Genomic DNA, 57,310 nt, shown 5'->3' on the forward strand with positions numbered 1-57,310 from the left:
GACAATCAATGATAATTCATATCAGCACAGAAGTGCTGACTACTAGGCTGGTGGTACCCTCGGGGAATTAAAACTCCACCAGCAGTGGCATCGACCCAGTGGTTGTAAATAAACTCATCATAGATACCAGGATTAAATAAGTTTAGATACAAACATATCGTATCGGTCAATTCGTGATGTGGATTGTAAAAATTTTGTCGTTTTGAATTCAGTCGTTCTTCATAATAACTCGTTTTTTTAGGAGCACAAATGTGTATAATGCGAACGTGAACGACCAAAGCAAATTAACTGAGATACCTTAACTCCATATGCCGAAGGTAAAAGTTTCTGCTGAAAAATAGAAAGGAGACTATTGGAGAGTTTATTTTCATATATCCTAGTTTTTAATTCATCCATCTGTGTTAATAACTTGAAAAAGATCGATATCTACTTTTGTTAGTATCCAACAATAGTTACCAATAAGTTCTCCTTTTTAAATAAAAAAATATTTTGGTAGTATTTACATTTTTGTGCAAACCTTTCATTTATGTACGTTTCTTTAAATTTAAATTCAACTCATAAACCAAAATCAATCGTTCTTGATTAGCATAACATGTGTTTTTTTTTTGTTAATTACAAACTAGGTCTCTTCTGTATACAAAAAGTATAATTACATGTTTTGATATCTAAAAACATATTTGCAAAGCTTTATAAAATTCATAATGAATTGTTTGTAAAGAAATAATTAGGGTTGTTTAACGATGCCAATGCGCGAGTAAACACGATAATTGGTACTTTCGACTGCTGGTAGGAGGAACATTTTCTCATTTCTTAGCGGCTTAGCGTTCAGTTGTCAATACTTTTATTTTTTAAGAGTTTCTAATTTCTATATTGAATTACAAAACATGGCTACTTAAATGCTTAACTTTTCATATTAGAAACTATCGAAAACGAGATGGAGTTCAAGGAGATCCTATTTTTCAATTAATAACATTGTTTCTGGGGGAAATTCAATGCAATACTATTTTTTTCAAGAAAATAAATTGCTTAAAAATTCTCATTTAATAAAATCTGAAATTTAAAACAATACAGTAAGACAATCTCAAACAAACTCTTCTCTCTAAGGAAATTTTACTGAATCAAGGAATTCGCATGGTGGATGATACATACGTATCATGAGATGTTTATCTTCTGAAAGAAACTGGTCTCGCTCCTTTTGGAGTTCATGGGATTTCCTCATTTTTCAGTGATTTGTCTTTTCTTAATCGGTTTACGAGATGTTAACAACGGTAAAAAATAAAAATAACTTATGTTTAAAATACTATCCATTCGTTAAATGTGTTTGAGCTTTCGATTTTGTCATTTCCTTTTTGAATTGTCCTCGGAATGCAGGTTTTTTTGTGATTTTTTTTTATTTCTAAAAATCCCTTAGATGAAATTTACAGAACTAAAATTATGTATGAGAAAATGCAAAGTCATTTTTTAAAGGACATGTCAGCAATAAACCGACCCACTTGGAAGATTATTTCATGGAAACACAATTGTGTTTGTTCTGAATGATATAATCAACTATATTAGAATTATTAACATGTGCTTTAATTCTACGCGATAATTAACAGACTAATTAACATCGTTACCATTTTGAAACGCTGGTTAAATAGCTTCCTTGTGTAGCAACTATCTATGGTGAAGTCAGTAATGGAAAATTTGAGCATTAAACAGATCCATTGGGGGAAATTATTATGTATATACTTTATACATGGAATGAAATTGTGTTTGTTCTGAATAATATGATCAAGCGCACTAGAATTACAATCATGTGCTTAACTTCTACAAGAGGATTAATATACTAATAAAGCATCATTACCAATATGAAACGTTAGTTAAATACTTTCATGTAGGTAGCAACTATCGGTGATGAAATCATTATAGGGAACTGAACTCATAGAATATTTTATCAACTGGGGTAAATATTCTCCAAATGTAAGCGTTTAGATTATTGTTGCACGACATGGAAAGCTCTAAAATTGAAAAATTAAAATCATGACTTTGGAATTAGGAACACTTTAGTGTTTAATGCCTGTCCTTCTTTATTTCAACCACGTTTGGTAAAATCTAATTTCAAATTATTTTATAGGAGCAAATTTTAAACTTCAAACGTGTATGCCTGCGAGAGAAAGTAAAATAATACTTACAAACCGTTGTCGGATGAATCGATGATACGAATATTGATGCTACGTTTGTGAAACAATTGAAAAAATAAATGCAATGGGCTGATTTATGTTGATAGTCTTGTTAATTCAGAAATTAAGGCGTTCATTTGTAATTGCGATTTCTAATGAATGGACAAAAAAGTAAGAATTATTATTGCGATATCAGGAAAAAACGCATACGGATACATGGTATATGCATTTTGATCACTGTACAGTAATACGGAAATGCAACTATTTTTGTTAAAGGACTAGTTTAGATCGACCAATAAAAAACTATTAGGCAAGGTTGCGAAGAATTGTTTTCATTCTGTGGTTATTCTAATATAAACTTTTATGATGTTGGATGTGACGGATTGGTAATTTAGTCTTAGATGCATGATTTTTTTATTAGTTGTTAGTGGCTTTGAACTAGCTGTCAGTTAACTGCGAGTACTCTTAGATCTGTACCTATTGTCGTTTTGTTGTTTTGATTTATAAGTACCCGGCCACGTCCGATTGTTTTTTTTTTTTTTTTTTGTCCATCTGATGAGTTAGGCCTTTTTCGAATGATTTTTATAGTTCGTTCTTATGTTTTACTGTTATATCGCTGTCCCAGGTTACGGGGAGGTTTGGGATCCCGCTAACATGTTTAACCCAGCCACATTATGTATGTATGTGCCTGTCCCAAGTCAATAGCCTGTAATTCAGTGGTTGTCGTTTGTTTAAGTGTTACATATTTGTTTTTGTTCTTTTTTTGTAAATAAGTAAGGTTGTTAGTTTTCTCGTTTGAATTGTTTTACATTGTTATTTTGGGGTCTTTTATAGAGGACTATGCAATATGGGCTTTGCTCATTGTTGAAGGCCGTACGGTGTCCTATAGTTGTTAATTGCTGTGTCATTTTGGTCTTTTGTGCAGAGTTGTCTCATTGGAAATCATACCACAACTTCTTTTATTTTTATATTTTATGTTGTTTTTACCGTTTTAAATTCAACCATAATAGACAATAATGATAGAACATTCAGTAAAACAAAATTAAGTAGACATAGCTTTGAGGGTAATAGAGTAGATTGGATCTCCTCGAATAAAATATTATCAACCTCGGCTTCGCCTTACTTGACAATAAATCTTTGGGGTAACAATCTGCTGTATCATCCCCTCAGCTATGTTATCAATATACACTACTATCTAAAGATTACAAATCGTAACCTTATTTTGCTTTTTAAACTTGTTATATGTGAGTGTCACTGACGAGTCTTTTGTAAACAAAACCCACATATAACGAAAACAATTTTTATCTGGGTATCTGTAATGAGTTTATTACTATTTCAAATTTTTACGTTTTATTTCGGTTTTTTTTTTTTTTTTTCAGAAATCTTTGTCAATATGATGCAAATTTTGCGACTGTCATAAGTGGGAGATTTAGCTTGCTTTAAAACCATGTTTAATCCACATAAGAAAAATGCCTGTACCAAGTCAGGAATACGATATTATTTATCCATTTGTTTTAATTTTCTTCGGAGTTCGGTATTTTTGTGATTTACTTTTTATATACGACAGAGATTGAAGTTTAAAATTACAAAGCTAAACTGATAAAGAACAAATTTATAAAGCTTACCCTCATGGAAATCATCTTCGTGTGATATATCATGGAGATTCTGAGGCAGGATAATCCCTGCAAGGATTATATCACTAACAGATAAATTACATATAAGGATATTTGTAACATTTCTCATTTTTTTGTTCCTCCATACCACAAAAATTACCAAGAAATTACAGACAACAGCAAATAACAGGATAAATCCTACACAGGTGATAAACAAGGCATCACTCAAGCCGATTGCCATTCTGATCAACTAACTCTAATTGAATATGTCGTTTGATTTTTATACACACCTGGGAGCTTAAAATCAATTAAACGTCTTAATCTCCTGCGTTTTTAACATCGCTAATGAGTCTTATATAAATACGTAAAAGTGGAAAATATCGAAAAGTATAAAAAAATTCTTGAAATCAAGAATTTATTTTTTCATTTCCTACATGAGTTCAAAGTTCGATAATGATCAATACCAGATCATTTTATAACAAATCATAGAAAAAATTCAACTTTGTAAATCTTTAGATACTTTAAAAAGTTAAACTTGCACAAGTGTTTCAAAATGAAAAAAATCGCAGAAAATTAACAAATCATGTCAATTCTCGTAAATTTACTCTCCACTACATAGGTGATGTTCTCTCAATAAATAGTTCAAAATTTGGTGACCAGATTGAACGCATCTGTCCGATCGAAATTGAGATAAAGGATACAACATATAGAAGATAGAGTTAAGTCCGGCTCATATCTGGACTTAAATCTAGAAATTGTCAATGAGGGTCGGTTTAAAAACAAAACTTTACGAGAAAAGAGCATCCCAATTGTGAATCTTCTATTCTATAAAGCAATATTCCAACATTGCCTACATGCAGGGTATTTATTTCCAAGTTGATTTGATATTCCAATACCGTCCCCTTTTCCCCGGAATGTGATCTACCGTATTAGACTTATTGTTGGGTCTGTATTTACACCGACGATTTTTCATAGTGAGCGTAAATCTTATTTATTGTTGATTTTTTCCTCATAATTCTGTAAGACCAGTTATTTTGTTACAGCCCATCCCTGTTAATAAAGTCCATATAGTGTAGTGGACAAGGATCACTAATGGCACACTAGGGCATAAAAATTCAACTTGATAATAAAACACAAAAAAAGTCACAATTTTGGTTCATAAAGTGGTCTATTTCAAAAGCCTTAATGCTAAATAAATCAGTTGTTTTCGTACATGTACACTACATTCTCCCAAAGTTAACCCTTTTTGGAAAAAAAATCAAAATATGATGATTTTTTTTTGTAATTTTCAGGCGTAAAAGCTTTAGGAACTTTAGCCTCCAACTACGATTGAAAATGTTTTGCAACCAAAAGATTCAATTTTTTTTATCATGGATGGCGACAAATAATAATTTGCTAAAACCAATGAAAATTATGAAAAAAGTACCAAAAATGACGTTAGAAATCTTATTTTGTTTATTTAAGGGATCATAGCTTCATAAACTTTAAAGGAAGGTACCAACAATGTATTTTTGTCTTAATAGTATAATCACAAGTATTTCTATGTCAGATGTGTAGTATTTTAATCTAATTTTAAAAAAAATCACAATGCTACGACCAATTCTAGTCTTTCGTGAATATCCTCCTTTGAACTAATGGGACGTATCAACAGAGATATGCATACTTCATTCGATGGGTCAGAGGCTGTATTGCTTTTATAAATGAGAATTTGTCAATTGAAACGTGGAAATTGTTCGACTTCATTCAAATAATTACTCAAATATTAAAAAACTTTATGAAATATAGGTAACAAATGGATATAGTTTGTTGAGTCCATTACAGCGACAGATTTGAGAAACTTTAATTCTAAGAAGAGAAACTATCATGGTAAATGGAGGGACTGGCGTGTTTGTAATTATTTAAGAAAAAGAAATATATACATACGAATTATATACATCTAAATCGATAATATTTACAATGACATCAATTATATTTATATAACTTACGAAATTTCTTCAGTGCTATATCTTTGGCTGAATTGTCTTATCACAATTGTAATAAAGGTTGAATAATGCATAATGCGGTTAATCTATCGGTGCAACCAGTGTTTTGGAGGATTGTCACCAATATGTTCATTTGTAATTTGATCGAATATTTCATCTATTTTTATATATAAAACGATCATGCATTTTATCATTATATATCATTCGAATATATCAACTTTAATGACGAAATTTATACTGTAAAAAAACCAATACATGCAGATTCCAATCCTTTAGTAGTGTATCAATATAACTAATCGCTTTGGATTCATCTTGTTTGATTAAGATGCATACATACCCAGTCAAATTTGTAATAATTATGATTGTTGTACCGCTACAAATACTCTTAACAAATGTGGAGAATCGGCTGTGTTATGATTATGATGTATTGTACCATAACCAATACTCTTAACAAAAGGGGGGAGATTTGGCTGTGTTATGATTATGATGTGTTGTACCATAACCAATACTCTTACTAAAAAGGGGAGATTCGGCTGTGTTATGATTATGATGTGTTGTACCATAACCAATACTCTTAAAAAAAGGGGGATATTCAGATGTGTTATGATTATGATGTATTGTACCATAACCAATACTCTTAATAAAAGGAGGAGATTCGGCTGTGTTATAATTATGATGAATTGTACCATAACCAATATTCTTAACAAAAGGGGGATATTCAGATGTGTTATAATTATGATGTATTGTACCATAACCAATACTCTTAATAAAAGGAGGAGATTCGGCTGTGTTATAATTATGATGAATTGTACCATAACCAATACTCTTTACAAAAGGGAGAGATTCGGCTGTGTTATGATTATCATGTGTTGTACCATAACCAATACTTTTAACAAAAAAGGGAAATTCGGTTGTGTTATGATTATGATGTATTATACCATAACCAATACTCTTAACAAAAGGAAGAAATTCGGCTGTGTAATGATTATGATGTATTGTACCATAACCAGTATTCTTAACAAAAGGGGAGAGATTTGGCTGTGTTATGGTTATGATGTGTTGTACCATAACCAATACTCTTAACAAAAGGGAGTGATTTGGCTGTGTTATGATTATGATGTATTGTACCATAACCAATACTCTTAACAAAAGGGGGAGATTCGGTTGTGTTATGATTATGATGTGCTGTACAATAACCAATACTCTTAATAAAAGGAAGAGATACAGATGTGTTATGATTATTATGTGTTGTACCATAACCAATACTCTCAACAAAAGGAAGAGATTCAGATGTGTTATGATTATGATGTGTTGTACCATAACCAATACTCTTAACAAAAGGGGGAGATTCGGTTGTGTTATTATTATAATGTGTTGTACCATAACCAATACTCTTAATAAAAGGAGGAGATTCGGGTGTGTTATAATTATGATGAATTGTACCATAACCAATCCTCTTTACAAAAGGGAGACATTCGGCTGTGTTATGATTATCATGTGTTGTACCATAACCAATACTCTTAATAAAAAGGAGAGATTCGGCTGTGTTATGATTTTGATGTGTTGTACCATAACCAATACTCTTAATAAAAGAGACAGATTAGGCTGTGTTATGATTATGATGAGTTGTACCATAACCAATACTCTTAACAAAAGGGGGAGATTTGGCTGTGTTATGATTATGATGAATTGTATAATAACCAATACTCATGACAAAAGGGGGAGATTTGGCTGTGTTATGATTATGATGTATTGTACCATAACCAATACTCTTAACAAAAGGGGGAGATTTGGCTGTGTTATGATAATGATGTATTGTATAATAACCAATACTCTTAACAAAAAGGAGATATTCGGCTGTGTTATGATTATAATGAGTTGTACCATAACCAATACTCTTAATAAAAGGGGGATATTCGGCTGTGTTATGATTATGATAAGTTGTACCATAACCAATACTCTTAATAAAAGGGGGAGATTCGTCTGTGTTTTGATTATGATGTATTGTACCATAACCAATACTCTTAATAAAAGGGAGAGATTTAGCTCTGTTATGATTATGATGTGTTGTACCATAATCAATACTTTTAATAAAAGGGAGAGATTCGGCTGTGTTATGATTATGATGTGTTGTGCCATAACCAATAGTCTTAACAAAAGGGGGAGACTCGGCTGTGTTATGATCATCATGTGTTTTATCATAACCAATGCTCTTAACAAAAGTAGGAAATTCGGCTGTGTTATGATTATGATGTGTTGTACCATAACCAATATTCTTAATAAAAGGGGGAGATTCCGCTGTGTCATGATCATTATTAGTTGTACCATAACCAATACTCTTAACAAAAGGGAGAGATTCGGCTGTTTTATGATTATGATGTGTTGTACCATAACCAATACTCCTAACAAAAGGGGGAGATTCGGCTGTGTTATGATCATTATATGTTGTACCATTACCAATAGTCTTAACAAAAGGAGAAGATTCGGCTGTGCTATGACTATTATGTGTTGTACCATAACCCATACTCTTATTAAAAGGGAGAGATTCGGCTGTGTTATGATTATGTTGTGTTGTACCATAACCAATACTCTTAACAAAAGGGGGAGATTCGGCTGTGTTATGATTATTATGTGTTGTACCATAACCAATACTCTTAATAAAAGGGAGAGATTCGGCTGCGTTATGATGATGATCTGTTGTACCATAACCAATACTCTTAACAAAAGGGAGAGATTCGGATGTCTTATGATTATGATGTGTTGTACCATAATCAATATTTCTAACAGAAGGGGGAGATTCGGCTGTGTTATGATCATTATGTGTTGTACCATAACCAATACTCTTAATAAAAGAAGGAGATTTGGCTGTGTTATTATTATGATGAATTGTACAATAACCAATACTCTTAACAAAAGGGAGAGATTCGGCTGTGTTATGATTATGATGAGTTGTACCATAACCAATACTCTTAATAAAAGGGGGAGATTCGTCTGTGTTATGATTATAATGTGTTGTACCATAACCAATACTCTTAACAAAAGGAGGAGATTCGGCTGTGTTATGATCATTATGTGTTGTACCATAACCAATAATCTTAACAAAAGGAAGAGATTCGGCTGTGTTATGATTATGATGTATTGTACCATAACCAATACTCTTACTAAAAGGGAGAGATTAGGCTGAGTTATGATTATGATGTGTTGTACCATAACCAATACTCTTAACAAAAGGGGGAGATTCGGCTGTGTTATGATCATTATGTGTTGTACCATAACCAATACTCTTAACAAAAGGAGAAGTTTCGGCTGTGTTATGATTATTATGTGTTGTATCATAACCAATACTCTTAATAAAAGGGAGAAATTCGGCTGTGTTATGATTATGATGTGTTGTACCATAACCAATACTCCTAACAAAAGGGGGAGATTCGGCTGTGTTATGATCATTATGTGTTGTACCATAATCAATACTCTTAACAAAAGGAGAAGATTCGGCTGTGTTATGATTATGATGTGTTGTACCATAACCAATACTCTTAACAAAAGGAGGAGATTTGGCTGTGCTATGATTATGATGTATTGTAACATAACCAATACTCTTAACAAAAGGGAGAGATTCGGCTGTGATATGATTATGATGTGTTGTACCATAACCAATACTCTTAACAAAAAGGGGAGATTCAGATGTGTTATGATTATGATGTAGTGTGCTAGTACAACTACTCTTTCAAAGAGGTGGTTAACTGTTTTGTGTAATCTTGAGTAGCTGTATAGCTTGACATTAACTCCTCGGTTCCCAATGCGCGATCAAACATTGTGCTTCGAAGGGAGAATTTTCGACCATGGAAATGTTAACTCGGAAATGAAACGTGAATTTACAGTTTCTGCGAGAAAAGAAACAAAAAAGAGGTACAGACAAGTTATTGTAAATTGGAAATAAATAATAGCGAGAAGATAGGTCAATAAAATCACTTAAAACACCTGCCACGCAAGGCACAGTCAAACAGAAGTAACCGACGGTTTGTGTAATGTTTACAGATCTTTACATTTCTGAAATATTCCAGATCACATGAAAATAAATAGTGACGTGTTCATTATTGTCCAAAATATGTTTATAAAATTACGGGCAGTGATCTCCTGTCTGAGAAGAAATTAGAAATCAACTTCTTACAACTTAATATTATTCTTCAAGTATATCCTTCATCAAGGCCCCGATTCAACACACAAACACGTGTATACGTTAACGGCATTATTTGGTCATACAAATGTAATATCAAGTGTAACAATAGAATAAAAACAAAATGGTATTATTCGAGATTTAAACTTGTGGTTGTAAAAAGAGTGATATTTAATGTATAAAATTTAAGTGTGCAATCAAATATATGTTTCGATAATACGTGCATGGGATTATTATACCTACAACAATAGCATTCCATCTTTCAATAATGTAGGTGTCGCCATTTCTTCATGAAATTAAAAGTGATGTACTTTTCACGGCTGTCACCATGCTTTAACCGTGATATAAAATGGGTATCTTTCCTGTTAAAAAAATAGCAAAAATGAATGTGTTTATAGGTAGACACTCATTCTATTATATTTAATAGCAACAAAAACAAATATCCTTCAATCAGAACGAAAATTATATTTTAAACTATACACATTGGTCTATTCGTAACAATAACAACTTTGATGTTTTCGTTCAGTCATATCGTATGATAAAAGTAATATTCTACAGAAACAAAGAAACTTGATGATACCATATGTTCTTGATATGAATAATTTGGTCTTATTTTATCCTTTTATGATTAAATATTTGCGACATTAGTTTTGCTTTGCAAGAAAAATTTAATCAGATCAAAAGAAAAGTCACAGATGAAATCATAATATATTGGATAGAAATTTCAAACGCCAGATAAATTTTTTTTACGAATCAAAAACCTACATTGACGATTTTATGAGAAAAAAAAACATAAATAAAATTGGCAAAATAAAGAACGAAAATAACACATTGAAGACCAACAATTACGAAATATTTTGCAAAATAAAGCAAAGGATATTTATTCCTGCGGTTTAAACAGGACAAATAAAGTACGAATTTGTACAGCATTGATGACCAAAAAGTCCTATAGGTTCTGACAAATAAAGCTGAAGCAATCTGAAAGAAACAAAAAATTGAAGAACAAATCATTTTGATATCATTATGATTTGAAAATGATAAAATTTCACATGCAAATGAGCTAACAAATCAAAACTACATCACCAACAAATTGCCTCCAAATTATTTCTTACTATGTTCGAAGTAAACAAGTAATAACGAATCCACAATATTTTAGCTAACAAACATGACAGAAATCTTTTTGAAATCTTTTCATACAATATTCCAATTAAACAAATCATTAAGAAATCACGCAATAACAGAAACAAATTGTTTACAAATCACACAATTGAAAGCACAAAGAAATCAGTTTTGTAGGAGCTGGCAAAATTCTGATACGTTTATAATTTCTTTAAAAAATCACCGAATCACGATTTGCAAGAATTTGAATAAGATTTGAAAGCGAATTATTAACTTATTTTTCTGTTTGGGATATATTTCTGGGGTTGAAACATTTTGTATTTCGAAAAATGATTTGTAGACATTCAATTTATCAAGTATGACCATATAAATGATAATTCATATCAACACAGAAGTCTTAATAATGAGCTGGTAATGCCATTTAGGAGCATTTCTCCACCATCAGTGGTATCGATCCAGTCATTTAAATAAATTGTTCCTTTTGTGTTTCTTATATATATATATATATATATATAATTAATATATATATAATGACTGAATAAATAGTCAACGATCAATCTTACAGTGCGATGGATCATGTAATATGATTCTGTACACTACAAAATATAATATATAACAAGTCAAAAAGGGTACAACATCACCATTAAATAACTATAAAATGAACAAATATTAGATATTTCGGATAACAGATATCCTTCTTCAATAATAGCACGATGTCAAATGAATCATGTCAAAATATTCAAACTGAGAAACCTTTTCTAAATCTCAAAATTTATATAATTTAAGCGAACACCACAGACGCTAATAATGACCCCAAGGGTGACTGGGGTATAGAAATATGGTCACTTGGTCTTCTCCCGACCGGCAGTAAAACGCTTGCTGAAGTGGGGCGTCCGTTTGGCTTTGCGGGATGTATCAAGTTCGCAGTCACGTCCGTCAGAAGGGGACGTTAAATCCGATGCCTCTTGTAAGGAGAGTACCACGCTCTTTGCACGTTAAAAACCCTTGCAACAACTCTTTGAGGGGTCCGTAGGTGGCCTGTTGCAAGGCAAAATTTCTGTCCCTATCCAATACACCCTCATTTTCCAGTGGCAGTCTAAATTTCCCCGACCATCATCCTAGATGGCCTCTATTACAACAACCTACCTATTGTATTTTATTGTGAACTTCTTCTCGTCCTGAATATGCATGAAATATTTGCCACTGGACGTTAAGCAACCAACAATCAATCAATCAATCAGACGCTAATACAATTTTAAAATTTCCAAACACGGCGCAAAGATTACAAAGATATGCCAAATGAAAATAGTTATTTTCGATGTGAACTGGCACAACTCTAAATTTTCAAAGGTTGTGACATTTTAGATGTTATAACTGCATTGAGGGCAGTCCTCAAACAAAAAACCAAAAATGTCCTAACCGATCCAAGTTTGTATAAAATTTCAAATTTGACAATGGGAGGGCAATTGCAACAGAAACTACATATTCAAGCCTCCCAAACGAATAGCAGTCTAATAATGATTAGAAAAATAAGTTTGATCTAATGAGGTAAAATAATTTAACGTGGCTACGTACTTATACATCCATCCCGAATGAATGAAGCCCTGTAATTTAAACTGGTATTTTAAAAAGAATTTCGAACTGTAAAGCCAGTACTAAAGCCGGAGTTATTGAAACAATTGATGACAGGAAAATGAGGGACTCATTCTATGTTTTTTTCATTTATGCCCTCTGGGGAAACTGTCCGTAACTTTCTTATTCAAAATCTTTCCCGAGCGACTCTGTCGACCTTCGACCAACCCTCGTTGTGGTCTATAATTGTGATGGTAAGGTTTTTGAGATCACCTTGTGTGTGCCCAGGTGATCTCAAATGACGACTTACGGGTAGGTCGGGCTTGCAAGTGTAGTCACTTCGATGACCATTCATGCGTTTGTTGAATGGTTGCTCTGTCTCGCCAACATACTGCATGCCACATCGACACTGCAGGAGGTATACAACATTCTGGGTTTTGCAAGTTACATTTCAAAATAAAGTGTACACAGACCCAGTCGAGTGGCAACTAAATGTTTGAGTATTTAGTATTTGTTGACAAGTCAGATAACGTCTGTTACCACATGACTTGCACCATCCTGCAATTGAATAGCTTTTATTTGAGGAGACGTCAGGTCTAACAAATAAGTCTTTGAGACTTGCTGGTCTAATGGTGATGTTGTACCCTTTTTGACTTGTTATATATATTTCTGGAGGATAAAATGTATCAACAAGTTGAAAGTGAATTTGATACAGCTTTTAAAGTGTACGTAAAATCGGAATGGAAGCGATTCTTAGACGACTGTTTTATCATTTTAAACAAAAGTCACAATTTAGAGAAGTTTCATAGTCTGATAAACATATTACATCCTTCGATTAAATTTACCATCGAATCTAGCGAACAAAGACTGCCATTTCTAGATATTTTAATATTAAAGAATGGAACAACCTTAACCACAGATATATATTATAAGAAGACGGACACCCACCAATACCTGAATTTTCATTCATGCCATCCTTCACATACGAAAAGAAACATCCCGTTTTGTCTAGCACGACGTGTATGTACAATTGTGAGTGATGAACATTCGACTAAATAACCATCGGTCATTTTACACAAAAGAAAGCAACTGTCCAATTACAAGACACCATTTAAGAGCAGGACATGATTTTGAAAACGTCACATTTCAAATCATTGAGAAAAATCAAAATTGGGACATACAAGGAAGACAAAAAAGAGAGAGATTTTAGATACATCAGTTACGAACTCTTGAACCTGATGAACTCAATGAGAGAGACGAAAAAAGATTTAAAAGCAAATCAAAACCATAATTATCTTGAAATCATACAAATTAATTTACAGAAATTCATACAATTAATCGAACATCTATAAATGTGTTAAACTTTTATTCCAACTTCATGTAGTTGTAGCTATAAACATATTTTTTGCAACATCAATCAATATGTTACACTTTTCCTCAAATCTTGTATAGATTAAGCTGCAAACACACTTTTCAAATGAAATGCTTTAAAGGAGTGTTGTCTGTGAGAGCCTAATTGGCCCCTAATATTAAGTCCAATTATTTAAGACAAAGGGTTATTAATGTATGATAAATGAAAAGACATATACGATCGTTAAATATAACTTCTTGTGTAAAATTATTTTTATTTACAACTGAAATAGGCCAAACATACATATTTTGTGAAAGTGGTTAAAATTGTCTAGATTTCAATTACATCAAGGCCTAGGAATAATAAACCGCATTATTCGACAAACTTCATAATAAAATTAGATGGAGAGGTGTATACATTCCATTCTCAATTTTATTAGTGCGAAAAGATTTTTTTGTCGACGCTTGCGCTATATGTTTCCATTACTAAATACCAGATAAAGTTACCCTGTTTTCTTTGATTTAAATGGAAAACAAAAATTAAGTTTGTTTTTTCTTGAGGTGTCATTCTACCATTGATTTTCCCTAATTAGTCAAAATTTATCTCTGTTTCAAATAAAGAAATACTTAGTATGAGTAGAGTTTTATCCTGTCCAGTACTATCGACAAAATTTCACATAACACTTCATTGCATATAAGAAAATAACCATCACTGGAAGTCAACCAATCAAATATTCACCTCTTTTTACTGTGTACATGTTTTAGTATCCATGCCACCTCAAATTTCTAAAATATTCTATAGAAACACCAATTAAAAAAATAATGGGGCTTTGAAACACCAAAGATTTATGTTAATGACACTTGAACTTGAACAGATATGTACACTTTACACGTAAATTTATCTTATTTTTAGTCATTGTTTAATTTATTAGTTGTGATACTAATATGAAAATCGTAATTTGTTATTTAAGCTACAAAAAGGGGTCAGATTAGGGCCGTATTAAACCTGCCCCTTTCTTCATGGGGCGATATATGATGTTTACTGTTGGACAATGTTTAAAGATGGCATATCATTTGTTTCTCATTCATGGAAGACTATGGGTCCGTGGACTAATAAACGGAAAATTGTATCTATGATATAAAACCACGTGTTAAAGTAATACACATATTTTTTGCATTATCTGTTTCTCAAAAAAAAAAATAAAGATTTAGTAGTTTCCAGAACATAATCTTCTAAATACTTGCATTTTTAAAAATATTTTCATCAAACATTATTATTCAAACGATTTGCTCAGTGAAATTCTGTTTTGTGTGTACGAAATTATTTGTGTATGAAATGAAACACATAGATCACTACATTAAAGTCATGGGAAATGCTCTATTTTCAAAACTTCCTTTCAACTATCTTCAGTTACGAACAAGACATTATAATCATTGGTGCAAAAAGGTTTTTTAGTACCATTGTGCCATTGTGACATTATTTTCAGTGCAATTTAGGCTGACAAGACGTAGTTTCTGCTGTAGCGAGAACACCTCGTGATCTTTCAATAGGACGGTTTTTGTGTATCCAGATCTGACACCGCTGCAATTTTGTTTTGTTTCTTATTGTTGCACTAGATATACGTAAAAAGACCTGTCGAAACATAGGATTGAATGTAACCTATATAATAACATTGTAAGCGGTGCTGAATGCGACTAAGGCTATCTTTATCAAATATGAAACTGAACTGGCGCTTTCACTCCCCATCACTTCCTCTGATTTCCTGAAATAATAATAATACTAATAGTATTACAAAAAGTTAAGTACCGGTCTTTGTAAGAATCATGCAGGTTCCTGTTGATGGGCGATTCATGACCCCTCTTCAAATGTCTTTATATTTTGTTTATGATGAAGGTATGGTATGAAAATAAGTTTTCTGTATTAATTTTTTCTTTTCAACCTTGGTTGCCATGGAAACCATCCTTACAAAATTTTGCCTAAATACGTCCATAAGTAGCCTTTGAAAATTGAAATATAATGGATTTTAAAGAACCATAGAAATAAAGTTAATCAATACAAACAATATGTATATTTACAGTATTGACAAACACAACCCCAAACTATACAAAAACGTTAAAATTTTGAATTTACTAAATAGTTTGTTTCCATAGCAACCATTTAAAAATGTGTTAAAATTCGAAAATGAAAAATTTCAAAAACTTTGAAATTTTAAATCTGTTTATCTCCCAAGACCAACAATACCATGACATGTCATTGACAAATTTTGAAAGACCACATTCTATATATTAAGAAAATAAAAAGAAAGTCGTGTGTTTTTTTTTTTCTTTAAAAAAATAATTTTAGTCAAAAATTGTCAATTTTCACCAAAATTCAGATTACCAAACAGATGAATACTGAAACATTTTGAACTTAAAAAGCTAAAACATTCCATTTATCCGTGCATTCCTGACACAAATTTGGTAATTTTAAATGAGAAACTACTGATTGATAGAGATATTTTTGTAGAGAAGGACATTTTTTTCTTTCTGGGCATGGTGCCCCCCTCCCCCTTTTTTTTCAAAATTCAAAAAATTATTTAAAAATTTAAAAGATGGAATTCAATTGTGAACATTTTGAGCATTAAAACATGAAATTTCTTCAAAGGGTGAGGGCAATAATAGAACCCCCTACACCATTTTTATATATTAGATTTTTTTTTAGAAATGGGGAATGTGTCAAAGAGAGAACAACCCAAACAGAAATTTAAAATCTTTAGATGCTATTTCATGGTCTTTAAAATTGACTCTAAAGAACCTGAATCGATCACCTGTAATTTTTGGTTAAATCTTGCATCAATGATTATTTGTCCCTTCAATATATATCAATGAGTGGCTTAACAATTCCATTTAAATGTTCTTTGTATCTGTCGTTTTTTCTTCAAAAGCAAAAAATGAATTTTACCCCTATGTTCCATTTTAGCCATAGTGGCTAAGTTTCTTGAAGTACAAGGAAATAAAAAACTAAATTTATACAAGATTATAACTCCCAAGTTGGGCTGAAATTGATTAAGCATATTCAGAAGAAGATTTTTTTTTAAAGGAAGCAAACTAGATGAACAAATTGTGAAAAATTTCTTTAAAGGGCTATAACTCCATAAGGAGTCAATTGACAATTCTGGTCATATAAACTTATTTGTAGATCCTACTTTGCTGAAAGTTGTGCTGTTAACAGTTTATCTTTGTCATTAATAATATTCAAGATAATAACCAAAACTGCAAAATTTCCGTACAATTAACAATTTAGTGGCAGCAACCCAACAATGGGTTGTTAGATTCATCTGAAAATTTGCTCTTAAAAGGCTTTAGTGTTTGAGATATGAGCTACACACTGCATTTTACCCCTATGTTCTTATTTTACATATGGCGGCCATGGTTTTTTTTACAAAATAGAAAATAGAACACAAACTTTATTCTAGATATCCTAAGGATCATTCAGTTTATAAGTTTTACTGGAATTGGTTCAGTAGTTTCAGTGGAAATGTTTCAAATATTTTACACCGGAAAGACGACAACGGAAGCAAAGTGATGGCAAAATTCACAGTTCCTTTGAAACGGTGACCTAAAAAAACTACGTCCGTTCTATCAGAAATAAACTGAAAATAAAAAATAAAAAATTTGTACCATCGAGAGCGCTAACAAGGCCACTTTCCATAAATTTTAATATTTTTAAGGGTCATAACTCTTTAAAAAAAGTCAATTGTCCATGATTATAGAACTCATCCGAGATATTGTTGATATTAATCTAGTGTATAAGTTTCATTAAAAATCTGGCAAGAATTGTACATGTGGGAGCGTTAACGGGGCTATTTTCCATAAATTTATTATTTTCAAGGGTTATAACTGTTTTTATAAAAGTCGATTGACCACCAATATCTAACTTGTTTGAGATATTGCTTATAATAACCTAAAGTATTAGTTTCGTAAAAATCTGACATAATTTGTACATGTGCGAGCGCTGCAAGGACAGCCAGATGGACACAAGGACGGATGGCAATCAAAATTTAAAACAGACCATGTTTAAACAAAAAAAATTAAGTTCTAATTTCAATTTTTTTTAATTGAAAATTTTTTGGTCGTATATTGGTATCACGTTGGCGTCGTCGTCGTCCGAAGACATTTGGTTTTCGCACTCTAACTTTAGTAAAAGTAAATAGAAATCTATGAAATTTAAACACATGGTTTATGACCATAAAAGAAAGGTTGGGATTGATTCTTGGTGTTCTGGTCCCAACAGTTTAGGAATTAGGGGCAAAAAAGGGCCCAAATAAGCATTTTTCTTGGTTTTCGCACAATAACTTTAGTATAAGTAAAAAGAAATCTATGAAATTTTAACATAAGGTTTCTATGACCACAAAAGGAAGGTTGGGATTGATTTTGGGAGTTTTAGTCCCAACAGTTTAGGAATTAGGGGCCAAAAACAGGTCCCAAATAAGCATTTTTCTTGGTTTTTGCATAATAACTTAAGCATAAGTTAATAGAAATCTATGAAATTTTAACACAAGGTTTATAACCACAAAAGGAAGGTTTGGATTGATTTTGGGAGTTTTGGTCCCGACGAATTAGGGGCCAAAAGGGTCCAAAATTAAACTTTGTTTGATTTCATCAAAAAAATAATTATTGGGGTTCTTTGATATGCCAAATCTAACCGTGTATTCAGATTCTTAATTTTTGGTCCTGTTTTCAAATTGGTCTACATTAAGGTCAAAAGGGTCCAAAATTAAACTTAGCTTGATTTTAACAAAAAGTGAATTCTTGGGGTTCTTTGATATATGCTGAATCTAAACATGGTCATAGATTTTTGATTATGGGCCAAGTTTTCAAGTTGGTCCAAATCGGGGTCCAAAATTATTATGTTAAGTATTGTGCAATACCTCTGTGGTCGTATAAAGCTGCGCCTGCGGAGCATCTGGTTTATTTATAAAAATACTTTTTTTGATATAACAAAAATAAAAAAATAAAATATTTTTTTTGTCTTAAATCAGTGGTTTTGATAAGATAATAACACTCTGTAAAGATTAGACAAATGGGACAGTTTTAATCTTGGTACAGTGTTGCCAATTTCATTATCTATGGAAAATACATTGCCTTGTATCGTTTCTTTTGTGGACTAGTATACTATTGCGCAGAGTCAGATTATGTACACATAATGGCTGTTACTATTTACCTCCCATGTAAATCGACATGTATCGAAACCTTTATGCAAACACTTATTTGTCACTATGTCGATTTAACTGTGCTAAAATTGAAATTGAAGAACTACAGAACCTTTCTTTTTATTCTAATATATAATAATCTAACTTATCTAAAAGATTTGAAATAAATGCGGAATGTGTCCATTGGACACAGATGATGCTCCCGCTTCCATATCATAAAAGTTATAAACGGACATGACTGAAGACACTTACCAATTGTGTACTAACTTTTATGGTGATAAGAATTGTGTAAAAGTTTCTTAACATTTGGTTGAGGCAAACTAAAGAAAGAAATACAAAACAAATAAACAGCTGCGCCATGAGCGCATGATACGCCCGACGTCTTGTGTGGAAGTGTTATGCAATAATCATAAATAGTTTCTGAGAAAGTTTTAAGCAATAACCATATATTGTTTTTGAGACACGGCGGGATATGTGAAACCCCCAACCCTGTTTTTTTTTTTACAAAAAACTAAATATCACTAAAATAAAATTTTGAATCAAAACCAAAAAGTATACAGATCTTTAGATTAATATAACAAAGAAGTGTGTAAAGTTTTAAGCAATAATCATAAATTATTTTTGAGATACGGTGCGACATGTAAAAAAAACCTCCCCTGTTTAACAAAATACTCAATAACTTCAAAATAAAGTTTTGAATCATCACCAAAAGAGTATACAGATCTTTAGATTAATATAACAAAGAAGTGTGTAAAGTTTTAAGCAATAATCATAAATTGTTTTTGAGATACAACACAACATGTAAAATAAAACCTCCCCCTTTTTTTACAAAATACTCAATAACTCAAAAATGAAATTTTGAATCATCACCAAAATGTATACAGATCTTTAGATTAATATAACAAAGACATGTGTAAAGTTTTAAGCAATAATCATAAATCGTTTTTGAGATACGGCACAACATGTAAAAAAAAACTCCCCCTTTTTTACAAAATACTCAATAACTCAAAAATAAAATTTTGAATCATCACCAAAAAGTATACAGATATTAAGATTAATATAACTAAGAAGTGTTTAAAGTTTTAAGCCATAATCAAGAATCGTTTTTGAGATACGGCGCGACATGTGAAAAAAACACACCCCTGTTTTAGTTACAAAGTGCCGTAACTCAAAAAGTTTTAATCTTATTTTCACCAAAAAGTATACAGATCATTTGACCATCATAAGAAACAACTATGTTAAGTTTCATGAAATTTGGATAAGTCGTTCTCAAGTTACGGTGCGACATGTTAACGCCGGACAGACAGACGGACGGACAGACGGACGGACAGACGGACGGACAGACAGACGGACGGACACCGGACATTTGTATACCATGATACGTCCCGTCAAAATTTTGACGGGCGTATAAAAATTCAGCAACTTTTTCCCTCTATAAAGAGGCATTGCATAGAACAATGAAAGTTACACCACCAAAATTCAAAGTTGATCTACATTTGGTGGTTTTAAGCATTGTGTATAATTTTAATAACATCTGGTAAAGACAAACTAAAGTTAGAGAACAGAAACGGAAATTCAGCAATATTTCCATTTGTAAAGGGGCATAACTCTTGGACGGTTTAAGTGACACCACCAAACTTAGTCTTGTTTTATGGTAATAAGCAATGTGATTAAGTTTCATAACATTTGGTTGATGCAAACTAAAGATAGAGAACAGAAACCAACGTTGGGACTTACTGACGGACGGACAAGGGTAAACCTTAATGCCCCCTCCGCCACTGCGGGGGCATAAAAATATGTAAATATAACAATTGATTAAATTAGGCAAAATTCAAGAATAGTCATTGCACATGGTTGTCATAAAGGTTTGAGAATCAAAACAGTATACAATAGTTCAGACCAGCAAATTTTCCTCAGGGCCACAAGGAAAATATTTTTGAGAACCATAAAAAAACGCGATTATTCTGCGGTATACAAATAATAATTCAGTTAGGTTTTAAAAAAAATAATAGACAAGCTGTCCTTTTCCATCATATACAATAGAAACATTGACAAATTCTTGCACAATTTAATGTAGGTCGTTGGTATATATTTCTTCAGATAGAACATGTAGAATTTGTATGCCCCCACTTTAGCAAAGGGGGCATTAAGTTGTACCCTTGTCTGTAAGTACGTCCGTTCCAGAGTTATACCCTTACACAAATGGAAAAAAATGCTGACTTTTTTGTTTCCGTTCTCTAACTTAAGTTTGCCACAACCAAATGTTTTGAAACTTATATACAATGCTTATTTCCATAAAATTCAGAACAGTTAGAATGTTATTGGTGTAACAGGTACTGTCAATAAGTTATGCCCCTTTAAAAATGGAAAAAATGCTGAATTTTCCGTTTCCGTTCTCTTTTTTTCGTCTGTCTGACATAGTTCATCTTACCCTGACCTCATTTTCTTAGAACATTGATAATGTTAAGTTAATATGATACTTGTATTAAAATCTTTACATAACACTTACAGAGTTTCAAAAGTAATTCAATTATAAATAAAACCAACCAGACATTTCAGGGTGAGTCTTCTTGTTTAGCAGATCTTAGTCTAGGGTTAAAGTTTTTAAAGCATCAATCTGTTTCAAAAACCAACAATGAGTTGCATTAAATTGTTACTGTAACTTCTGTATAGCCATTTTGAAAGAGAAAGTATCCTGAGCTATTTTTTTTAAATGTTCATAAAGATTTGTTTTATAGATAATCATGTTATGCTCATTGTTGAAGGATATACGGTGATCTGTGGTTGTTTATTTCTATGTCTTTGCTCTCTGGTTGAGAGTTTTATCTTTATACATAGACTTACTAGTAATTAAGTTTTGGATTCAACTTTATTCTTTTTCACTGACAGCATCAGTCTTAGACACGACAACAGGTTATGCGTATTACCATTTTTTTTTAAACTTCTGAGAAATCTTACATATAAGATTGAAGGGAGGGGGTACATATACTGCCCTCAACTTTAGAAGTTGTGTTATGCTTAAATTCTTAAAATACTTAGTTCACAAGTAAACACAATGAGATACCACATTTCTTTCAACAAATTTTATAATTTTGAAAAAAAAAAAAAAAAATCGAAAAAAAAGGGGGGTGCACCATACCCAGAGTGATGATTTTTCATTTTGTACAAGTATATCTTCATTTATCATATATTCTCGTTTAAAATTAACAAATTTGTGTCAGAAGTGCACATATAAATGGAATGTTTTAGCTTTTTAAGTTCAAAATTTTTGATTATTCATCTGATTGTTAATCTGAATTTTGGTGAAAATTGACAATTTTTGACTAATTTTTTTTTTTTTAAGAAAAAAAAAACACACGACTTTCTTTTTATTTTCTTAATATATAGAATGTGGTCTTTCAAAATTTGTCAATGACATGTCATGGTATTGTTGGTCTTGGGAGATAAACAGATTTAAAATTTTAAAGTTTTTGAAATTTTTCATTTTCGAATTTTAACACATTTTTAAATAGTTGCTATGGAAACAAACTATTTAGTAAATTCACAATTTTAACTTTTTTATATAGTTTGGAGTTTTGTTTGTCAATACTGTAAATATACATATCCTTTGTATTGATTAACTTTATTTCTATGGGACTTTAAAGTCCCTTATTTTATATTTTCAAAAAGGGTCTTTTCTCACATATTCAGGCAAAATGTTGATTTGATGGTTACCATGGCAACGGGCATAATACAGGGAAAATAAAGACAGAATTTTGACCATCTACCAAAGTTCTTATGATATAGGGCAAAAAAAATTACTTCTGTGACATGCCATGAATCACCTTCTGCATGATTTTTACAAAGACCGGTACTTAAATAACAATGGAAAAACGAGGATTTTACACTTTTTTGGTATGTTTTGCCCAAATTCATTATTGAAATATGTTTTTCACTAAATTAAATCATCTTAAATACAAGGATGGCTTCAAGACCTCTGTGACAACAAAATACCCGGATTAATTGTGTTCGTGGTGATATTGGCTATGGATAACTTTCGACTATTGTTTACGAACAAGTTAACACCCTCAGCTTTTCGGGACACATTAGTTTGTCTGATCAAAAATTAGAGAGAGAGAGAGTGAGAGAGAGATTAAAGATATATATCACATTAAGCATTCGGTATTCCATTTGATACTATTTGTGCACCAAACAGACCAATTTGTTTAGTAATTATTAGCACAGACATATTTTCAATAAATAAATAAAGACCATGTTTCAATGTTCTTTATTTCGCTTTCAGATAGATTGATAATGTTTTGTCATTAAAAAATCTACATTTCAACGAGTGCTTAGATTTAACATATATATATATATATATTCATTAAATAAAATAATAAAATAAGTAAAAAGTTAACAGTTCCATTCTATCGATTTCATCCTTCCATTGGGACTCTTCAGGATAACTGAATGTAACCTATATAATCCTGAAGAGTCCCAATGGAAGGATGAAATCGATAGAATGGAACTGTTAACTTTTTACTTATTTTATTATTTTATTTAATGAATATATATATCTGCACATGTGAAAATTATTTTTTACGCCTATATATATATATATATATATTAAAAATTAAATACACAAAAAGAGTTTTAAAAGCAGCATTGTCTAGCGCTTTCATCCATCTTGGCTGATATAAGCTACCATTTGTTCTTAAAATGTCCTGTACCAAGTCTGGAATATGGCCATTGTTATAGTATAGTTCGTTTCTGTGTGTGTTGCATTTTAGTGTTGCGTTTCTGTTGTGTCGTTGTTCTCGTCTTATATTTGATACGTTTTCCTCAGTTTTAGTTTGCAACACGTATTTGTTTTTTTTTTTCTCAATCGATTTATGAATTTCGAACAGCGGCATTCTTCTGTTGCCTTTTTTTAAAATCGGGAATTGTATATAATCAATAAGATTACAGATTAGACGACTGTACAGGTATCTAAAGATTGAAACTCCGACATTATTTTGCTGATGAGTTGAGACATAAACATATCGTATCGGTCAATAGTTATCAAAGGTACCAGGCTCAAATTTATAACGCCAGACGCGCGTTTCAACTTCATAAGACTTATCAGTGACGGTCAGATCAAAATTCCAGAAAGTTGTGCCAATACGGCTACGGTTATCTATACCTGGAATATGAAAATCCTTAGTGTTTCGAATAATTTATGTTTATGCAAACAGTTTATTTATAAAAAATGACCATATAATTGATATTTATGTCAACAACGAAGTGCTTACCACTGAGCTGGTAATACCCTGGGTGACGAAACGTTCACCAGCAGTGGCATCGATCCAGTGGTGTAAATATTTATCAAAGATACATGGCGTATAGTTTAAACAAAGTTGAAGAGCATTGATTCAAAAAACTTATTATTTTGATTTCAGTCGTTCTTTATTATAACCCGGTTAGGAGCACACGTCTTATGATGAATTCCATGTACTGTGAGAATGCACGACCAAAATGTATTAACTGAGACATTTTAACACCGTACAAAGAAGTAGACAGTTACTGCTAAGTAATAGGAAGGTGGCTTTTAGAGAGTGTATTGTCATAGATTCAGGTTTTTAAGCTATCCATCTGTGTCAATATCTTCAAAAAGGTCGAGATATGAAGCACACTTTCTAATTTCAGTAGTATCCAACAATAGTTATCAACTAGACCGCCTTTTAAATGAAAAATATTTTGGTAGTATTCATTGACGTAAATGTTTTTTTTTTATTCGTATTCACGAGACAATAACATATTGACATTATATTGAAGAAAATTTAAATTCATCTCACACAACAAAATCAATCGTTCTTGTATAGCAAAACATTTTACTTTTATTAATTACAAACTAGGTCTTTGATGTATACCAAAACTGTAATTACATGGTTTTTTTTATATGTAAATATATATTTGCAAAGGTTAATAACTTTCTTAAGGAATTGTGTATAAAGAAATATGTAAGGGTGTTTAACGATACCAATGTGCGGGTCCCGATAAGACAATGTAAAACAATTCAAACGAGAAAACTAACGGCCTTATTTATTTAAAAAAAAAATGAACGAAAAACAAATATGTAACACATAAACAAACGACAACCACTGAATTACAGGCTCCTGACCTGGGACAGGCACATACATAAATAATGTGGCGGGGTTAAACATGTTAGCGGGATCCCAACCCTCCCCCTAACCTGGGACAGTGGTATAACAGTACAACATAAGAACGAACTATAAAAATCAGTTGAAAAGGCTTAACTCATCAGATGGACAAAAATACAAGTGGACGTGGAATAACCTGTTTTAATCAGTGAATATATTTTGGCAAAGGTTTATAACTTTCTTAATTAATTGTCTGTAAAGTAATATTTAAGGCTATTAAACGATACAAATGAGTGGGTAAACACGAATCTATTGACAACGCTAAATGAGTTCAGGGAAATCCTAATTTTTCAATGAATAACCTTTTTTTTTCTGGGGGAAATTTCATGCAATACTAATTTCCCAAAAACAGAAATTGCTTCAACATTCCGATTTAACAAAATCTGAAATTTAAAAAAAAAAAACTCTAAAGACAATTTCAAACAAACTTCTTTCGCGACAGACATTTTACTAAATCAAATAGGAATTCGCATTGCAGATGATAGATGCATTCAGGGCTAAACTATGAAATCAAACATCAACGAATATGCCAGTTTTCAGCAATCAACGAAAATTGATTCCCACGAAAAAAAAAATCCACAGTATAGTCGATGTGAAAAATTTGCAGTGACATACCTAGATATAAATGTATTTTTTGTAACGGGATCTTCAAATTTTATGTTAGGTTCTGTACTTGCTCAGGAACAATCAGAACAGCACAAAACATCTAGGAAAGCACTTTCTTGTCCAACATATGCTAAAGAAAGCATGAAAATAGAAGTAAACATCTATCATTTAAATAATTTAGTGTTTGTCAAATGAATGTCATGTTTGCAGGACCAGTAGATTTGGAGCCGGACTAGTAGATTGCAGTTCAGTGGTCCGGCTGGCCAGTACACAACAAATCATAAAGTCCAAACACATTAAACAAATGGATTAAACACTCGTATTCCTGACTTTGTACACGCATTTTCTTATTTTTAAATTACTGTCACCTAAATAAACCTTTGAAGACATTTACAGAACTAAACTTTTATATGAGGAAATACAAAGCTATTTTTTAAAGGAAATGACAGCAATAAACCGATTAACTTTCTACATAAAACAATTGTGTTTGTTCTGACTGATATAATCAACCACATTAGAAGTACTTACATTTGCTTAATGTCTACGCAACCATTAACAGACTAAAGAACACCTTTACAGTTTGAAACTTTCGTTAAATAGCTTCCTTGTAAGTACTAAAGTAGCAGGTATCTATAGTGAAATCAGCATAGGGAAATTTAAGCATTAAACAAATCCACAGGGGAAATTGTTATGTATATACTTCTACATTAAATAACATTGTGTTTGTTCTGAATGATACGCTCAAGCACATTAGAAAAAAAGTCATGTGTTTAATTTCTACGCTAGTATTAATAGATTTATTAACATATTTACCATTATAAAGCATTGGTTAAATAGCTTTTTTTGTAGGTAGCAGGTAGCAACTATCTATGATGAAATCATGATAGGAAACGCAACTTCTAGAAAATCATATTAACTGGGGTATGTATATTCCATTGCATGAATGTTGAAAATAGTGTTGCACAGTATTTGTAAGTTCTGAAATTGGAAAATTGAAATCAAGACTTTAGGATTAGAAACACTTACGTGTTTAATGCCTGTCTTTCTTGTAGATTTTCTATTTCCGATCCGCGAACATTGTTCAAACCTGATTTAAGTTTATTTTATAAGAGCAATTTTTAAACGTCAAACAACAAAACAAAGCAGAATTCAAACGTGTATGACTGCGAGAAGAACGTAAAAGAGAGACAAAAGATACCAGAGGGACAGTCAATTTCATAAATCTATAATAAATTGGCAACACCATGGCTAAAAATGAAAAAAGACAAACAGACAAACAATAGTACACATGACACAATATAGACAAGTAAAGACTAAGCAACACGATAAATGATACACAAAAAGCCCTGTTGGAAGAATTTATGTAACCGTTTGTGAACCAAATATACATGCAACAGACTGATTTATGTTGATAGTATTGTAAATCCAGAAATTATTGTGTTTATTTATTTTTGTGATTATTGATGAATGGAATAAAGAGACAAAATTAAGTTTACGGATATATGCATTAGATATCAAAAATGCGAGTTCTTTTAAATTCAATACCCAACCATCTTATCAAATGGCATAATCAAAAGATCAAACATATGAAACGAACGGATAACACCCTTCGTGTTCCCGACTTGGTACAGGCATTGTCTTATGTAAAAAAAAAAACAGGTCTGTATTTATGAAAGGTATATGAATCATTTAACACTGAAGAACAATGGGAAAATATTTAAGCAAGGTTGCGAAGATTTGGTTTACAGAATCTTATTTATTTTCATGTTTTCAATAAAATTATTCCTAATAAATATGCAAGTATCATACTGCTTCGTGAATGGCATTACTCGGCGTCTTTTTGTTATGGATTTTTTTACGGAAATGAAAAAAGCATATACTATCGCACTGTTTAAACTATAATATTATGCAACAACAGCACTGTATAATATCAAATCGAAACCAAGATATTACTAGTATAATATATACGTGTATCATCATTGATTAAAAAAAACAAAAAACTTTTCAATAATTTCAAGTTCATTTTTATAACGCAAACACGTTTATTGAAATGAAATCTATACTTTAAATGATTATGAGAAATTACACATTATACAGATTATCTATAAGCACCATGCATAATTTGGCTGGAAAAGATTTTCTCTAGATATTGTATGTATAAATCTCACATAAGCGCCATTTTCCCCTGTTAAAACACTGAGTAGGAGTAAGCGGGTATTGATTTTAATAGCATTGTACTTGATATAACCAAACATTTTGATTATCTGACAAAAAGTCGTAACCAAGATTTACGAATATGAGGCTCAAGCAAAGTTAGAAATGCGACGATCGGCGAGCAATAATATTCTGTTTCATGTTAGCCGAGTAAAGATAAAACTTATATACTATATTGCCTCCTTGGCAAAAATATCCTATTGTTTTGATACATTGGTCTTTTCTTTTATACAGCTTCGCCTTTGTCGCTTCATATTGCGCGAATATTGCAAATCTTTGATATGAAACCAAATATCCCGAGAGCATATGGTTCTTCGTTATAACAAACTTCGAAGGAATACATTTCAATCGTCACATACAGGACAAAACAATTTAGGACCGAAGTTTTGTCCCTATTTTTAATATAAAACATTTGTTTTTATATAGCTTTCTATAAAATATTTATGGGAATACTAGTGTTGTCAATGGCAATAGCTATGTTGGAGTTAATTACCTTTCAACAATCAATGTTCCATAGGGGTTTTTTTTTTGAAAATTTTGGTGACATTAACCACATATATTATATTCACCCTATTTTTTATATCCATATCCATTTGAAAACATATTACCTGCCTTCACACATGTAAAAACAACTTTATCAGTAATAAATACTATTGATAGACCCATTGGTGGCCTTCGGTTCTGCTCTTTAGTATGAATGTTGTCTTTTTCACATAAATCCCATTTCTGTTATCAATTTTAGTATAACAGAATAGATAACACATAGCTGAATGTGTGATAAGGCAGATTAAAACCCGCCGAAAAAAAAACATTTTCAACCCCGGCTTCGCCTCAGTTTTTGTATTTCCTCGGGGTAACAATCTGCTTTATAAACCTCTCAGCTATTTGTTATTTATATTCATGCAATATATAGGCAATCTGACAGGGAGGATAAAAGGATTGCAATATGGAATAAAATTGAATGTGCCATTCTAGAAGCGTTTAGTGCGAATTTTTTAGTATATATTTCCTAGGAATGCTTAGTAATAATGTACTGTTGAAAACATTAAAGACTTTCGAAATTCAGGAACTGATTGTAAACAGGTCGTTAAATATTAACCTCGAGCGACATTTCGATAATGAAATATGCTATGAAATTTATATGATTGCTTGAAATACACAAGATTAAACAGATCTATATTACAAATGTATCATATATCAGCTTATTGTACAATTTTTCTGATAGTCAATCCCTATAACTGGAAACAAGGATAGAAAATATTTAAAATAACTTTGATACATACCCAGACAGAAAGAAAATGTATTATATAGTGGCATATAGGGTAAACGATGTAAATAAAAAAAATAAAAAATATGAAGAAAAAACAAACTTGCCATAATATCATTTTTAATGGACTCCTTATATAAGGTCTACTTTAAATAAATCGAATTTATTCGGTAATAACTGTCCTTTCCTAGATTTAGATATTTCGGTTTTAAACGGGAAACTCCACACTACAATTTACGACAAGAGAGACGATTTTTCGTTCCCTATTGTTATTTTTTCCATTTTTAGATGGTGATGTTCCTTTGGCACCATCTTACGGTGTTTATATTTCACAACTTGTTCGCTATGCCCGTGTCTGTTGTGACGTTTTTGATTTTAACGAACGCAACCTATGTATTACTGGTAAATTATTAAACCAGGGATATCGTTACCATAAATTACTTAAAACCTTTACTAAATTTTTCCTTAGATATAAAGATTTGGTTTTGAAGTTTGGTTGTACCTGTAGAAAACTTATTTCAAACGGGATAGCACATCCTCATTTTTACGGAAATGTTGTTAACCGTGCCCGGAAATTTAGAAATGATCCATGTAAACTTGTCGCTCCTTAAATAAACTTATTCTAAAAGGTTACCTATTCAACACTGTAATAAGATCATTGAATATTGTTTTTATTGGTATAAATATTGATTTTGTTATCAGTAAATTAAAAGCTAACTAAATATTACTAGTATGTTATATACATATACATATTCATAGATCTACAATCTGTCGATACCTGTAACTTGGCATTGCACAAGGTCATGTTTTTCTCTGGCTGTTTATGACGCCTTTACACTAAATCCATTGGATGTTGGATGTGTACGGATTGATAGTTTAGTCTTAGATGAATGATTTTTTTATTAGTTGTTAGTGGCTTTGAAGTAGCTGTCAGATAACTGCGAGTACTCTCAAATCTGTTCATTGTGTTTTTTTTGTGTCGGGATGTATAAGTACCCGGCCACGTCCACTTGTATTTTGTCCATCTGATGAGTTAAGCCTTTTTCAACTGATTTTTATAGTTCGTTCTTATGTTTTACTGTTATACCACTGTCCCAGGTTAGGGGGAAGGTTGGGATCCAGCTAACATGTTTACCCCGCCACATTATTTACGTATGTGCCTGTCCCAAGTCAGGAGCCTGTAATTCAGTGGTTGTCGTTACCTTATGTGTTAAATATTTGTTTTTCGTTCATTGTTGTACATAAATAAGGCTGTTAGTTTTCTCGTTTGAATTGTTTTACATTGTCTTATCGGGGGGCCTATTATAGCTGACTATGCGGTATGGGCTTTGCTCATTGTTGAAGGTCGAGCGGTGACCTATAGTTGTTAATGTTTGTGTCATTTTGGTCTTTTGTGGATAGTGTCTCATTGGCAATCATACAGCATTTTTTTTTTATATACGCAGGGTTTTTTTCTTTTTCGAAACAGCATATTTTAACAATACTCCTTGGCAACTGTATATATCACATTTGTATATAATATGGATACGTATTGCTAACTTAAAGGACACTTTTCTATACTTCCCGTGTTGATATATAACAAATAATAATACACTCAATACAATAGGACTTCTGAAATACCACTGTTGCAGTATAAATACCCGTATAACACGCAGTATAAATACCCATATAACATATGAGACTCAACATATAATTGACATCTTTTCTTAGAATTACAAATCTTTCGTGTGTTTAATTTCTTTTTCTTTATAAACTTTTTTTATTTTAGCGTAACTGATGAGTATTTTGTTAAAAAAAACACGTACAATGTACACATTTATCTGGGTATCTGTGAGGATTTTAAAAATTACTGAAATTCTAGGTAAAAATACTAAGCTAAACTAATAAAGTACAACAATATTAATCTTACACTCATGGAATTCCTCTTCGTGGGATATATCATGTAGATTCTGAGGCAGGATAATCCCTGCATGGATTATATCACTGACTGATAAATTACATATAAGGATATTTGTAACATTTCCCATTTTGTTGTTCTTCCATACCACGAAAATTACCAAGAAGTTACAGACAACTGCAAATAGCAGGATAATTCCTATACATGTGATAAACAAAGCATCACCTAAGCCGATTGCCATTCTGATCAACTTACTCTAATTGAATATGTCGTTTGATTGTTATACACATCTGGGAGCTGAAAATAAATTATACGTTCTAATCTCCTCCGTTAATTTTGACATTGTTAATGGGTCATATAAATAAGTAAAAGTGGAAAATATCGAAAAGTTTAAAACTCGGTACTTATACATCAAACTTTGACATTTTTGGCATTCCTGATGAAGGTAAATCCAGATACAAATAATGTTTTTTTAAGGGATCATAGTTAAAGTCAAACGATTTTGAAGCGTATACAACGTGCCCTAAACGTGTCTCAAACTTATCTGTAGCGTTTTCAACGCGCTTGTAGCGTATGTATTACGTGCGTGTAGCGTACAGTTATATGGAAGACAAAAGCTTGAGCTGGATGAAAATTTTTTTGATGCATAAAAATTTCCTGAAGCTATAGCGTTCACCAAGCGTATACCTTTGCATTTCGACGTACTCCAAACTTATGCAATGCGCGTTTAACGATTGCTTAGTGTTCCTTTGGCGTGCAACTAACGTATACGGTCTATACGCCAATGTGTGACGAAGGTTATTTATAGTATTATCACAAGAATTTCTATCTGAAATGTATAGTTTTTTGGTCTGATTAAAAAAATATCAAAATCTTAGGACCAATTATGGTCTTTCGTGAACATCTGACATATCAACAGAGATATGTATACTCCAATTCGATGAATCAGAGGGTGTGTTACTGTTATAAATGAGAATGTGTCAATCGGAATGTTGAAATCATTCGAATTCATTCATTCAAATATTAAACTATTTAGACTATATGAAATAAGGCACACTAAGGTAACATATGAATATAATTTGGTAAGTCCATTTCAGCGACAGATTTGAGAAACTTTGATTCTAATAAAAGGACTATCATGGTAAATAAAGGTACTGACGTATGTGTAATGAATTGTAATAAAATAAGCAACACGACGAGTACCACGTGCACATGTGGAGCATGTTCTTATTATCCTTTCGGAGCACCTGAGAACATCCTTAGATTTTGGTGGGGTTCGAGTTTCTTAGGTTTTAGTTTTCTATGGTGTGTTTTCTGTACTATTATTTGTCCGTTTGTCTTTTTATTTTTAGCCATGGCGTTGTCAGTTTATTTTCAATCTATGAGTTTGACTGTCCCTCTGGTATCTTTTGTCCCTCTTTTAAGAATAAGAAATATATCGATACGAATCATATACATATAAATTAATAATATTTACAATGACATTAATTATATAACTTAATAAACTTACGAATTTTCGTCAGTTCTGTATTTTTGTCTGAATTGGCTTAATGATAAAGGATGTAATGCATAAGGCCTTAATCTATCGTAGTAGACAGTGTTTTGGAGGATTGACACCAATATGTTCATATGTAATTCGATCCAATTTTCTATTCTATTTACATATAAAACGATCATGCACTTAATCAATATGTAACATTCGAATATATCAACTTTATTTACGCATCCACAAACATTCGTGCAGATTTTAAAAAATAACGATGATCAACCTGCTTTAAAAAGCCACAAAATCAACATTTCTGAAAACCCTTGAATTTCTAAATCCAGATAATAAAATCATTAAAATCAAGGATTTGACATTAAAACATCTTCAATAAAACATTAACATAACTGTGACCCCTAAGAGTCAAACACAATAATGGGAACACTTGTATAGCGAGTATATAAATTGGGGGGGGGGGGGGAATTGGCTAAATCTAAGTAAAATGGATATTAATAGAAAAGTTAAAGAATTTCAATGGAAATGTATACACAGGATTATATATACAGAAAACATACTGCAAATAATGCATATGTCAAATGGAAAATATCACTTATGTGATGAAATCAATAATATTGAAACTCTTGAGCATTTATTTTATCAATGTAACAATGTTAAACCATTGATAGAAACGGTTGTTAGAAATTTACAACTGTGTAACTTTATAAATGACGAGGTTCTCGTTAAAAAAGATATTTTATTTGGAATTTGTACAGAGAATTAGAATAATACCATTGTTAATGCAATAATACTTTATTTTAAATTGGCTATTTGGAAAATACGTAATAAATGCAAATTCGATAAAATTGAACTGAATATGCAGTCTTACTATACAGGCTTGGCTAAATCTGCACACGAAAAACATATTAAAACTACTCTTGTTACGCTTGTATATAAAGTTTATATGCAGAACGAAAATTAAACTCTTTATCGAAAAAATATAGGAAGATGTACTTAGTTCTACTGTACTAAATGGGAGGTGTGTTCGATTCCATTCATAAAAATCTTATTGTATCTTGTGAATAAAGTAGTGAACAATATGTTTTTAAATAGAAGGAAAACCAATCTTTTTATTGTTATCAATATTTGAATCTATGTCTGTGCATGTTAGGTACATTTGTAAATTACCACATATATCATGCTTCGTAATACATTAATACTCACCAAATGTGCTTTATCCTTTTTTATAATCCATATGTATATTACAGAATAGTTTCAATTTTTGTTCAATCCATCAAGAATTTCAAATTCAAACTATAACTTACTTTTCGCAATCAAATATATAGTCTTTCCAGTTTAACTTCAACACATGTTTGTTCAGTGCACCGGATATACGATAGTGATTTTATACAGTGATGCTTATCAGGTGAAAATCAATTGTATTGGTTATTCAAATATAATTACGTATGTAAAACTATTGTATAAACTCATTTGGGTTTTTCCCTGGTCAAGTGAGGCTATTTGAATATAGGGGTCCTTAAGTATGCGACCTGGACTAATTAGGTATTTATCTATCAGGAAATGATTGAATAAAATATTTGTTATCGTTAAAAAAAAATCTCTTTGGATTCAGCTTGTATGATGTAGATGCAAACATACGCAAGTCAAATATTAATAATTATGTGGTATTGTACCATTACAAATACTCTTAAGGAGTATGTACCCATATGTTGATTCAATGCTAAACATTGAAATCTTATAGAAAATCCACAGCCTTTCCCCTTGTATTCTCATATTTGGCAATTCGTTGCTTGATAGATAGAGGATTATTGCATGCAGTGCTAGCAATGATTTCCTTAAAACAAGTTTTAAAATAGATTTAGATATTGGTTAAAACAAATATAAATATGGACCAATTCAAGTACACCTTCTGGGATGCACTAGACTGTAGTGACTCAACACGAGGTTTTTTCGAATTCAAAGGTTGTTTAAAACTTTTTGTAAACAATAAACGCTAGAACATCATAGAAAAACAAGAAAGTAATCTCTGTATTAAAGTCTGTGGATTTTCTACCAAAATCTTTGTTTTATTTTTACCAAATTGTCTTTTTCTACTAAATGCAATTTAAATATAAATAACCATGCTTTGCACGAAGTTTCCCCTTGGTATTTGTACAAAATAGACCATCTCTATTATTCATTATCTTTGCCGTTTTGATACTATTGCAGTTTGAGAATTTCGTAATTCACAGGCCACATTAGGGGTCATAAACCTTAACAAAAGGGAGGAGATTCGGATGTGTTATAATTATGATGTAGTCTACCAGTATAACTACTCTTTCAAAAAATAAAATCACAAAAATACTGAACTCCGAGGAAAATTCAAAAAGACAAGTCTCTAACCAAATGGTAAAATCAAAAGCTCAAACACATCACACGAATGGATAACAACTTTCATATTCCTGGCTTTGTACAGGCATTTTCTTATGTAATAAATGGTGGAATAAACTGGCTTTTATAGCTAGCTAAACATCGCACTTGTATGACAAAGGTGTGGTTAACTGTTTTTGGTACAACCATAAGTAGTTGCGTTTCAAATGATTAGGGATACTCAATTCAATTCTGGATGAATTTCATTTTTGCAAACAATAGTATATCATAAATATTGTGTTTTGATAAACCTGGGGTTTTATTATCAGGACGGCAGCTTTTTCTTTAGATTTTAATTATATGTTAGGGTGCATTTCTTTCTAACACAAACGATACAAACGACTAAGCGCGCACACGCTTTGGTTATTTGTTTCTAACATACGTTTGCAAAGTTTACACAAACTTTGACAAACTATGTAAACGCTAAAGATGCGTCTATAGTTTGTCGTTCATCGTTTGTTAGTACAAACGCTACATTTGTTTCTAACTTGAACTTGATTAAACGATATATTTTTTCTACGTTTGTAAAAATCGGTTTACCAACAACATGTGCATGCATAATTGAAAGTTCAAACAGTAAAGACTCATTAAACGTTGTATTTGTTTCTACTTTCGTAGCGTTTAGAAAACAACAACAAACGCCACACAACGTTTACAAAATTTTGACTAGAAAGAAATGCAGCCTAAATTATAAAATAAACACACGGTGCGTTTGTGCCTTACATCAATTGATATAAGGTAGCCATTACCGCGATCCGTAACTTTAATAGTGCTAAATAAAGTAGATATAAAATTGTATTTACCTTACGTTTTATGGACAAGTTATGCAGCATATGTACAATAAACATACCACAAATCAAATGCTAAGGCAGACTTCTTTGAGAACAAATACATGATACAACAGACAAAGAATAATAAATTTCTTTGATTATTATTGACGTTCAAGTTAGTTGGTTTTTTTTTACTCGAATACGAATTTGAAGAGCATGAAATATAAAAAAAAAAATTCAAATGTACCAAACAAAGCAAGGTCAATCTATAAAGGCAACAGTAGTATACCGCTGTTTGAAAGTTATAAATCGATTGAGAGAAAACAAATTCGGGTTACAAACTAAAACCGTATACCTTGGGCTGGAAAAATAAATTAGTGTTTTCAAATGATTGAACATTTTATAATCAGTCAAGAAAAATTAACATATCAATCATATTTCATGTCAACATAAAAGTACTGACTACTGGGCTAGGGAAACCACTAGATACAAAACGTCCGCCTTAAACGACATGGGGGCGCCCCGATGATGGTTGAATCGTATCAAATATAGAAGTTTAGTAATAAAAGCATAGCGTTTCGTATCATATCGTCTCATATCATTATTGGTGCTCAGAATAGTTGTAAAATCAATTCAAATTAAAGAACCTGAGTGAGCATTCACATTCCCCACGTCCCCACATTGTCACTGGACAAATGAAATAACTGTAAGAAAAAAAAATGAAACATAATTTCCTGTCAATATGCACACCTACATAATATGTCCTTTTTACCTACAAAGTTTCGTGAAATTCTGTTGTGTGGTTTTCAGAGCAGTTGCGATGACAAACTGTTGCAGTAGTATATTGAAGTTCAAAGGGCCGTTACTCGTAGAAAAAACCTGAATCATCTGAATCATAATTTCCTGTCGATATGCACATCTACATAGTATGTCCTTATTATCTACAAAGTTTTATGAAATTCTGTCGTGTGGTTTTAGAGGAGTTGCGATGACAAGAACAAAAGTGACGGACTGATAGACTGATGGACGGACGGACAGACAGACGGGTCATAAAACATTATACCCTCTGCAACTTCGTTGCGTGGGGTATAATAAAAAGATGAAGAGCATAATTATCCGGAAATTCAAAAAATGGGTGCTGAACTATATATTAAGACAATCTTAAATTATATTTAACAACGCCATAAAAGCGGGGGTTTGGCTAGACGGCAAAACGAGGTTCAACCCACCATTTGTTTTTAATTTAAAATGTCCAGTACCAAGTCAAGAAAATGGCAGTTGTTATCTCATAGTTCGGTTCTGTGTGTGTTGCATTGTCGTTTTGGTGTTGTGTTGCACTTCAGTGATTCTTTTATTTCGTTGTTTTCCTCTTAAAGTTGATGTGTTTACCTCAATTTTAGTTTGTAACCCGGCTTTGTTTTCTCTCAATCGATTAATGACTTTCGAACAGCGGTATACTACTGTTGCCTTTATTTTGCATAATGTAGAATTGTTTTTTATCAACGGTTTATTTACCGTTTATTTTTAATGAACATATCTCATATCACTGGGATGGTTAACAAAGCATGCACACACGATTTCAGTTTACAATTTCCAGGTCCCTTTTCAGTATTCTGTTCAAAACAAACACAAAAAAACAAAAAAAAGTTTAGAAATGGACATAAAAACGAGTTTGTTGAATTATCATTATTGAAATATAAGTGCCAACTTTTGATGATATCGTAATGTTGTGAATACCACAAACATTTAGAAGCACTCCTTTCGTCGTGGTATCTTTGCTGAATTTGTTCATCATCAATGTCCATAACAGCTTCGGTGATCTGAATCTTTGTGGTTTCTAGGATATACTTTAAATGTCGTCTTTTTATTTATATATTATTCAACGTATTTTATTGGCCTGCTCTAATGAAGATGAGAAAAATACCAAATCAAAGGGGAAACGTATTTCTCTTCTGTATGTTCTCTGTCAGTTATTATTTTGTTGCACAACATCGCCGTATTTTCCTTATTTTCTGTTACAACAAATTGTCACATAATGCACGAGCGTTACGTTTCATTTCAAAAATGTAGTCTTAAGGCGTCCATCTGTGTCAATATCGATTCAGAAATGAAGCATACCTTATAGTAACGATAACATCCTTAACCTCAAGTTCGTGAGGATTTATTAGATGCAGGCACTCACAGAAAAATGAATAGAGTGACAGGACAACATCAATGTATTTCACAGTTATATAAAAAAGTCTTTGTGATTATATCATCATCGAAGTGTTTGGATTTTTTAATACATGTTTTCTTTATTTTGTAAGCGAAAACGAAACTTTTATACCACAATCCACAAATCTTGTAGAAAAAAACCTCAATGAGTCGATGTAGGTTAACCATCTTTTTAACGGTGTGCAGAGTCGTTTTAATCGTTCTTGAAGACGAAATAAATCTATATTTTGCGCAGCTTCGGGAGCCAGTACATAGTTTAAATTTTCAGTGTATTTTGTTCAGCTTATATAGAGATAACTAAAAGTTTATGTTAGTTACAGATGTCTTTTAATCGAAAATGTAGTCAGTTTGGATGTTGGTGAATAAGTGATTACCTTTTGCAGAACCGCAATATAACAATAACGTAAAAAAATAATGATTTTTAAGCTATCTTTTCAGCCAGGACAAAAACAAATTCCTTGCCTAATTCTTTAAGCTTATGTTTGATACGCGAAATATCTTAAGGTTGCTGTTAAGAGTAAAATGTTCTTTAAAATTTTGTTTACGTAAATATACGTTCATTATGGAATTGAAAAGGAATCTTCTCGTTTTGTCCAATTAGAGAAGTTAGTACGAAGTGAGTCGTGGATGATGTTACGACACTCACTCCAATTTATTATTTCCGGGGGACGATATTAAGGTCCTTCACTGATTTCAATTCTCTGTCACGAAGGATGTTAAGGTCTTCTGTTATAACATGGGAAATGGATAATGTATACTTTCTACTTTAGTACTATCCTTAATCATATTTTCATTAGAATATGGGAGATGAAAACACTCATGAAAATGTTTGATATTGATTATATCTGAAAATGAAATAAATTAACTTTGTAAGATACGAAAATCAAAGGTGTTGATATCATTATTAAATTGTGAAGATTTTTTAGTAGAACTTTAGAATTTTTAGGAATCGATACCTGAATGACAAGGCTGTAAAATTTCAATATCAAATGATATTAACAAATTTCGAGGATTTTATTAAACTGATCAGTAAAAAAAAACATTTGATCTAAAATTCAGTATATACTGAGCGCAACTTCTTTGTTCAAACTTTCATACAGAATGTTCGTGTGTCAAATTTGATATAAAACACAATCATCAAAGATACTAGGCTAATAATTTAGTATGCTTGACGCGCGTCTGTCAACATAATAGTCATCAATGGTGTCTGGGGTTAAAGACATACGTGTTTTGATTGATTTTAACATTATTGTATGAATAGAACATTTTCAAAATATGACCGTCAATGATATTGTTATAATTTTTTATTATTATTATTATTATCATTTTCATACATAATCAACATGAAACGTGTTGTTTTCTATTACTACAATATTATAACACTAAAAAATAAATGTATCTACCTTTCAAGGTAATTAATGATCGTATAAGTGATTAGTAAGTATTTGTTCTTGTACTACTTTTTGTTCAGGTGTAATGTACTAACGATAATTTGTCAATCAGTCTTCTTTACAACCAATATCATGCACAAAATAGTTAATTATGTACAAGTAATTGTATTTGTATTTAAAAAACGAATGTGTTTGACATTTTTGTTCTAATATCAATCATTACTACACCTATTTGAGAGGTACGCTTGTATTTTGTGCACCTTTGAATGTTAAATGTGGTAAGATATTTTACTGTCTGATGGTATCTGTTTGGCTTTTTGACATTTTATAAGAAAGTAATCGATGTGTATTTTTTTTTTCAAAACTATGAATCATCTTTGAGAAACTTATAATATAATCAACGTATGGTCTGATAACACAGGATGCAAAATTGCAGTTATTTCTAATTCTTTAATATTTTGTTGGATATGTATATTACCGTAGTGCGTGCTCTGGTGTTTCTTCAACATTCTTTACTGCTGTATGGGGAATCTTTATTCCCCCTCGAAGTTGAAAATTACGTCATGGATAAATTCACAATCAACAGAGATTCTTCAACTGGATATGGATCGATAAATTTCAAAACAGGCGATTCTTTTAAAATATATTTTTGTCTCCGTGCTGAAACTAGTGTAAATTTGAATAACGTTAGATTTTCTAACGATGGAGGAAGCGATGCTATTGAATTTGGGATAGATGGAATACGATTGGGTATTTTAACGTCACCAGACGACAGCAATTACGGTAAAGGATGGAATAATTTTCTTCAAAGTGGACCGATTGGTCCATATTTAAATCTGTCGTCTGGAAGACATTTTATTTCAATAAGTGTAAATAAGACTGATTTTTATGGAGTCGAACTTGATCAACTTGAAATCAAAACATTAGATTCACACATTAGCGATGAAATATTCAAGTGTTCTCTTTTCTGTGACAAAGACATAACTTATTCGAATGGCCGGGCACGAGATGACATGTCTTCTGCTGTTTTAACGAGGAAAACATCACAGCCAGTATGTCCAAGCAATAACAATTTACTCTTGCCGATCTACCATGAAAATGTAAAAATGTTCCTTGTTACTGTGATGCATCCAAAATACAGGTCCTTTGAAAATAATTTTCATGATGAACATGGACTTTGTGAAAGACACAATAAAACATTATGGGAATTTTCAAAAGTACAGCTCGAGTCACATTATGATACCGTTCACTCTGAATTATATCCAAGTGCTACTATGGAACATGGTAGGTCTAATACGTCAAAATCTTTATATATGAAAATAAAGTTTAAAAACTTGCATGTCGATGACACAGATACAAGACTTGTGCTGCAATTTCTACACGTTGTAGACATATTTCTTGTAACTTGCACGTATAAAGATGAGGGATCATTGATTACACTTAAAAACGCATACTTTAGCTCAATAAAAACAAAACATGTTTGGCTAATACCAAAGAACAGTCTTTTAAAGGAAAGGGAGATTTTGTTACATATTCTAGCTGATCCGGCCCAAATGAGATCAATCACAGTAGATTTTATAAAGTTAGAGCACCATGCATCACTGTCAATTAATAGTGAAAATTTGTTTTCCAGCTATGATACAAAAATTGAAGTTTTCTATGATCAGTTTAACAAGGAACACTCTGTGCAAGATGCAATGTCTGTTAGAAATGTAGATACGGATACCATATTCAATCATGTGTCTGAGATAGTAATTTCGCATCGACTTCCATGGGCTGACGTTTATAGTCCTATTGTGAAGTTGTCGAGAACAGGTGAAATGAACATATTACCAATTGCACCACATGGACTTACTGAAATTCCATTTGGTACATCAATTGTTTTTGGTCAAAATGATCCATCTAAAAACAATCTACCCTCCGCTCCGATATCAAGAATAGATATTACACCAGCAGCTTTACAATTATTCGTTACATTTAAGGATCATGGAACAACTAATATTTTGATCAAATCTACCTGGAAAGACACCAAAGCCATTTTTAAAGATATTGTTAATACAAGGAACCCTCTTAAATATCCGTTTGCAACAATAATGACCACGTGGAATTATGACGGCAATGCTGACGTAGACCATGTCAGCAGTAACGGAGATACTGTTCATCATATAGTGAAAGGATGGGACAAGCTTTATGGTACAAGTTTTACATTTTTCAGACAATGTTTATCGAGATACAATACACAAAGTCCTGACTTACGTCTTCAAATTATTAATGAAAAAGATTTATATTTGTTCATTTGACATCAAATATACATTTAGAGGTCCCTATGTACATTGATATTGCTACTTTTTATCATATGAAATATTGGTGATTATTGGAAAAATTAAAGAAACCCTCCAATAACGAGAGCAGTAACTACTAAAAAAGAAAGGACAGAAACAGCACGTAGTACGATACGACTAAACATTGCCAATTGTTTTTTTTTTCACATGATCATACACAGTTGGACGCATCACGACGTATTTTACTAATTATTACTTTAAGAATAGAGTACTTATTTTTTACTCTTAATGACTGATTTTGTATACAATCATATTTAGTATTTGGTGTCCAAAAGAATGAGTCTTCCTTTTGTCAGATGCAAGTCAAGTGACTTTTGAAACGTATTTAATGCATAACGGGAGACAACCCAATTTGAAACATTTTCCATTGCCTATTACAAAAACGTCCGATATTACAGTAAACAATTTGTAAGTTATGTCGATGGATGAATAAATACAATCGTGTTAGTCATCCAGTGGCAAATATTACTTGAATATAAATATGTGTACATGATAAAGAGGTATGAACCTGTTTCTCTTTCGAACGATGCGATGAGAAGGATTTTTAACATTATTGTTCACACGGCATCAATTCGCAGGATAAAAGAAACATGCATCCAACCTGGATTCATAATAATGACTTCGAGTTGATCAGTCTTTGATCTCCCTCATTAATGCTGTGTTCGTGGCGTAGAGGAAGTTGCCTTTATAACTTGTTTTCGAAAGACAATACGTACATAGCCCAATTAACATAATTTGGGTTCTGGTTAATGACGTCTTTCTAAAAAGCTGTCAAAATTTTAGTTTGCGATTATCTTCTGACGTGTATAATGAGGTGTTTTCTTTATACATAAGCTAAAAACTATATTAAAGTACACTCAAGTATTTTTACGGAGCATTGGTCAAATAACTATTATTTGGTGAATTAAACTTTTGCTCTCTCGCGGATGTAGCTGTATTTTAAATAATCATAATTTCAGATAGAGATTAAAGATATTTGGAACCAAAATTTTGTCTTAGAATATTGTAATTTAAACACGCAACAACATATATCATTTAAACATTCAAACACACGATTTTCCACCCGGTTTTATGGACCGTACTTATTTCGTGTCGATGCCTTTAGTTTTTAATGTCTTTTTTTTTTGCTGTTGTTTGTATTTAACTTATGGGGTGCACAGGATTTAAGAGAGTAAATTTGACCAGTTGTCAATTCAACTTGTTACCTCCGCTTTTTCGTGTTAATCGATTCATGAATTTCGAACAAAAAATTAAGATACAGTTTATGTAAAAAAAAAAGAAGAAGATGTGGTATGATTGCCAATGAGACAACTCTCAACAAGAGACCAAAATGACACAGAAATTAGGTCACTATAGCCTGCATGTGATGCATGATTGGAAAATCGGTCAATCTGAAAGAAGTTATCCAAGAACAATGCTAGAATAAAAAATCTGAAAATCTCGATCAAATAAATTTGAGATATGAAAGGAGAGTAAAAAAAAAACTAGCTATATGTATTCGTTTTAAACAGTTTCAGACAGAATAAATGTATTCTTGTCTTCAATCGTTTACAGTGTTGCGTTATTGGCACCGTCTAAGATCTGAATAAACACTTTCATAATCACTCGTATTACATGTTTATGCCCCACCTACGATAGAAGAGGGGCATTATGTTTTCTTGTCTATGCGACCGTTTGTTCGTCCGTCCGTTCGTCCCGATTCAGGTTAAAGTTTTTGGTCAAGGTACTTTTTCATGACGTTGAAGTCCAATCAACTTGAAAGTTAGTACACTTTTCCCTATGATATGATCTTTCTAATTTTAATGAAAATTAGAATTTATACCCCAATTTCATGGTCCACTGAACATAGAAAATGATAGTGTGAGTGGGTCATCCGTGTACTTGGGACACATTCTTGTTATCAAGTAAAATAGCCTGTATATTCCGTGAGATATAAGAGACAAGACCACATACAACACATTTGAAGGTGCACCATCCATCCTCATCTTGTTTCTCATGTTTCTTTGTTTACAAAAATCTGAAAACAAGCGTTATGCGCATCGGACAGCAAGCGTTGCCGTCGATTGAATCGAAAAGCAAAAAATAAATAAATAAATAAACACCTTGGATGTACTTATTTCATATTGCAGAATTAAAGTGGTTTTTGTTCTTCAAAATCAGTGCATGTCCAACGAGAAGGTGTCAACAACATGACACAGTTTTAAGACATTTGTTGTACATCCCTGTATCGAGTAGATCTACGGGGATACTTAATCAAATACCAATACAACGTTTTTAAATCAAACAAAAATGGTAGCACTATGAGAAAACTATTTAAGATTAAATTTTATAAGTCTTAGTGACCATATTTTTTGCAACACGCCAGCCTTAAAACGTGGAAAACCAACATATGCAGATCAACATAAAGCATGCATTCTACACTTAATAGATGCATATATTAATATCTCTGACAGTCTAAAAAGACTTCCTTAACGTTGTTCTAGAAGTGACAATTTCATTAAAAATGCGGAAGCTTCCACTTTTAAATATTTTACTACGTAACTTTAAAAAATAAATATATCGCTGCATACAGATAGATGTGCAGTTCTATATTTTTATCGACTTCATAACAGCATGTCAACTTGACGAACGGGTAGTCTCAATCTTCTTGTATAAAGATAAGTAAATGTGGTACGATAAGACATCTGGTCATAGAACACAGTTATTTCGTAGTGAATTTCTTTTAGACAATAAATAATATTAAAAAAAATGTCCCACCTGCGCTTCCTCAATAATATTTTAGCAGTGTGTGTACTACTGTTGGGACAAATTATATCAAAATAATAGAAAACTTCATCGGGTCTTACTCAAATTATGGACAATTTTATGTTAAGGGGGTCTTGAAATTATTTGGCAGTTTCAGAAATGCTAATTTTCAACCTTTTACAGATTAACCAAATCACTACTTTATTTTAAAATTCATGACCAAAATATTTTTACAATATAATTTTATCCCCATTCTTGATATTTGAGGCATAAACATGAAGAAATAAATTTGGAAGGGGTATATAAAAAGATTGACAAGTAAAACACTGTCCACACTAGGAACTACATTCATGGACAACGAAAATCAAATGACGATAACTGTGATCACGGCCCATCTGTCCACCAAGGTATGGCCATCAACAATGAGAAAAATACATACCGTATAGTCGGCTATAAAAGGCTCCGGAAACATATCCTCATTAGTGTTATTTTTGCAGCTCCGGCAAAATTATAGGGATTTATATACAGCTTGTTATTTACCAAATTTTAAGCCTCGTATATTTGATGCCTTTTTTCGCAGTTAGTTTTATCATCAATATCATCAGTGGCACAAGAAATAAAATAATGGAATGGAGAGCCACTGTTATTTTATTTTCCGTCTTGATATGTTTTCCTATCTTTATTTGTTTTTATTAAAAAAAAAATATTTGTTATTATGTTAATGCAATACCTGAAAGTTTTCTTTGTTATCATATGTAAATCTTAATATATGTGGGAATAGAAATAATCAATCAATCTCATCAAACTATCATGAAGCCACTTGAAAATGAGGACCCCTAAAAGAATTGTTACGACTGGACGTAGCTAGGTATTTGTAATTCCCGTACATCCAGGCGGACACCCCACTTTGAGCTTTCTGTCGTTTGGAGTAAGACCTGCAGTGACAACATTTCGAATCCGTTCAACGCTCAATAATATAACCCTTTGTTTGTTGGTCAGAACAATCATAGACTTGCAGTGAGATACAGTTGTGAAAGAAATTTTATTACGACAATGTAACATGAGTGTATCAACTTTCGTGTGACTGTTCCAATATTTGAAAGTAAAGATGGTACACTTTTTTCCCTATCAAATAAGATACAATATATTTTCATAAATAACTGCACCGTTTTTTTAAGCAGGTGCCCTGTTCAACACCACATCAGCAAGATGTCCTTAACGTACCTTAAATAATTATATAGCTGTACAAGATCCGCGCGAAATCAAATAATATACATGTATAGATTTTGGCAAGAACTCTTATTGGCGGCAAATAATGTTTAATAAAGTTATCAAAACAGGAAGAATGATAGAAATATGGTCCAGGTCATAATTATATATCAACTAAACATGATTTGTATTATTTGTTTATTATCAAACAGGAAGAATTTTCACTTTTAATAAACAATCATTTTATAAGTACTGTATTAAATCACAATATACGAAACAGAAATATCTTTAGAAAATCCATTTAATATCATATGCATTATCAAATCATAAGAAAGTAAAGGAATTTTGAATTTAAACGTAATCATTTGTGTTAATCAATCAGTAGACTAGTTTCACAACTTTTGTCAACATTGCAAGAGGGTACTCCTGTATTTAAGCTGCTTGATTGTTCCAATCGTTTTAGTATCGACACAAACTACCAACAAAAGCTTACAGTGTAATACAGGTAATAGATGTATTAATTGATATTATACATGTATGTCCAAATGCAAGATGTAATTACGTTAAGTTAAGTCGTTATATCGATACCATAAAAACATGATTTGATAAATATTATTTAAAATCTGTACAAGTAACAATATTCATAACAAGCTATCCTATGACAGAAGAAAAAACACCAAAAAACGTATAACTTCAATAGTTTTAACATGTAGGCTGCATTTGCAATGTTTCAAAAAGAATAAGAGAATTGTGGAACAAATTAACTGATTTACTCAAAAATTGTGTCTTACAATTTTCGAACGAATACAGTTCACTTATTTATGACTATTAATGAATAAAGGTTGTTTTTTTCCATATGATGTTCATAATTGAATTTTTGTATAGATTTGACTTTAGCCCGATTTTCTGGCACTTTTATGAGATTCGGACATAGATAAACTACTGCTTCTAATTTAATAGACTATGTTAATATTATTAAACCCATGAATTTCTAATTTCTGTTTAATTTCTACTGCTTAATTTACTTCAGATGTCTCTTCAAGAATTCATAAAGGGGGCGAGTGATGTATGTTATCGACCTCCAAAATTCCGCTTCTCTGTACGCGCAGCTGAAAACATACTTTCCAAAATAGAATATACAAGAATGTTGCAATATTTAGGAGAAATAGAAGATCAAACATCCACAACAAGCTCTGATCCAGCTCTTGAAGTAATTCTGAATAAAATGCCTACAAGGTTTAAAGATCTACACGATGTTTTGGGACGTATTATTGGGACCTATCAAGGTAGAACACGTTAAATGTTTATCTTTTTCTATGTACTTCAAAGATAAATAAGTATTTATTAGATAATTTATATCAACTTTGGTTTTCGTGAGTTAATCATTTGAAGTCCTCGTATTAAAGATCATACTTTATCGTGTGTTTTTCTATGTTGTGCTGTTATACTATTGTTTCAGAAAAAGGGAGAAGGTTTGGTACAATTGAAACGTTAAATCCCGCTGCAAATGTTTGCACCTTTCATAAGTCAGGAATATGATGTACTGTAGTTGTCGTTTGTTTATGTAATGTATACGTGTTTCTCGTTTCTCGTTTTTTATATAGATTAGACCGTTGGTTTTCCCGTTTGAATGGATTTACACTAATATTTTAGGGACCTTTATAGCTTGTTTTTCGGTGTGAGCCAAGACTCCGTGTTGAAGGCCGTACATTGACCTATAATGGTTTACTTTTATAAATTGTTATTTGGATGAAGAGTTGTCTCGTTGGCACTCACACCACGTCTTCCTATATCTATAGATGTATATTTGTAAAGCTTATAGTTTGTCAAAACAGCGCCTTTTTCTCGTAAGACTCATCAGTGGCGCTCGGACCGAATATGTTAGACCAGTTTATTGTAAAATAACATTTCTCGGATATTTCATTCATGGTTTTTTTATGTTTTTAGAGTCACAGACTACTGAAATCACTCAATTTTATCGCTGTTCGATAGACATTTATGGATTCCTTTATACGATATTTGGATCGATTAAACGTGTAAAAGCAACACGAACACTTTATAAAGTCTTAGATGATTGTACGAAAATATCACCTGTGTATACCAATATTAGCAGTGGTGGTCAGGGTGAAGGATTAAATATCCCAAATGGAGACTATGACTTGATGACAGTTCTAGAGCAAATAAAAGTAAAATTAGATTGTTCTATAATTGAAGAAGATCAACCAATTCTACTCTTTGACAATCAGTACTCATATCCAGGTTTTGCCCATCTTAAAATAGGGCAAAACCGATTTTCGGAGGAACTATTTACTTCATGGGGTGAATACACGATATATGGACCCTTAATATCAAACCATAGATTTAAGAACTATTTCATGTCGCGTTATCAAGATCATGACTGTAAGATTCATGGTCCATGTATTTCCGACTTACCAGAAACAGTTGATCATTTATTTTGCTTCCGTGCAATGTTATGGCCAGATGTTGCAGAGTCTTGGTTGACGAGAAACAAATCATCAATATGGCCACCAACCGATGTTATGTTGAATTCTGTCAGCCATGGAATCTTGATAGTACCGATTGGCAGCAAATTCGGCTCATCTGAGGATTGTTCTTTCGAATGGCGAATATCATTCTCATTGCAAGAAAGAGATCTGATTCATTCATTTAACTATGTACAATTATTGTGCCTCACAGTGTTAAAGTACTTTAAAAAAGATGTTTTAAAAGAAACATTTTTATGTTCATACTTTATAAAGACTACGTTATTTTGGTTATGTGAAGAGTTAAATGAGAATATGTGGAATCCAGAAAATTTCGTACAGTGCATTCACGAACTTCAGAGACGTCTATTATATTGGGTTAGATACGGGTATTGTCCTCATTACTTTATAGCAGAAAACAATCTATTCGAAGGTGTACTTACTGAAGAAATGAAAATCATTTTAGAAACATTACTACATAACATAGCTCCATTATTTTTTCAAAGTATTCATTACGGAAACATGTGTTCTAATTTCAAGTTTACACACTTTGACCATTTTAAAGAGTTAAACACCCCGTTTATTGAGAAAAGTAAATCTATTTTCATATTACTAAAAACAATACGGAGAAGTTTGTCCATGTGCACTTTAATTCAGAGTAGCGGTATATTGTACAAGACTTTATTCAGACTATTACATAATAAGTTTTCTTATTTTACTAAAGGTGTGTACTTGCTGCTGTTTTGCTATGGAAATCAGGTTTTTACACAACGTCTTCAAACTGAAGTTTGCAAAGAAAACAAAAAAATGTACTTGATTAACAGGCAGTGCATTGCGCATTCACTTATTGGAACAAATGTCGACGCCATCGCTGGCTGGTTATTATTAGCTTCATATTTCTATGAAAAAGGCAAACCTCTATGCGTTCTTAAAATCATTGACGTGATTCTTGCGAAATCGATAGATGATAAAATGTTAATTGCTGACGGATACCATGAAGACGTTATGATGACTTATTTAGAACAAGTGGCTAGCACCAATTGGAATTATAAATTGTCAGTTCTGAATTACATGAAAATGCATTGTGTTGATATGATTTATGTTATACCTGGTTCTCCCCTGAACCCCGAAGAACTATTGCCAAAATTTAAATTTAACTTTTATACAATTCCACCAGTCATATACGCGTATATTCTGCGGTTCGTGTGTTATAATACAAAGGACAAGATCTCTCTCAGGGAAAAAGCGATTTGCGACATAATAAAACAGTGTCGCGAAAATTGTTTTCTTGGAGATTGGAAGGGAAGAGCTATTACATATGCAATATTAGCAAAGATTTATCAAGCTATGCATGATGATAAGTCTGCTTTATATTGGAATTCGCATTTATGCAGATATTGGAGAAAAAATAATGGTGGACCCATTACGCTGTTTTTACCAACATTTGAATTACAATAGTTAATAAATGTTGACCGATTGTGAGTACATTAACTTTGTTTTGAATGTCATTTAAACTTCATTTATTCAGTGGGAGAATTGTTTTATCTGTAAGACTGTTATTTATTATTAATCAAATGTATGATAAAAAACGTTCGTCAAGAATCGTTTTGTTACTTTTATTCGGGCGGATACCTTGTTGAAATAAAACAAAGGAAATGAGACTCGTTATTAGTGAAGATCATAAAGATCTAGCCTGTTTTTATGGGCTTTAACGGTTTAATGGAGATGCATAGGTTAGGATCTTCTGCATCTTATATACCTGTTTTTACTTAAATTAAAGTATTTTAATCAAAGACATATTTCTACAAAACAGTCGTTTGTGATAGTTGAAATTCATGTGAATCTTTTTAGTACATAAGCATACATTCCTCCCACAAAATCGACAAAAAATATGAAATATTAACATTTTTGAAACATTCATTTGCTTCCCTGTCCCCCACAACAGTTTTGTTTTGAAAAAAATAAAAAAAAATAAACAGTATTTCAACGAAAAGAGCAAATCGAGTACTCCTTTATTTTTGCAGACGTGTTTAAGTTGACTATTTTGTCTTAAAATAGTTTAAAGCAAAAATGTTCGATGCATTATCTCTCTTCAGATTCTATTATTTTTTATATATTTAGGCTAAAGGTTAGAAAAATAACATTAAAAATTCACAATATTAAAAAAATGAATATATGGGTCAAGTTAAATACGTTTCTAAAGATTTATTAAAACAGAATAAATGTTTATTTAGTAACACATTTTTACTTGAAGTACTTGAATACAAAATGTATAAGTGGATTTTAAAAATGCACATGCGTCATTAGCAATCATTTCACATTTTCATATTTTATAATTCACCAAAAAACTTTATGTGTGTGAGTGTGTGTGTTTGTTTTTATTTTTTATTTTTTTTTATTTTACGAGTTCTCCCTGAAAACTAACCAGACAATAGGTTTAAGTTGATTAAAGGTTTCAAATTACACTAAATGACGGTCAATAGCTAGTTTACACATTTGTCTTTTAAAACACAACTGACATATTAGGATCGTAATAATGCTATGTGTAAAAATATATATCTATTGTTTTTCAGGGGCTAAATTGAGAGCCCGTCTTCCCTACTATTGAAAATAATGAAAGTGTAATGGGGAGATACTTTTGACAAAGTTGAATCCTGACCGTACATTTGTTATAACACTTCGATGTTATCATGTATATCTATTATATAGTCAGAATAATAAATCTACTGTTTGCAAAAGTATGAATAATTCTAAATAATAATGATGTTCTTATCCCGGGCAAAAAAACATTAGCCGTATAATGCACACCTATTAGGAATTTTTAGTCCTCAATGCTCTTTAACTTTGTACTTGTTTTGGCTTTCGAACTTTTTTTATCTGAGGGTTACTGGTTAGTGTTGTGTGGACGAAATTCGCGTCTGGCGTATTAATTTATAAACCTAGTACCTTTTGATAGCTATTATGCGTGTGTTTCTCTGACCTATATGTTCTCCCAATATTTGTATTGTATTCCTGGCATGTAATATTGTCATTTCAATGTTATATTTAACATTGCCATAAAAGCGGGATGGTTCAACCAACTATTTTTTTCTTAAACGTCCTGTACCAAGTCAGTAAAATGGCCATTGTTATATTATAGTTCGTTTATGTGTGTGTTACATTTTAGTGTTGTGTTTCTGTTGTGTCGAAGTTCTTCTCTTATATTTGATGTGTTTCCCTCAGTTTTAGTTTGTAACCCGGATTTGTTTTCTCTCAATCGATTTATGAATTTCGAACAGCGGTATACTACTTTTGCCTTTATTTATAAATAATTCAAACTTTTTTGGAGACCAATGCTTTTAAAGAACCACTTATTAAATCTATTTCATATTTTTGAAACCCCTCGTAGGTTTTTTGTTTGACATGAAGTGTGAGTGAACGATTGTTTCAACTCCCAATATTTTGTCTAAAATTTGTAGTTCCATAAATCTTGGTCATATAAATCTCGTAATCCTTTTAGTTTTTACTGTTTTGTTAAGTCTGTTTGGTTTTGATGTCTCAAATTATTCTGTACATTTGACTTTCGAAATGTTTTACTCCATAATAATCACAAAATGGTTATGTTCTTAAATTAAAAGATGTTAAATTTTAGAGACAGCGGAAACGCAAAAGAAGCACTGGAACAGTTACTACTTCTTATTCATGTGTCGTGTGATACTGTATAATCATATGAACTATAAGAACGCTTTATTTATCTTGTTTACTCTAAAATTTATATATTATTGTACAAAAAGATTGGCTATCATCACATTTAAGAGTACATAACTGAATTGTATTTATTCATATTGTTATTTTTATTTACATGTATCATTGACTCGCTTCATGAAGAAATATAGATCTACAAATTAATTGAAGTCTATAACTGATTGATGATAATAGTTTTTCCACATTTTTTCCGACCGACGCTAATTTATCCAAATGCGGAATGCTTTATTTGCTCCTAAATTTGACATTTTGACTTATCATGTCTGTTTGGTTGTCACACATTCTTATCATTATAAAAGAATGTTAATAGACTGTCATACGAGTGAGATTTATCTTAGCTATAACACTAGGTTTAATCCACAACTACGACAAAAGGAAATGCATGTACTTAGTCAGAAATATTGCAGTTGTTTTCCATTCATTTGCTGTGTTTGAGCATTTGATTTTGCCATTTGATACGGGACTTTCCGTTTTGAATTTTCTTTGCAGTTCTATAATTCTTGTGACTTTACTTTTTACACATTTTGAAAATTTTTCAACCGTTCCTAAGAATCACTTTGATGTCAAACTGTGTAAAAAGTAAAATTACAAGAATATAGAACTGCAAAGAAAATTCAAGATTCTTGGGAACAGTTGAAAAATTTTAAAACTTGGTAGCATATGCACTGTAACCTATCACGTATATACGCTATTAGACCAGATTCAAAGAGTTAAATTGACATACGTTTCCCCTTCAAGATCACTCCATTCTGAAGGAAAATCTTCTTCCGAAATGACCATTGCATATCAAAAACTGTTCAAAAACTTTTCACTTTTATATTTTTTGCCGACTACAAACAAGAATTTCCATATTTGAAAGTACTTCGCCAATTTTAATTTTTGGTGTGGATCTGAATCTGATAATTGTAACATTCATCAAAATGTCTTCTTATTACCTGGAATAAGAAAGATCATCTGATAAATATTTGCATTTTTATTTTGTAGAAATGATCCATAGAAAGCCTTATCACGGTGGGTATGGTTGTCCTGCGAGAGAACGTTCTGTGCTGGTGATTTGGTCCTGACGGGTGCTGGTGATCAATGAAAAAATGTAAACAAAGACGAAAATAATGATTTTTGACGTTTTCACTCATAAAAAATGGAAGAAAACGGTTGAGATTTTTCAATTTTGTTTCTTATGGGTTCATATGTAAACCATTAAAAAGTTGACCCTCTAAACTTTTTCAGTAAGCGTAACACAGAAATGCTCATTTTCAGAAAATCTCGAACTGAAAAAATAAAACAAAAATGCTCATAGAGTCCGCTTTCTATACCGCAATCCACGCGACAAAACTATTTTGTGAAAAAACATTGCAATTTATTAACATTTAGCATTTTCTCAATTTATTCATGTTCTGATACTGTGCTGGTGGTTCCTGTCATTGTGCTGGTGGGTCCTGATACGGTGCTGGTGATTTTGGATAAGAAGTTGGTCATATTTGAAACAAATGTTACAAAATCAATAAAATTGGGCAGATAATTGTTGTCAATAGGATCTATGACTCCTATTTTAGCTCTTGTGCATCCATTTGGCTGTTTAATATGTGTTTTGAAATGATCGTAACTTGTATTAAATAATTACATAAAAGGGCAACATCTTTCGTCCAATATCAGATAACAATATATAGTATCTAAAATAAGAATAGTTTTATTAAGATATTTTAAATGCCCCTTACATTGATGCTTCAACAATGATCAAAGCCAATGCCGCATAGACATGTTTGTTAGCGCTCCGCATACCCCTCCCCACTTCCACCCAACCAACCCTCCTCATTTCCTCCTTCATTGTTACAGTGGTGTACCAAAACAACAATTTATTACATAAAATAATAACACAAAGACACACATTATTGAATAACGAATGCTTGCAGGTACTGAAAGCTAGTTCAAAGCCGCATTTTCAACTAATAGATAAACCATGTTCTCATATACAAAAATCCCAATCGTGTAGATTAAAAAAGTCTCAAAACTTAAGTTCACATTTTAATGTTTGATGAAGCAGAACTTTAAAAGTGTGCAGGGAATCTTGTTCTCACAACAGTTATTGTCATAATTATGTTTACATAAGACTCATAAAGGAATTAAGAAGGTACCAAGCAATATTTTACAGTTCAATTTAATGATCATGAATGGAAGGAAATGGTACGTAAGTTTACATAGGACAAAAAGAAATTGATAGTATTTTTTGGCGAAAGACTTAAACGCTTCCTTGCATTATATAGTACAGCTCTTCTATAAAAGCATGCAAAAAAAAATTTGATTGACTTGCTTGCTATGTTTGCTTGGATGTTTTCAAACAATAGGTAGGCGGAGTTTCAATACATACTGGGATTTGATTGGACAAATACAAACTGACAGGAATTGAAGTTAATGTTTATTTTCCAAATAAATTGTAGTATATAGTAAACAGACTACTTACCTGTCGTTTACAAACATCCAAACAATCATAGCAAGCAATTTAATCAATGGTTTGCTTTGCATATATTTATAGAAGAGCTGTAAATTCTAAAAAAAAAAGAAATTTTGTTGTCGTAGATGGTTAAATCCTCAACAAAATCACAATATCTTTGTTGGAACGAATAAAGGTTTTAAATCATATTTTCGTGGACGTTTTAGCTTCCACCCTGACGAGACATGTTAGCTGTTCGTATGCTGTTGCACCTGACGCACGGAAACGTTCACATTTCCATCTTCTTTACTGAAATATTTTACCCAGCTCATACTTGACAGGACTGTTATCCTAGTAAAAGGTGTAACCAATGAATTGAACACAAGTTAAAAATTCCATAATACTATATAATTCATTTTATGTGTCAATTTGTTCGAAAAAAAGTCGAAAAGAAGAGAGTTTTTTTAATGCCATGATTATCTGCCGCTTTCTAGATCTATGCTTAGCATTTATTTCAGATGACATGGACTCCTCACCCTGGTGACCCTGCTGCCTTTCATAACTTTATCCGTATACATATATTAATAGATAAACAAAAGGCTGCAACTGGTATTTGATTCGTTGTAACGAGAATATTTGTGGTGAATGGAAACTGTGAGGGTCAAAATCTTAAATTGCTTATAAATGTTGCTGGACCCAATTTCGTTATCTGATCTGAATTTTCTGAAATGTGCAAGGTGATAGACATTTTGATTTTTTTTACTCGGTAAGTTTTGCCCTAATTGCTTAAACATTTGCAATATTAAAGCCGATTTCAATGAGTGTGTAGACAAAGGGAATATCTTTGGTTATCTTGCTTGCTGAACAGAAAAGTCATTGTTAGGTTATGTAAACTACCCTACTTTAAGAGTAGACTAGTCCGACAAATGACACATCTTTCTGTCTGTAGGACCAGGCTAATTCGAAAGGAGGGTATAGACCTTACCTAACAATGACTTCACGGTTTAGCTAACAAGCAAGCTAACCAAAGATATAACATTTGCCTACATACTCAATGGAATCGGCTGTAACTAAAAACTCGAATACATTTTAACAGACAGTGGTCTGGTTTGTTGATGAATATTGTTTTTCCTAGATTCACTCTTGAAAAAATCATTTGGTAACATTTGGTCATTGTAATACGGACGCCAAGACAATAAATGAACCTCACACGATCCCTCGACACAGTTGAGCTTATATATGATCTTATAGCGATTCGGGTTGAAAATCAGTTGAAATTAAGCCAGTTATTTGTGTGTGTAGATTTGTATTGTTTTAAACTGTAATTTAATCTAGGTGTTTAATCTAAGAGTTTCTTTTTTAAACTTATTTACTTGTTTTATACTCAATTGGTAGTATGAAGTTACGAGATATTTTAATTTTTGAAATTGAAGGCACAATTAACAAAGCAAACGTTAGTTTCAAATACTATTAAATAGATTTTTAAGGATAATGTACCCTTGTGTTGATCCGATCCCATGCTAAACATAACAAAAATTTCTGTACAAAGGTCTGTGAATTTTCTACAAAAATAGTGATTTTATTTTCACCAAATTCTCTTTTCTACTAAATACAATAATGAACTATAAATAATAATGCTTTGCCAGAAGTTTCCCCTTGATACATGTATATGTACAAAATTATATCTCTATTATTCATTGTCTGTGCTGTTTTGATACTATTGCAGTTTGCACATTTTCGTAATTGACAGGCCACAGGAGGGGGTGATAAACCATACACGAAAATATAAAATATTGATCTAAGTACTTAATTTGCATCTCTGAACCCCCACCCCGGCTTGTTTTTTAGGAGGGTGTCTAAAAATGGTCGATTACAGACAGCCGAGTACGCATTTTACTTTCCAGGCGTGTTTACGTTGATTGTTAAAGTCCTGAAAACGGATAGATAGAAACAAAAATGTTTGATTTATCTGGCTTTAGATTCAGTTTTTTTAAATATAAATTAAGTCTACATTTTAATATAATAATACTAAGAATTCACAATATAAAAAAATGCAGAAAAAAAATGGAGATGTGAAATATCTTAATAAGGAGTCATTACTACAGAGATGGTGTGTTTGAAACACAAAACTTAAAAGCTTAGTGATATTACCAATATTAAAATAAAAATGTATTTTAGTTTGGTAGTTTTTCCATTTACTCATTTTCAATCATAATTAAGGCACATTTGATTTTTTATTCATAAAAATATTTAAATATAGAAAAGTAGGACACATTGTTCACTTCCTCCCCTGTAATTCTTTATCAAAAATATTTATTTATTTTGGAATTTTGAAATGAAAAAGCTAAGAAATCTTAGTTTTGTTAATGTTCTCTAGGTTATCACGTCTTTATTCTCTGACATATTCTCTGACATATTCTCTGACATATTCTAGTCTGCCCTTTCATAAAATAGTGATTTTTTTTAGTGTTCTATCGAACTTTCGAAAAAAATACCTGATAACCGTTCAGACAAAAAAAATATGTTGAAAAAATCTTACAGATACAGCAAGTGATTCTTAATAGCTGTAAGATACATTTTTCTTTTAAAATACAGCTTTTAAATCTTACGGGAAACTATTCCAAGCTTAACACTTTCACTGTAACCTCGCTCTAACTTATCATCCCCCATCCCCCCCCCCCCCCCCCAAAAAAAAAAACCAAACAAACAAACCCGCAATACTATTGTCATTCTTATAGTCACCA

The 57,310-nt window shown here is 31.8% G+C and overlaps 1 protein-coding gene and 2 long non-coding RNA genes across 3 annotated transcripts in view; 1 reads left to right on the forward strand and 2 right to left on the reverse strand.

Moving 5' to 3' along the window:
- The window catches only part of LOC143047018 (uncharacterized), a 13,773-nt gene extending 9,919 nt beyond the window's left edge, over positions 1 to 3,854 (reverse strand). The window contains exon 1 of the long non-coding RNA XR_012969368.1: positions 3,788 to 3,854. This is a non-coding gene — a long non-coding RNA (uncharacterized LOC143047018). The remainder of the gene's footprint in view (positions 1 to 3,787) is intronic.
- Positions 3,855 to 15,449: 11,595 nt separating this feature from the next.
- Positions 15,450 to 34,190, reverse strand: LOC143047019 (uncharacterized). The gene is made up of 3 exons (XR_012969370.1): positions 34,035 to 34,190; positions 31,343 to 31,627; positions 15,450 to 15,738 (listed from the first exon to the last, which is right to left on the reverse strand). It is a non-coding gene; the product is annotated as an uncharacterized LOC143047019 (long non-coding RNA).
- Positions 34,191 to 39,882: 5,692 nt separating this feature from the next.
- On the forward strand, positions 39,883 to 42,412 carry LOC143047020 (uncharacterized). Its single transcript, XM_076220014.1, has one exon. It carries the CDS (start codon positions 40,083 to 40,085, stop codon positions 41,913 to 41,915), a length of 1,833 nt encoding a protein of 610 aa, XP_076076129.1. The 5' UTR covers positions 39,883 to 40,082; the 3' UTR covers positions 41,916 to 42,412.
- Positions 42,413 to 57,310: the final 14,898 nt, after the last annotated feature.

This window comes from Mytilus galloprovincialis, chromosome 9, assembly GCF_965363235.1.
Source record: "Mytilus galloprovincialis chromosome 9, xbMytGall1.hap1.1, whole genome shotgun sequence".
Lineage (NCBI taxonomy): Eukaryota > Metazoa > Mollusca > Bivalvia > Mytilida > Mytilidae > Mytilus > Mytilus galloprovincialis.

What these genes read in the sequence shown, in the direction of transcription:
- LOC143047020 (XM_076220014.1), top strand. Translation starts at nt 40,083, where the DNA reads ATGTATATTACCGTAGTGCGTGCTCTGGTGTTTCTTCAACATTCTTTA.